This window comes from Rousettus aegyptiacus, unplaced genomic scaffold, assembly GCF_014176215.1.
Source record: "Rousettus aegyptiacus isolate mRouAeg1 unplaced genomic scaffold, mRouAeg1.p scaffold_m13_p_10, whole genome shotgun sequence".
Taxonomy (NCBI): Eukaryota; Metazoa; Chordata; class Mammalia; order Chiroptera; family Pteropodidae; genus Rousettus; species Rousettus aegyptiacus.
In genome coordinates this window covers 95585069-95657157 of record NW_023416285.1, presented here as the reverse complement: position 1 = coordinate 95657157, position 72089 = coordinate 95585069, and positions in this window count along the sequence as shown.

Below are 72089 nucleotides of genomic sequence, written 5' to 3'. Positions count from 1 at the left end.
ATAAGACAGTGTGAGGACAGGCTTGGCATTGAGCTCGTCTTTCTATTTTTTGACGTTTTGCACTTAGTCATAGGTATTTGATAAAAGGTTGGAGAACGGGTTTATGAATTAGGACAATGAGTCGCTTAAGTACATTTTATCAAAGTAATTTTAAGTGAACAAAAAATTCATAAATGCTTTATCTGGTGCCTATTTGTGACTACGGGGAAAAAATACAACTCATGGGTCGGTGGGATGGGCAGGGGAGAACAGCTTCCTGGGACATTTTTTTGGTGGTTTCCTTCTGGATCAATGGAGATTTCTATATTAGCGATTCGACGCTAAGCTTCAACCGGAAAAAATCAAAATGACCAACATAGTGGTACTGTGGTCCAGTTTAGTGCCCTCCAGAACCTTAGACTTTTAGAACCGTTATTATAGAAGTTGAGCCAAGACCAAGATGGCGTGATAACATGAAGACATTTGCTTGGCACATTGAAATGCACAGTTTGTTTGTTTATTTAATTTAAATAAAGGTTGTTAATAGGTGCCTTGAGGTCATGGAAGTGGGAAATACTGAAAATAGTTTAGAATGTTTAGCATTTTATTTAATAAAGAAACTCCTAGGTCTGCCACTTGCTAGCTAGATGACCATGAGCCTTTATTAACAGAAGCCTCAGTTTTCTCATCTGTAAAATGGGGATGATTATACTCCACAGTACTGTTATAGTAGACTAGTTTTTCTGAATTAAATTCTTCGCATAGTACTTTCCGTTATGCTACTAAGCATTATATATGTTCTAACTATTATTATTATAGACTGTGACTTATACAAATATTAAAGCTGCCTTTTTATTTCCTGGCTTGATTTTGGGGCTACATGAAGCACTTTATTTGCACGATGGACGTGCTCAAACCATATTCGTTCTAGTAATGAGTGAATCTAGCTTTCCCTCATCCTTTGTCATGGGAGGGGCTTAGGCGGGAAGCATTCCGTGACAGTGAGTGACATTAAACGCTGGCACGAGGGAGCGATTGGTGAGGCGCCGTTTCATGGCGGCCTCTGGGATTAGGATGGAAACTCGCCGCGCCATCTGAGGTAGAATCCTGCTGGAAGCAGCGGAGGAGACTGGGGGCGGGTGAAGTCCTTTCTGTCTTATGCTTTTAAAATCGCAGACCTCCGTCATGTGACGATCTGGACAGCGCTGCCTCCCAACACGTGACTCATACCCGAGTCATCTGCTTTGCGGAAGGTCGGTTAGACACCTTTGGGGGTGCGGCGCTGGCTGGATTCCCATAACCTAACACTCCAGAAGGCAGGGACCTACTTCCCTTTGGTACTGAAATACGAGACCAGGCAAGAACAGGCAAGAAAACACACGAAGGTCGTCGCCTGACGTGCCAAGAAGCTCCCCTACTGCCGAACGCACCCCGTGTCTGGCTGCCACGATGCCTGCCACTCCAGGCATGTACGTCCCTTCTTTTGGGGTAACCCATTTGACCAGAATCATGGGCCGCCTTTTAACTTGCAACCATTGCCAAGAAAACATCGCTGTCATTACGGCGCTCACCCATCTAGAAACCGTCAGTCTCAGAGCCGTTAGGACCCCAGAGATGCTCTCTCTGCAGTGAGGGACGGAAGCGGCATGGAGGACCATGCTGGCCGGACGGGCAGTGACGAGGCATGGCTGCTGCTGGGGCAGGGGACACGGGACTCCTTACGCGGGGAGGGCGCGGCGGTCCAGTGTGGCCGGGACGGCCGGCGCCTGGGCTTGGGCGGGACAAAGCAGAGACGAGAGGACAAACATCTCTGGTTTCACGGTGGCTTAAAGCCAGGTCTCGTGACACCCGTATTTCAAATAAAGATGCGGAATTAGAAACAGTGCTTCCCAGCGCTCGCTCTGGTCTGGCCCTCCACCCGGGCGAGAGAATGGAGGGGAGCCGGGGCGTGCACGCGGGCGGGATGAGGGCGCAGACCAGGCTACTGTCTGGGTGGAGGGGGCAGGCGGGTCCTCGGCCCTGCAGGTGGCCGCCCGCCGAGTCTGCGCCAGGGCTGAAACCTTGGCCTGCACACTACCCCGCATCCCCTCCAGCTATCAGACACTTGGATTCTGCAAACAGATCTCAGCACGATATTCTGCCGCGCAGATGTGCGAAGTTCGCCGGTTTGATTGGAATTTATGACCATGACTATTTCCAGCCACTTAAAACCACTACGCAGGTATACGTGTCCGCGATGTGATAAATTGAGCCAATTACAGATGGACGCTGGAAAAGCCAACGCGAGCATAATTTAGAGCTCCTCCTTCACTTATCTCTTTATTTCAAGTGCCCGAGGTTTTAGGGTCTGAATTATCTCCATGAATTGTCTCGGCATTTCCCTTCCATTTCCCCACGGAGATAACTCAAATTATGACCGAGAGCGCCAATGCCCCGATCTCTTTTTGGCTTCCAGATAATAGACGCCTCCTAACAACTTAAAAAAAAAAAATTGAGATGCCCTTTTCACTTTGACCATCCAGATGGGAAAATTGTAAATAACAGATCCTGACGCCCTTCAGAAATAAAAAGTGATGAAGAGTTCAATCGTCTGATTAAATTCTCCCAATAAAATCTCACCTAGCCTACCCTTACCCCACAGATAAAGGGCTGTGCATATAATGGACATTATTTTTCTTTTGAACATACTTGTATCTTGTCAAGATGTCATCAATACAAAGACTCTGACGTTTTTAATGCAACGACTGGGAAGCAGGTTGAATTTTTCAATCCTCGCAGCCAATATAAGTCAGCCTGAGATACTTAATTTCTATTTGAGATCCTTCTTTTTCTATTATAAACAGATCCCGCAGTAGGAGATAAATTTCGCGGTAACAGTTTGGACTTTTTTATGAACCACCTGCAAGTTTTCTGCAAACAACATGCTTTATGGGAGCTCAAGGCAATGTTCACCCATCAAGACCTGACAGTAAGGGGGGATGTATGGGGCCTTATCTCAGGCACACATGTAACCTTCCTTGTCCCCTGGCCTGACCTCCCTCTGCACTCATTTATGAAAATGGTTCATCTTTAAAGAGCTTCCTCGCTCTGCCTGCAGGCTGTAGGTCTTTTCGCGCTGGACTTGTGTAGGCTGAGGTTATAAACTTCAGTGTGTGAGCCGTTTGCAGGGGCTGAATTTTGAATATCGGAAAAAGGAAAGCACACGATACGTGTTTCCTTAAAAGAACTCTCTTCTGCAGGAAGATGCTCCCGAGGGAGCCCACTGAAAAAGCTTTGTCGGGATTCGACTTTTATTTATGTCGCTAAAGTGTTGTTACAGTTAATGCATTGAAACAGAGGATGGATGGAGCTTGGAAAATCGCCGTGAGCGGAGTCGTGACTACACCGCCCTCTGCGTGCAGAGGGAAAGCACGTTTGTCGGGGGCACTGCAGAGGGCGTTGTTGGTGCCAGGGCGAGTGGGGGTTGCCAGGTTCCTTCAGAATATAACTTTGAACTGGACAGCCGCAGAAGGTGAGTGTGCGCACTGTCGCCGACGGGAACGGGGGTGTGAACGAGGCCGGGAAGAGGAGGCCAGGGGGCCACACGGGTCGGTGCGTCCGGTCAGGTCGAGCTCGTGGGCGGCGACAGTCCTCGGGAAGAGGGTCTCCCATCGCAAACGCGGCAGGGCCCCCCCCCCAGAAAACAAATACGCACAAGAATCTGGAGTTGAGACGGAGAAATTAGAACGTGTTGCTATAAAGCTTTTTGAAACTCAAATGTTTGTGCATCGCGGCTTAAGTGGAAATGAGATATCCTCGGCTACGGGCGGGCAAGCATTTTCTGGAAAGGGCCAGAGAGTGAGCGTGTTCAGCTTTGTGGTCGGTAAGGAGACACACATCGCTCCATCCGAGAAGCGAAAAGGGTCCAGCGAGAGCCGGAGTTTTGCAAGACGGTGTGTGGTATTCCCGGGAAAAGGTTTTCACGGCTGGATTGTAAGTTTGGTAAAGTGTGGGCGGGTCTTCTTGGGACTTTTAGTTTTCAAATGCCCTGGAGGTTTCTAAGAGCAGGTGAAGGAGGCAGCATGGCCCCCAAACCCGTTTGTCCGTAGAACCTTTTGGCGCACGCGCGCTGCCCGTCACCCTCTTTGGGTTCCTTGGAACACAGTTTGGGCAACCCTGCCCAGCTGGGCTCTCCAGGCGGATTCGAGTACCTGAGTCTCTGAGGCGGTCTGTCTGTCCCGACACAAGACAACGACGGGACGGGGCCGTTCTGCCAACGCCCAGACACCACCAGAGAAGCGCTCGGCCCGGCTGGCCCCGGTGGCTGGCTCACGCGGGCCTGCCCGCGCCTGGCTCACCGGCTCACCTGACAGCCGCAGAACCGCATGAAAAAGCAGCTCTTTCCCGCTACTCTAGGTCTTTCTAAACTCTACTTAGTGTGGCTCCCACAGAAAGACGCGAAGAGAACATTGCCTTCTGGAAATCTCTGACGCGGTGAGGTGCTATTCCTAGAAACTGCACCCCAAAGTCGCGCCTTAGAGGGGGCTTGCTTACTCTCGTGGACAGCAGCCATCAAACCCAGTGGCTGTGGAAACTCTCGAAGGATGCCAGCCGGTATCGGACACACAACGTTCTGGGCGATCGAAGAGGAGGAACTGACTCCGTCTCTACTGGGCACATGTTTGTGGCACAAACGAGGCGCTATGGGAATGGGCAGAATCCCCGAGATTCCGTTCTCGTCCCCGAGGTTTAAGTCATGGGGCTTGGGGGGGGAGGGGAGGTAAAAGAGGAGAGCAGAGCAGTGGCTTTCATCCTGGGGGACCCAGAGGCCCTCGGAGCTCACAGAGGAGCCAGGGACGGGGAGCTGGGGGACTCCGGACCCCTCTGTGCTCTGTCCCCAAATGTCCGATTGAATGGGACAGCTCTTTTCAGCATAGCTCCTATGCAATATCTAGTTTACGTGCTAGAAAAGTAACAGGCCCTGGGGTCAGAAAGACAAGTCTCTGCTCTGTACTGCAGAGTCGTTTCATTCTTCGGAGTCTGTTTTCCTCATCTATCAAAGGTGGAAAGCGCCCAGGTTTGCGGTGACGATTAAATCAGCGAAAGCAGACAAAGTGCCCAGGCCAGCTCCTGGCGAGTGGCAAAGCCTCGACACAGGGCGACTGAGATAATGAAGTCGAATATGATAAAAGTCACAAGAATCCCATAAGGTGCCTCGCATGTTACCTCAAGAGTAGCTGGACTTAAAAAAATATTTGTTGAAAAATAAAGAAGATTGAATAATCATCATACAAAAGGAACAATGAATGAGAGAAGGGGTTTGTAACCTCTGGCCGGGGGTCCCAGCAGGTTTCTCGGGAGTGACAGCGTTTGGGACACACTTTCACTGCAGCTCCTGAGCACAGGCGGAGGGTCTCGGCCACCGGCCGACCTTGATGGGAGGTGGCAGAGGTAGTTGGGGCCGCTACGTGCCTCAGAACCCACGGGCCTCGTCTTTAGTGAGGATAAGACCCAGGACCCCACGACATGCCAGGCGACATTACGGAAAGACAGGACATGAGGAAAGAACAGGCCTAGGGGTCGGGGAGAGAGACAGATGGACTTGACTTCTAAAACATACCATAACGCCAACAGAGGAAGAAACTGTGGTCCAGAGAGACCACGTGTCTTGCACAGAGTCCCCCGGCTGTGCCGTGGCGGGACCGGGACCAGAACCGAGGTGCCCCGACACCTGGTCCAACAAAGTTTTGCGACGTGGTTGCCCGTCGGACTTGCGGAGACACCGTTCTTCCGATGATTTTACTTGGCATTTTGGGGGAGACACGAGGGCCATCCCTACGTGCCTGCAGGTTAGCTCGTGGCGCTCCCACGCGGCAAGCCAAAGACCTGGGGTCAGGGTCGGGCTCTCCCCCTCGATGCTTAGCCCCTCGTCTCTCTCCGCCTCCTGCTTCTGCCTCGCTGGCTTTGGCCAGGTCTTGACTGTTACTTTGACCCTCACGCAGAGAAGAGGCAGGGGAAAGAGAGATAAAAATCGACGCGGAGTGCAGGCCTTCGGGGGGACGAGCCGAGCAGCTGCCGTGGCCCCGGCCCCTGAATGACTGCGGAGGAGCGGGCGTGACCGCCGGGGTCTGGGCCCACCGGCCCGTAGCTGTGGACCTCGCCCATGACGACCTTGGCCTTCCGTAAGGGAACTCAACCTGTCACATCCTTTCAGATGCAATGACTTGGATATTTTGTTTCTCTAAGACACACTTTGAGCAGACTCGCTCTCTGCCTGGAACACGCATCTGCTCTGCGACCAGTAGTCATATGTTTTGCTCTATTTACTTCTAAGGTCTGTGCTCTCGGCCCTTCGTTCCTGGCTTCAAAACGTCTGGCTGGCCACGCCGCCTCCTCCCCATTGCTTCTGTGGCACGTGCACGGCGCCTGCCATCCTTCCGGTCACCCGTGCTTCAGTGTGAAGGAGCAGATCTGGGAGCGGCTGCGTGGGAACCAGCTGAAGAACTCACACAGTGACAGAAACGCTTGGCCGGACGCTGGCTGCTCACCCGGTGCTGGGCGCAGCCAAAGCGCTCCACGTGCGTGATCTCGTTTATCTCTGCTGCACTCACGGTGCGTTCGAGTGTCAGGGATTCAGGGGTGCCCCCGCCCCTCAAGGATGCCTCTGAACAGAACCCGTTCGGTGGTCACTGAGCCTCGGTGGCCTTCCCCTCTCCCTCAAGTGGATGCTGCCGTTGCTGCTTTCAAGTTTAAGTCCCAGAAAGAAAACGTGCGTATTTCAGCGGGACCCGAAACTGAATGCCTGCAAAATATCCACCTTCCTCACTGGGCTGCTAACCATTGTTATACTTTCCCTTCCACTCAAAAAAAGTCAAGATATAATTGCCACACCGTGTAGTTCCCCCTTTGTAACGCACGCTTTCACCAGTGTATATATACAGTCGAGCGAACCCCCATCACCATCGAGGTATAAAACGAGTCCATCACGCCCGCCGGCTGCCCCGCCACATTTTAATGAACGTCTCCACACGCTGCCGACCACAGGCAACGCTGTCCCTGCAGCTGTGTCTTGGCAAGAGCATCACACGAACGGAATCGCCCCGCGTGCAGCCTTCCGACCCTGGCTCCTGTCGCTTGGCGCAGTGCTTCTGAGCCCATCTGTGCCGTGGAGGGTGTCAGGGTGCTCCCTTTAACTTGCACGGATGCCTCGCCATTAGTTCATGCACCCGGCATGCGCGCGACATCTCGGTTGTTTCTGGTGTCTGGTGAGTACACATAAAGCCACTAGAAACACTGGCGCACGGGTTTTTGTGTGAGTGTAAGTTTTCACTTCTCTTGGGTAGGGTTATACTTAATTTTTTTTTTTCTGATGGGAAAATAAGTACAGACACGGCACTTCACGTAAGAGACAGGAGAAGTCATTACTGGCTCCTCCTACTTAAATTTTTGAATAAAAATTTCTTTAGACTTTAACTCACAGGACGACCAGAACAAAAAAGAAAAAGAAAAAACTGTCTTCACATTGCTTCTAAATGCTTCATAAATCAGTCACTCTTTTAGTCACCTGACAAACACTAATCGAGTGACAACTATGTGTCGGCCATTCTTTAGACTCTGTTCTTAGAATGGACTGAGAGACGAGGGTGTTCTCAACAAATAAAGATGCACACTTGCTGCCTTTACACACCAGTATTCTCTGTTCCCATTACGCTTGCGTGTGTGTGTGTGCGCGTGTGTATGTGTGAGAGAGAGCGAGAGAGACAGAGACAGAAAGACAGACAGAGACAGAGAGAAAGACAGAGAGAGACAGAGAGAGACAGAGAGAGAGAGAGAGAATTTTCTTACAGATCCCCTGGATCTTCTGGCACAGAATGGAAAATTGCATTTCTACTATCTGCTAATTCCTTGGAAGATTTCAGAAAGTTTTTTTTGTTTGTTTTTTTGACAGGAATCTCTCTGATTACGCCCCTAAGTTGGGCAATGGATTGTGAACGTACAGGCAAAAGGCGTCATGCACACCCCTAGAGGAAGTGAGGAGGAGGCGGCCTGTCGGCAGGAGGTGAGAGGTCCCTGGAAGGGTCTTACTAAGAAGCCTCATGCCCACGGTCTTGTTTTAAATGTGTGACATGCTGCTATTGCGTGCTTTTTATTTTGGGTTAGGCATTACTGTAATTTCTTACACTAGAGTAGCATGCTCCGCTGAAAGAGAATGTGGACTCCAGCGTTATCTCATTCATGGTGACCGCGAGAATCTGGGAGCACGAAAGTCACCTGGGAGGAGGCAGGTGCAAGGAGGAGACATAGAACACAACAGTGTGGGAGCTTAGAGGTGGGGTGTGTAGCGACAAACTGTTTACTTCCCATTTTTGCCTTCGACTGGTTTCCACCACCAGAATTCTGTGTCCAGTGATCTGTCTCTTCACCCCTTAAAGTGCTTGATTTTACAACCAAATCAAGAAATTAGCTGGGTCAGTAGGTTCGTCATTGAATAATTTTTCGATTCCAGAAAAAAAAAAAATTTAATTGACAGAGTTGTTCCACTTACGGTAGCTGGCCTGGGAAGCCGGCAAAGCTCTGACCCAGTGAAGCACCTGTTAGAATCTGCACTTGGTACAAACATGTCCATCTGAGATACACTCAATTGCTACGATTTTCTGGGCTATGATGATTTGATGGCATATCAACACACTTTAAAAACGACAACGAGCCTATTTCTTTCCCCCAAAGGCCCAAGATCCTTCTTGTTAACGTCTGGCTCCAGGGACACGCAAAATCTCAAGATGTGACAAGTAAGGCATTTTCTGGGAACAACAGCTCACGACTTTTCCTGATGAACTGTCGTGCCCTTCTGAGAACGTACCCCATCAGTCCCCTGAAACAGAGAATCAGATAACTGAGTCATTGCTCAGCTGATTCGGCAGCCGATAAATGACAAACTTTCTGATGCTACCTGCCCACAGGTCTTTTGAGAGGAAAACAGCCAGGGTCTGAGAAAACGAGGCAGTGGGACTTGGAGCCAAGTCGCGGCTTTCCTCGGCTATCGTTTCCACGTCTTCATCAGCGTCCTCTACGCACATTTCACCCGCTGCAGCCAGTGCTGCTGGGGCAGAAATGACTGGAGGAAGGCGCGGTGCCAGAAAGTGTTCGACACGCAGCGGAGAAAGAGGCTCACGGCGGCGGGGAGAGCGGCTCGCGGCGGTTGAAGCGAAGTCGCATTTCACACACACGACCTGATTAAATGAGATAAAATGTGGTCGTTCTCACTCGCGGAGGTTCACCCTGGGGGTTTCGTGCCTCCTTGTTCTTCTGGCGGCCTGTGAGCCCTGCAAACAGCATCGAAGCAGCTAAGGACACGCGAGGGAAGGGCTGGCGACGGCTGCAGGTCGGAAGGCAGCAGACGCCTGCAGGACGCCGTGCTGGACACGCGCAGCAGGGCCTCTGCTGTGCATGTCAGATTCTTTATGTGCTTTTTTTCCTCGAATGGGGGAGAGTAGGGAGTAAGTGGATTTTTTTTTTTTTCCCCGGAGGGCTCGATTTGGGGTATAATAGAATGAGAGCATACAGTGAGGGGCCTGGCGATGCTAGTTAAAGGACTTCCTTATGCATCTCCTAGGTAGGGGCCCAGCCAGCAGAGAATTGCAGGGGTGAGCTTCAGGATTGCTGCTGCGCTAATCTTCTTGTCGAGGGTGATGGCGATGTCGATAAGGGCAGCAGTAACAACGCCACGGCTAGTAATAATACGAGATGGTATTTATTGGGAGCTTACAATGTCCTGTGGCAATTGCTCAGCATGTATTATTTAATTTAATGCCCACGATGGCCGACCCGTGAGATAACTACTGTGATTACGGGGAAGCCGGGGTTTGGGTTAGGGAACTGCCCAGGGCCAGGCGGCTCGTTAACCCTGGAGATGTGAACTAGACTCTGGACGTGGACGCTGTAGGCTCCGATGACACAAAGGAGGACGATGAACAATAATCCACTCGAAATAAATACAATGTGGAGAAGACGGGAGAACCCCGTGAACCACACGTCTCTCCAAATGTCTCTGTTCCAATCGTATTTCCGTCCAATGATCTAGGGGCCGATAAGCTGTGGCCTGTGGGCCAGACATGGCCCGCTACCTGTTTTCATGGGGCCTGTGAGTTAAGAATGGTTTAGACATTTTTAAATGGTTGGGAGGGAAAAAAAATCAAAAGAATATTTCATGGCACATAAAAACAGAATGAAATTCAGATTTCAGTCCATTAGTGAAGTTCGTTGGAAGACAGCAGAGCCCTTTGGGCGGCAAGGCCCGAGGGCCGCTCTCTGGCTCTTCACGGGAAAAGGCTGCCACGTGCCGCTTCTGATTATTGGTGGCGTGGGAGCTTAGGGCACGGGCTGGGACTCCCGGTCTCTGGGTTTGAGTCTCGTCTCCCCTACTTGCTCTGGTAGCTGGGGGAAGACTGCGTAACCTTCCTCACCTGTGTACTGGGGCCGACGGCGGCGCCCTGAACGGAAGGCGGCAAGGATGTGGAATCAGGTGCTCCACGGGGGGCTTCGAAGAAGGCCTGGCACCTGGGCAGATGAATGCTCACTGTCACTGTCCTTCACAGGCGAGCACGTTCTCCCTGGGATAGATACGAATCACTCCTAACACCTACTAACCCCATTGCTGATTAGTTCAATTAAGGACGGTGAGTCTCTTCTCCCATGTCACTGACCTATATTGTCTTCCCTTCCGAGAGCTGGGACGTTTGGCTCCCTTGCCTCTTCTCGCCTCGGGTCAGGAGCTGGTGAGGCACTGATAATGAATCCGCACCTCCCATCTCTTCAAGTACAGCTGGCTCTACCTCGCTGCCTTGGCCTTGGGCTCCTTGGCTGGTGCAGCTGTTTGGGTGGGTGTGGGAGAATCTCTGTGGATTTGGGGCTGCAGCACACACGTGGTGAGGGTGCTCACGACTCCGAAGGGCGAGCAGGCTGGGAAGGCTCTGCCTGGGTCTGCAAATGGCAGGGAAAGAAGTGGGCTGTCTCCTGGGCGGGAGGCGTGGGCGGCTGTGGCCGTGGCCGTGAGCTGGCTTTTAGGGGCTCCGTCACCGGTTAGGCCACGTCGCCTCCCCCGTCACCCTCCTTTCCAGTGGATGGTGTGCACGAATGGATGGTGAGCAAGAGGAAGGGACACCAGGAAGAAAGAGGGATGCAGGGGCCCAACCCAGCCGTGCCCGTTCTAGAGTGTTCTGAGCCCAAGGGCTGGCTGCAGGGATGACTTTCCCCTTAGAGCTCTAAGGACAGGCTCCTTCTAGAGCCTTGTGGATCTGACTGTTAATAGGATAAGGACCCCAACAGCCACTTCAAAACTGGTCACCACCAACTAATCAGTCACCGGAACTGCACTCCTCCTTATCACAAAGTGGTAGTGAAACGTTCTAGTTTCTTATTCAAAACCCACCGCCTCCATTTACCCGGCTTTGTCGTCTTTTGTTTATCTTTGTTTTATTACGCAAGAATGGAATTAGGGTCCTAGCTTCCACCTCCATACTAACCTTCAAGGTGACTTTGAATTTCTGGGGTTGTCAGTTAACCCTCTCCCTAATCTTTAAGGAGAAAAAGGAATATATTCACAGGCGTTGTGGTTAAATGCATGGGTTCTAGGCTCGAATTCAGTTTATCCAATTCCTATCTTCGTGATCTTGAATAAAGAAAGTCGCCTTTCTGTGTTTCAGCTTCCACACCTGTAAAATAGGATATCGGTGGTGTCTCCGTCATGAGGTCGTTGACAGGATAAGTGAGCGAATTTAGGTAGAATGCTTAGAACGGTCAGTCTCATCAGGCTGTTCCTTCCTGTTGCCTTATTACCTCCCAAGGAACAGTCACTCTGCTTAGCACTGAGTGTGTGCTACAGTGAACCCCCAGAGTGGCCGGCGGAGGCAGGTATAGTCCGATAGATGAGCTCGTGGTACTGTGGGGACATCTTGCTCAGAGTCACACTGCCGGTTAAGTGAGAGGCCGGTGTTCCAACCCAGTCTGGTGAACCGCAGAGCCCAGGCACCCCCGTGAGTTCTCTTGCAGGTCCGAGACTCACCGATCCCATGCTCAGACTGAGTCTAATCAAGCAGGCTGTGTTAATTACCCGGAAAATTAATAAGGTCGCACACTATCACTTGATTATTTTCATGGAGCGTGTTCGCCTTACGTTCTTTTCATTCAGAGGTTAAAACATGAAGTCAAATAGTGAATGCTGTTTAAGATTAAGCTACATGCCTTTTAGGACTAAGTTTTTAGGATTTTTTTTTTTTTTCCCTACCACCAGGCATTCAGTAGAGAAAGCTATGGACATTTCATTTATCTCTCCCTGAGTGCCAAGCAAATGAACCTTATATGAGCTCGTAAACTCAGAGTGAGAATGTGCGGCCGCGTGGGACACGGGGCTGAGGGTTAGTTCAGGTGGGAGTGTGAAAAGGGGAAAATATAATTAATTGCTACCGGAGGAAAAAGGTGAACTGGGTGGAGGTTCAGAATGATTCACCTGGATCTTTGACTCAAGGGACTTAATGAGTTTCTGCAACGCCTTCTGATAAAAGTTTGGCCAAGGAGATGGTATTTTTGCTCAGGGTGTAACCACTCGGAGCCTTGATTACTATTCTGCAGCAGTGACTGACATTTTGCACAAATGATGATTCAAAGATCGCACAGTGAAGGGGGGGCTGGCTTCCTTTACCTGGATTGCTGATTTAGGGTTCCAGATGCTACGAGCTTTAGCTGATTAAACTATGGAGAGTAAACAAAATACTATTTAAACATGCCCAGGAGCTAAACTCTTCTCAAAGTGGGATAAAACAACCCAGAAGACAGAAAAATAGATCAAAGTAGAGGAAAGAAGCCTTTTTAAGAAAAGCGTCCAACCCAAACAAACTAGCAAACAAACAAAAAAACCCCACAAGTGATGGCAACAATGGACTTGCCCTATGGTGAGGAGGATGGATTCCACAAGGCATCTGTGAGTCTATTACGAGATGCTTTAAATCAGCATGCATCTTGCCGTACTTGTAATCGGTGGTTACTATATTGAACTTGGGGGAGGTCCCTGCTATTAATTTTAAGGTAATTTTTGTTCTATCTAATTCTACGTGGGAAATGCTCACCAGAGGTGTCACTTAGTGTAAAAGAACTGGGTTAAGCCTTCTTTAAAAGCTCTAATGGTTTTCAATTAGCTATGACACTTAGATCTTTTAAAACCTGGTGATGGCTAGAGTTTGCTGCTCTGTGTCTTAGCACCTCTTCCTGTGAACTCTACACGCTAAGTGCTTTGGGGTATCTGACCTTCCAAGGCCACTGTAAGAGTACTTGGGTCTCTGGCCTTTCTGCACCTAACACACCTACCTGGAATGTAATTCTCACTTTTCCCCACTGAACAACTTCTATTTTTCTTCAGGAGTCAGATCGCGACCCTTCCAACAAGTTTGTGTTTTGGCTGCATTTCATCCTGGGCCCTGTTAGTGATTTCCAAAAGCACTCGTCTGTGTGTGTGGTTTTATAACAGGATGCATCTATCAAGATTTATTTAACCTTTTCTCTAATAGGGAGTTGCCATTTTTCTCTCTTATAAGCACACCACAATAGATGACTTTGCACATAAATCCCTCTGACCTTTACTAATACTTGTTAAAAAAAAAGTTTTTTTTTACAGTAAAGTAACTGGATTGAAGAGTTTCAATACTTTCGTACCCTCGGTATACATGCAAGTTGCTTTCGATAACAGTTCTGTGAATGTGTCTACCAACGACATGACAGTACTTGTTTCAAAAGATTCACTTCAACTCTGAGTCTCTTTCTAAAAAAAAAAAAAAGAAGAATGAAAGAAGGAGAAAAATTTTGCTTATGGCGTAAACAAAAGCGATTTTTGTATTTCACTTATGTTTCTGTGAGCGGTAATTAGACCCCAGTTATCTTTCTGTGACTCATGGGCATTTGTCTTCCTTCCTTCGTGCATGGCCTTCACTGGTCACTTGCTCATTTTCCACTGGACAGTGTTTACTATTTTCTTGTAGCATTCAAATAAGAAAAAAATATCTATTGAGCTCTTAACGGTATTCCAGACACTTCGCAGTGGTCAGCTCTCCTAGCGAGCCATGCACCCATCTTAGGGCCAGCAGGTGGGGGCGCAGGGTGGTTATAACTGCGTAGGCTGACAGTCGGCAGGGGCTGTGGAAATCAAATCCTAGTGGTCTGACTGGAGAATATCTACTCTCATCAAATACCCTACACTGTTTTACTTAGCGCTTTTTAGAGTCAGTCATGTTCAAATGCCATTTATATTTAGTAAAAGTCATCCTTTCCGAGGGGTACAGCTCTATGCACGTGGCAACGCACGCAGTCATGCGGTCAGCACCATGGTCAAGCTATAGGAGACCGGTGTCGCCCTGCACTTTCCAGTCGGTTCTCCTCCTCTCTCCCGTTCCCTGGAGACCACTGATCTGTTGTCCGTTAATACAGTTTTGCCTTTTCCAGACTGTCACGCAAATGGAGCCATACGGCACACAGCTTTTTGAGTCTGCCTTCTTTTGCTCGGCATTGTGCTTCTGATTTCGCTCCATGTTGTTGCACGTGTCAGAAGTTTGTTCCTTTTTATTGCTGCATACTATTCCATCGTCTGGATATGACTTATTTTTCTTTTTGCTGTGACTTTATTTTTATATTTGTGTCCTTCATTACATCGCGTGCTCTTTGAGACCAGAGATGGCGCCTTGTTCATTTTTATGAACTTCAGTCTTGACACAGCACCTGGACACAGCTCTGTGAGTTTCCAACATCTGAGTGAAGAGGTAAAAGGTCCTGGTGAATGACACGTGGTCCCATCGGGAGTAAAGTAAATAAAACTGTACAAATTTCAGGTGTCTTTCCATGCTAATTAATCTAGCAAAACAAAGGGTCTTTTTAAAAATCATAGAAGGCTGGGCTACAGGGACTGTGTGTTCATAAATGCCACAGTGGCATTTATAAATCGGTAATATAAATGTGTACAAAAGAGAAATCTGAGTAAAGGTATTCATAGCAGAACTGTCTATGGGGCCCTGAAGTTTATTTTAAGCTATCCAAACACCTCCGAATTAGGAGATATATAAACTATCTATACTATTATAACATAACTAAATACTGTGTAGATTAAAAATGAAAATAATATGACAATTATTAAATACAAATACATGAACATAAGAAAGATCAATGTGATTTAGGATTAGTATGGTTCTAGTAATTTCTAAAATTTGTAAATACTTCAGCTTGTAATAAAAAATAATTTGAAAATTTCTTTCCCTAAATCATATTTACATTATGTTATCTATACCCACGTATTTTTACAAGCTGTATTATCACTGAAATATTATTACTAAAGTAAGATAACCAACCTCTTTGTGATAATTCTGATGTTAATGTGGGTAGATATGCTGGAACAAAAGAACACTTGGGCACAAACCACAGTGACTGTATCAAATCAAAAGAAAATGGAATTAAGTTCCCAGATTTTTCAGGTCGGCTTCCTTATCTACCTCTTTCCTCATATATACATTTACCTCAATTCCTGGACATTTTGTGTAAAATAGTTTACATAAATTAATTAAATATGGACTTTACTCCAAAAATAAACCAACAGAATGACGAGGATCGGAGTAGTATACTTTCTGAGAAAGTTTTTGTGCTTGCTTGAATGTTTTGTTTGTTTGTTTGTTTTCTGTCTAATTCTAGATCTTTACTTTTCTGGGAAGGCCCTGCTAGTCTGGTGAGGGCCATTCAAATTTCTTCTACACAGAAGCATTGGAATGACATTACCTAAGAAAATTTATGCTAAGGGCACAGACTGTAGGTATGTAAAACTAAAACCTCTAGCTGTGTCCTCTGTACCCTCATTTCATAACATGTTTATAAGGTTAAAAAGATTTTTTTTTTGTCAATTTAGACTCATGCAGATTGACTGTCAGATCGGTCACCTGGGTTATCATGACTTTTGTTAATATACCCTTGTGTAGAGTCAGTAGGAATCTTACAAATCCTTCTGTTAATGGGTGAAAAAAAAGGGTCAATAATTGGTGACGGAAGGAAATCTAACTTTGGGAGGCAAACACACAAGGCAATATGTATTCGATATACTGTTGAATCGTACACTTGAAATTACTTGTTTTTATTCATCGATGCCACTCTAATAATTTTCAATTAAAAAAAAAGAAAAAAAAACTAAAGTATTGGAAATGGCTGGTCTAACATAAAAGAAGGAGCTTTTGAGTAGTGAGAAAGCACATCGTTGGTCTCCGAGTCCTGACTGGCTCTTAGTAGGATGTGTTCCATTCCGTCCCCTGCCAAGAACCACCCCCTCCGGCTCCTTGCTAGATGAAAACAGAATGGACAGCCTGGCAGTGTCACGGGGGGCGTGAAGGGCAAAGGATGCACGATGAGCCGTGGCTCACGGGAGCGTGGGATGTGGACGCCGAAAGGGATGGTGGCGCATCCCAAAGGGACTTCACGGGCCTCAGCGCGTGTCTGAACTCGGGGGCAACTGAACATGAAAGGGGGGGCGGTGCTCCCGCAGGGGTTCTGAACCGGTGTCGGGAGACGTTACAAACGCGCGCATCTGCCTCGCAGCCTTGATGGACAAAACCCCGAACGGTGAAAACGACACGCGTCCGTCGCATAAGTACATCGCGAAGGGATGCAGAATAAGAACTGACTAGAGTAGATTCATTCAGGAAGATTTCCTGAAATAAGCATGATTCATAACATCCAACGGGGCAGAAAAGGTAGGCTCTTTCAACACCAAGAAAAGCCGGTGCAGAGGAAGGGAGAGAACACTGGGTGTTTTATGTTTCGAGGGTGCGCTACATGCCAGCTGATACTCGCGCAGCAAGAGTAACCGAGACGGCGGGGGAAACTCTGGTCCTGCTCTGGGGAGGCTTCAAGCTGCGAGGGTGTGTAGGCGGCGGGAAGCAACTGCAAGGGAGTCGGGGAATGTTCTGTCAGGCTGAGTGTGGGGTGCCAACCCGTCAATTTTTGGAAGAGAGTTCAGAGGGGAATAGTCCAGGATACCTCGGCATCTAAGTCGAGGCTCGAAGGAAGGGCGTGACCTGGGCGAGGGAGGCCCTCCCTGGCCGCACGTGAGGCAGTGTGGAGGCATGGTTCATCTTGGATCTCCTTTGCGGACGGAAATGCGAAGCCAGTGTATGACTGTGAGCCAACGAATGACAGGATTTGGTGTGCATCTTTCGGGAATCGCTCTGGTTACAGGATGGGCCATGGATTGGAGCGAGGCAAACTGAACATGGGGAGCGTAGTCAGAATAGGATAGATTTAGTCATCTACGCAACGGATAGGCCGGCCCCAGGTTTCGAACATGGCGATTAATGGAAGTGTATGAACTGAGGAGGTGGAAAGGGTACAGAATTAGCAGAAATCAGTAAATCTTAAGGAAGGGCAGGGGAAGGTCAATTTCCAGGTTTTGGTTCTGGCCACTGCATGGATGGCTGTGCATGCCCAAAGACAGACAACTAGGAAGAGTTGCAGGTGTCGGGGGGTAGGCGGGGAAAGGGGATGAGAGGAAGAGGTGGCAGATTTTGGTTTTCTTAATTTCGAGATTCTTGTGGGTCATCCAAGTGGAAATATGTCAAAGGAACTTAGCAGTGAAGAGATGGTGAAGAGCTGGACTTACGAACTAGACGCATGGATTCGAGGATTACGAGAAGAATACGGGAAGATTTGGAAGGGAGATGGAGCCAAATTACGGATCCAGGGATGTTGTTGATGCTAATGTAGGGGGTCGGGAGAGGGCAGAACGAACGATGTCTTCAGCATGTTGCTGTCTACTAATCCTCAAGAATCAGAGCCCTAATGGTGCTTAAGAAAAATTTAGAAAGAAGTAGTCATGTTCATTAGGCCTAAAGCTACTACATAGAAAAACGGATGCTCTCATTTTGATGCCAACGTTGATTCCGCTTCAACCATTAGCTTCTAGATAACCTCAAACTTTTCTCTGTAAATGAAAGTAAGAATAACATCTTGATTGACAGCACTATTTAAAATCGATCAAATCTATCTTTAAACTAACACGGTCTTGATAATTTCAGGAGCTAGCCACTACTACATTTGATACGAGATCTCTACAGGTGGAGTCGCTTTCGCTTAACAATGAGCATTCATATCTGAAAGGTACTTCACTTTGTATAAATATTTTCAAAGACATTACATCATTTGACTCTCACAGGAACCTGTGAAACAGGTAAGAGAGTCATTATTATTCTTTCAGTTTTACGGATGAGGAAACTGAGGCTGGGGAAGTAAAAGGACTTGTCCAAGATAAGTCACTGTCTAGGAAGTGGCAGATTTGGAAACTTATTTTGGGTGTCCGGGCCCTAGATAGAATTACATTTTTAACAATGATTCCTATCGTTCTATCTTTGTGTCTGCATAAATGAATTTACTTAATAAGTTTAACTATTCAGATTAGCTAACAGAAATCAATGTCTGTCAAATTCCACTGATTGGTCAAATGGATCAATTTTGTTCATTTTCCTAATCACGTTTTGGGAAAAACTTCAGGATCTGGCAGCAATCAAGTACATTTAAGGAGTCAGAATTTTATGCAGAATTTATGTGCTACTTTCTATTAAATTGCTAAGTTTTTGAAAAGGAATTGAATGAGGGTCCTCTTAAGCTGTTTCACCTGCTGACCTCGCAGACTGCTGACCTTGTAGTCTGCACACCTTGCAGACTTTCCACGGGATGTGCCTGAGGGTTTCCTTGCGGTCGGCTCTCGTTATACTCACCAGCATCGAGGACCTTTGCCCTGAGAAATGCGACTCCCTCGTGCGCATCTCAGAGCCCTGCAAGAGCGAGCAACCATCAAAGCTGACCATAAAGTCAGAGGGTGTGGCAGGTCTTTGGCTCGTAGTTAGAGATGAGCACATCTGGCATTTTAAGTCACTTGTTTCAAACACACACACACACACACACACACACACACACACACACGTTATTTAAGGAAGCTAAACCTGAGGCTACTTTTAAATTTTATCAAAACCACTATCAGTAAAAGACAACAGCAAAAAATACTGTATGTTTCCTGATAGCTCCAGTCTCTCTTAATATCTGACAAATTATATAGCCAGTAGACGCCTTTGGATTATCTCTCGGAGATATCAGTGATCTCACAACACTGAGGATGCCTTAGCATGAACAGTGACAAGGAGCTAAAACCTTCTTACTGACATATGATTAGGTAATGTTCGAGATGTGCCAGAAACTCCTAATCCCGATGAATGAGCTCTGAGCGAACTCATTCATCGGGAAGACGCGTTGCGTCGGCTGGCTGGGCTCTGAGATGCGCACGAGGGAGTCGTGTTTCACGGGCCGATAGGAGCTGTGGTTGGCAGTGTTTCTTTGAAAAGAGACTATTTCCCAGCTCGACAGAGGTTTCACTATCACTCGATCGAACTGAGTCAGGTGTTATTCTGCAGGTAAACTGAGTCGAAGAGGCATCCGCATGTACAAATGGACAGTCATTCTGAATCTGTGGTCATTGCCCTTTCTGGGATGCACGTGGGCTATGAAGAAAGATGGACTTCGTTCTATTTCGACGCGAGGTGAAATTAAAACCCATAGAATGATCAATTTGGAAGTCGTCCCCTTAAGACACTATGCTATGTTTTTCTTTTAACCGATCTGGGTCCTGTGATACAGGGTAATAAAAAGCTTTTTGACTCGACTTCCTAAGCAATCTTGAGACTACGACTTGCGAGTAGTAATTCTGAAACAAGACATTCATTTCTTGATATGTCGATAACGCGAGAGCTCTTTGTTGGCTCTGGGGATCTACCCTGCGAGCATGTTTTCATGGTATATGAAACACCTAGAGTTTGGTGGTTGGCTGTGTTTGTTCTCAGAAGCTCTGTTACTATGCTCCCAACAGCAGGGCTATCTAACTATCTGAGCGATAGTCAGACCTTATTCAGGTGCTGGCAAAAAACAAACAAACAAACAAAAAAACAAAAAAAAAAAAAAGGAAAAAGAAAATAAAGAAAAAGAAATCGCACATGAGGCCAGATCTGTGTGAGACAAGTTTGCAACCTCCCATTTGGTTCTGTTCGTAAGTGACTTACCCATGCACACATCATTTCTTAAGGTAGACGTGGGTCGAAAACAGAAGTCCTCTAATTCCTGGCCTTACATTTTTCCCATCGTTATCATGTTCTCAATTTTATTCTATGTGTTTCTTCTCTATCAAATGGATCTACTACATTAAATTTCTCTTCCCTTTTAGGAAAATAAAATCTGTTCACGGTCCAAGTTGATCTCTCTTAATAAAACTTGGTTTTATAGGAACTCCCATCACCTTTCCTAGGTTTCAGATGAAACGTTGAGACATTTTGGTGCTTGATTTGAAGTTAAAATAACAGTCATAAAAGAAATTCTCAAAAATTTATGAAAAATGTTGTCACAATTTTTATTTTAACAATCACCTGCACTCAATGCTTTAAGGAGGAAAGCAGGTAGATTAAAAAATGGAAATGTCTCTTTAATAATTCACTACAGTGGATACCGTTCATTATCCACCCAACACCTATTTCCCCATATTCCTTCATAAAGATCCTAATAATTTCTGTGTGAGGTATAGGTATTTCTCTGCTTCCTCTTATTGGTCCAAGGGCAAGCGATGAGTGGACTTGAGCCGGCAGCCTGAGGGAAGGACAGACGCTCAGTGTTTGGGAGCAAGCCTTCTCTCTCGGTCCGACTAGACGTGCATTCGAGAGCTCACAGCTCCGATGTCCACGGACAGCATCTGAGGACCAGAAGGACAAACTGTCTAGAGAGACTGCCCTGAGTGTTAGTTTTATAACAAGAGACCGAAATCGGCATGTAAAAGCTTTCATCAAAGCGCTCAAATTCAAATATTCTTAAAGAAGGTTATTTCTAGCCAAAAGTGAATCGATCACTAATTAAGCCATTCCAGTCTCTCCCAAAGCTTCGTGACTGGAGGTTTTCTCAAGGTGTCACCTTATTTCTTCTATCAAATTTCAAAAAGTAAAGGCACTGTGTGGATCAGAACGCGTCCCTCTTCCGAGACTGCCAACAGTTGTCCTAAGTAACTTCAGGCTTCTTGTGTCACGTTAAAGCTTACCTGTAAAAGTCACCTGTGTCCACGTGGTGACCGCCGCTCTGCATGAAAGCTGCATCTGACTTAGCCACTCCGCAAGGTCTCGTCCTGTCGCCTGGATATTTCTTCGTTAGTTGCATGCGTGTTTCTTTATCTGACGTTCATAGTGTTACGACTTTGCAAGGATTTCCTGTAGAATAATATTTCTTTGTAGGATGCGTATGAGAGTCATGTGCTTGGTATTTCCAACCTCGGATATCATTGTTTACATGGTTTACATTAGAAGATGTTGGCTGGACTAAAGAAATAATGCCCGCTTTGGGAAGAGGGCCAGGGAAGCCTCTGGTGATCAGCAGGTGCATTACGAACACAGCTCTTTGTTGGGGCCATGGGCTGTCGCGTCTTCCGTGCTCCGGGGAGAGGTGGCGGATCGTCTCTGTCCCCGAGCGCTGCCTTGCTTAGATGGGAACGCCCGTGGCCCCAGCCACCGGCTCTCGTACCTCACTTCAAACTCTGCATGAAAGCGGCCGGCAGTGGCCCCCATCAGGTGTCGCAGCTAAAGTGCCGGAGGACGGGTCTCGGGCTCCTTCCGAAAAGGCTCGTCCATTCTCCTTTCTCTTCTCTCTTCTCTTCTCTCATTTTCTACCTCACTCGGGCCACGTATGCATCCGCGCAGTTTGAATGTGTATTAGGGGCTGGTCCCTAAACAGAAACATTGTCCCCTAGGATGAATTTGCATTTGTTCCTGCGTGACCCTTGTGCATGTCTGCACAGACGAGCGTGCATGTGCACATACGCGCAGACACGCACACTCACGGAAACGCACAGACGTGACAGACACGAACAGCCACAGCGGACAAGCATATGCAAACACATGCAGACACGGCTTACAGAGAGATACACAGAGATGCACACGTATGTATGGACAGACACGCGCTCAGGCTCACACGAACACATACATGGATGGACACGCACGTATTGGACACACATATATGCAGACACATACAAACTCAGACGCAGAAATGCACAAAGGAAGACAAAGACGCACAGAGATGTGCAGGCCCTCCCTGTCACACTGATGTCACAGCTATTTAAGTGAAACTCCTCTCTCTCTCTCAGCGTGGGACGTGGTAGTGGCGGCCGGAAGTCAGGACGAATGAATTGGGTTAGGTGTGACCTGTTACCATTCGCACTGGAATTAACTTTACATGTCGGGGCATGAGAAACGCCCCCTCCGATTGCTCCTGGAACCCAGTGGCCGCTGTGACCCCTGAAAGCATGACCCCAGCTGTGTTTCAGAAGCAGAACGGCGAGGCCGTGGCCGGACCAATGGGACAGGCACGTGCAAAGGCGCTTCCAGGGGAATCTGGGAGCCGCGGCCCCGCACGTGTTGGGGCTGCCTGCTCAACGCTGCGGGCGGGAGGGGCAGGGACGATCCGATGGAGGGGAGGAAGACACAGCAGACGTTCTCGGATGGGGCCCCGAACCCGCGGAGGGAAGTTTCTGAGTCGTACGTGTACCTAGATGCACCTTATCTAATTCCAGTGCCCCCGTCAGTCGGCCTGTCCCAGCTTCCCTCTCTGCATCTGCTCCGACGGATCTTCCCAAAGCGACTGTCACCACCACCGCATGCGAGCGCTTCCTTTCCAAGCCGACTAGGAAGTCCAGGGAGAACTGGCGTACGTGTTCCCCGTCCCCCGACTGGAGTTCTGTTCAGGGTTGTCATTTCACGGCGCCGTGGCTGGTGCTGATGGGTGGCTGGGAGCACTCACCTGCTTCCTGAGGTGGGAGTAGGTGCCCAGTGCAAAATAGTGAGGGCGACGGCCGGAGGGGGCGGGAGGCGGTATCCAATATTAGCGGGACATAAACAGGAGCCGCCGATTCTTGATCCTCTGTCGTAACCGGGCCTCAGCGCCAGCGGGTTGGCACCTGTTACGTCGATTCTCACGGCAGCCCGACCAGGCGGGAGAGCGTCATTTCCACTACCTGGGACAGGAAACTGGGGCTCCGTGCTTCTCGGAGAGGAGAGGTGTTTGGTCATAAGAGGATTCAGATGTGGAAAATCTGACATATAGATTTGGAGTCTCAGAATTGAACGAAGGATTTTGGGAAATCGCTCCTCGATCCCATGTGCCGTTTTCCCTGTAACTCTTATATTTAGAGTTTTTACTGCATCACATTTTACAAATGTCCGCAACAGGCGTTTGCTAAGCGACGTTCCTGCAGAATTTTCAGGGGACCCGTGGGAGTCAAGAGTGAGTACCTGGATCCGAGCTGCCTGGATTTCAATTCTGGCTGTGCCGTTTACCTGCTGTGTGACCTTGGGCATGTCACTTAACTTTCCTGTGCCCTAATGTTCTGGTCTATAAAATGGGGTATACGTAGCACCCACGTCACTGAGTCATGATGGGTAAGTGGGTCTGGGCAAGACTCTCAGCACTGTGTCCGGCGGGCAGAAAGGAACACATTAGAGTTTAAGTTGAGAACACCTCCGGAGGAGCGCTTTCATTATGTAAGGAAGGACGGAAGAAAACGAGCCTGCGGTCCTCAAGGCCCCGCGTCCCGGACACAGCCGACCACCTAGAGTGTCCGGTCGAGCTTGTGAGAGCAGTCGAGAAGACGGGGCCGTTTCACCGCTTTTGTTAAACGAGATGAAGATTGACCAACTCGTCGCCTGTGGCGACAAGTTAGTCAAACTGAGACCTGACGAAGGGACCGGTCATCGTAATGTAACAGGAAAAACGAGCAAGACGTTGGAATGGCGGAGTCGTGTGGGCGGGAGGCTTGTTGTTGAAGTAACCGATGCTAGAGCTTTATTGCGCTATTATTTCAGTCGAGAGAAATCTCTCTGTGACAAGCCAAGACAGCTCTGAGACAATACGGGCTGACTGCTCTTTCCCTTCTCTCTCTCTCTCCCCACCCCACAGCTGTCTCTTCCCTTTCTTCCCGCCGTCCTTTCTCCTCTGCCCCCTCTTTTTCCCTCCACGTGGGAAGTCAGCTCTTCTAGTCTGTTAAAGCCAGTGGAATGACCTGGGTAACCCATGCATTGGAGGCAGCTGCCAAAGTGTGGGTTTCTAGCTGCCACGGGTTAAAGAGACATTCCTATCGGTGCTGAATTGTGAAAAACGTACAGTGGATAAATTGTCAGAACACATTATATCTATGATAGTAACAAGTACAGGATTGTGGAGAAAGTTTGGGCTCATACGGCTAGACACAACAAAGGAATTTTTTTTTTTTTAAAAAATGACAAGTTGAATGTAGCCTTCGCTTCTTCGTTAACTCTGTTTCTGTGAATCTGCACTGACTTGTTAGCACTCCCATTACTGTAATATTGGAATGGTATACAAAGAAAAACAGAGCATAATTATTCAGAGCGCTCAGGAGTTCTTCAACACCCCTGCCTCATCCTCGGCATAGAAGTCAGCAAATTCAACCCCAAACGTTTCTACAGGGATGGAATAAGTCAAATCGAACGAACTAAAAACCTAGCAACAAAAAAATATCTTTTAACGTTTGTTTCTATTGCCACTTCCTCCGTGAAGATGATCTCACCCCCCGGTTTTTCATAGGTTAGAGAGTATCTCAAATGAATTAAGGGGAGTCAGGAAGAATGAGATGTCAGGGAAAATTCTTAACGTCGGAAATGATTATCGTCCCACCTCCAAACTTGCTCAGATCGTCAACTGCTCACAACCTATGGCTTGTTTCTTTCCCAGCATCCCAGGAGTCTGTTATTCCCCACTTCCTCCCGCCTCCCCGACCCCACCGCTGCCCGAAATCCTGTAGGATGTATTTACTGCTATAGTTATACTGAATTTGTACGTCCCTTCTTTTTGGCAAAGCCATTCTCATGTTTAAGTCTTGTCCACTCGTGGAGATTATAAACTCCCTGAAGGCCGGACCATATCTTACGCTGATTCTCACCCTTTTGGGAAATCTCCTACAGACAGTAATGAGTTCTCGGTAGACACCTGGTGGTGTCTGCGCGACAGGGGGCAGACGGGCCCTTTTTCCACGTGGGGTCCTCGGCAGCAGTGGGATGGCTTACCGCCTTCGGGGCGCTGTGTGGCTGCCCTTCGCTGGGCCCTTCTACTGCCCACGAAAGCAGAACGAGGTGTGGGGTCCCCCGTCTGATAGAGGCTTCCCCTGTCCTAGGGCTGCAACATTCCCATACACAGAACCCACAACTGGAGTCGTTCCAAGTTTGTTTCACTGGGGGATTCCAGGAGAAATGACGTTTTCACCTATAAATTCTCAGCGGGTTTACAGCGTGGCCTTGCTCGGCTCCCGCAGGTGGCCTGGGAGAGGGGCTAAGCGGATAGGATGGGCTGGGAGCGAGCGCCCCGGGCTGCGGTCTGGTCTCTGTCTCACTCTCCCGCAGCCCATTCGAGGGCGGTGAGCAAGAGGCAGACACAGCATGAGAGTTAAACCTTATTTTTGCAGCGGATGAGGCTCTCTGAAGCTCTCAAAGTGTCTCTGTCTAGAGAGAAAGAAAAAAAAAAAAACAGAGAGGCAGCTCTATCTCCTTTTTTTATCTCCTTTTGGAAATAGAATTAAGGTATTATCATTGACTTCGACCGATGAATATCACCTGAACAATTTTCCAGACTCTTGCTTTTTAATTTTAAAGCTCATGTTTGAGTGGGGATGTCCAGTCCCAACGTACAGGTAACAAATAAGCAAACAGACGAAGGTGAATTTATCACCGAGTGTTCAGGTCATCTGCTAACCGTTCCGGGGATCTGATTCCAAAGCAAACGTATCCTCTAGCTATTAGGATCCCCTCGGGGCATTTTGGAGAAGTGGAAGGGGGGGGGCAGTGATCTGTGGCACGGGCTGTCACTGTCCTCAAAGTCACAAACATTTCTCGAAGCGGAAATTTCATTCTGTGACTTTCGTATGCCATTATTCATTATGGTCTTTTCCTTTGTGAAGTTTTATGGAGGTGACGATTACTTAATTGGATAGACAGATAAAACTAATAATTACGGCGATTACTGTCCCCTCCCTGATCGCCACAGGGTCCGGGTCATTCTTGAACAGTGACCAGCCTCGTGGACTTGCAGTGGAAACCTTTTCCAGCTCCGGTGAGTACAGGCAAGTCGGCCAGCTGGCCTCAGCGGCTTTGTTTATGCTGAGGTGACAGGAAGCTGCTGATCTATTAACTATTATTACCTTTCTGACACATAAAAACCAATATTACTATGGTTAATGGTGGTAGCAATTTATTCAGAAGAATTCTCTGGGAAAAATGTCTAGGATATTAATTGTAGGGTGAGATAAAAACTCGATCATCTACACCTACTCCATGACTTCAATTTTCTGTGTATCTGGTGGAGATGGGCAGGAAGGGACACTTGACCTATAAGATATTATATGAAAGGAGCTAGTATTACACAGAGTTTGTGTGAATTGGCCCAACTGAACCTATGCTTTTTTTAAACTTTTTCTTTTATGTAAACAAATGCATAGGTAGCCCAGATAATTTCATGTTTTCTACAAAAAAAAAAAAAAAAAAAAAAAAAATCAGAGTTATTAGTCATTGTGGTATGTGGTGTATTTGGATACAGTTATCTTACTCTGAAGGTGAAACAAAAATCATTTTCTTCTGCTACATGTATTGGCATTTCTTGGCTTTATAAAAAAACATTATTTTCGATATAGAAGTAATAATCCAGAAAAGAAAGCGCTGTGTTTTATGACGGTACAATTCCATCTCGGTGAAAGCAAATTAGCCTTTAGAATTCGCACTCTTTAGATGTCCACACAAATGGATACACACTGCGCTTGGCCTCTCATCTACTTAGCATGACATATTAAATTTACTATGCCAAGTAGCTGCTAGATAATTAGATATCATTATGTGACTGAATAATTTTCCTTTTATTTAACAATTTTTTGATTGCTACGTTCGAAGTTCTTCAGTTCCCATTTTTATGTTGTTTCTTCCCTTAGGCTTTGTTGACAGCTTTTAAAAATGTTTGCGTGTGTGCGTTTGCGTGTGCTCAAACTGGACAGCGACCACGGGTTAGTGTGCTATCTCTAAATCTATACGCCAAGGAAAGATATCATTGTGCTTCTTGGGGCTATATAATAAAGATTCCTCTCTCTCTGCTTCTTGGGAATTTTGTTCTTTTCAACATCAAATCTATTCCAGTTAAGCTTGCTTCCCCAAACTTGCTTGATCATAAGAAGCCCCTGGGATGTTTTAAAAAATTGCATATATTCAGGACCCTTCTTGAGAGATTTTGATTCCTTAGGTCTAGGACAGAGCTCGGAAATATGTATCATCCTGAGTGATTCTTAGACTTAAGCAAGTTTGAAAACAGTGCTACTTAAAAGAGACTCAAGTCTCTGCATTCTCAGAGATGAGATCGTCATGCAGAGCTTAGCTGGTTAATTGAGTTAGTTTAAAATCAATTTTAAATAAAAAACATGAAACATTCTACTCATCATAAAACTGAGGAAAAGAATTCTTTCCTTTTGGCCTCTGCAAAACCGTAACTTCTCAGATACCCATCGACAGCGTCAGAAACTCTTAAGGGCCCGCAACGTTGATCCTCCTTACAGTCACTAGAGATAAAACGTTCCCACACCAGTTGTTAAAATGACCAAATTCGCTCGGCTGCTTGCCTTGTGGCCCAGATATCTGGCAGAAACAGGCTCAATGACCGTTTTCAATGTCATCTGTTAGCATTCGTACTTAAACACTGAGAGCATGGGCGCGGCCTAGGAGACGAGTCTGCTTCATTTTTAATGGCCTGTGAAAAATCTGGAATTGTAATGGCGAAGGGGAGAGACGAGTCTGCCTTCGTGGGTGACCTCGTGAACACCGAGCTGCTGTTTTCGCTCTCTCTTGTGAGCACTCTATTGTGAAATAACGGCTGAGCTTGTTTTTCTGGCCCTGGTTCACCACAGCCAAGCCCACGTGGCCAGAGACAAAACCGAATTCCTTAAAGCGCACAGAAAGTTTACGGGATGTTTTTTCCCCTCAATTTTCGCAATTTTATTAGTCTTTAATAAGCATTTTCTCAGAGCTTGGCGGGTTTCTTGAGTGTTTTAAAATCATTTTTACTAGCGGCTTCCAACACACACACACACCTGTGTGGTACGTCTGTGCTTTTTACAGGACACGTGTGACGGAAAACAGAAAGGGGAGAGAGAGAGAGAGAATGTCACTCTTAAGCTCCCTCGTCCCTGGCACTCAACGACAGGGAGGAACGGAGAGGACCTGCCTGCTTCTTCACGTACAAGTGGCAGAAGTGATGTGGTTCCAATATGCAGGTGCTTCAATTTCATTGTTTCCATAAAAAAAAAAGCCTCCTCATAAATATGATTTACGTTAAGTTCAGGAAAGCAAATTTTCGAACCTATAAGGATGAAGGTTATGACTTAAAAACAAAACCAAACGATAACAAGACTCTTAAAAAGAAAAAAAAAAAACTACTATGCAATTCTAGTTGTTGGGAATAAATTCAACAATGGGATTTTTCAATTCGGGCATATGACAAATTAGTCTAATGACATAATGACTTGTGTACATTTTTTCTTTACATGGAGGATGTTTAATTGACTGAAATGGAAGCTTATGATTAAGATCTAAGAATTTTTATTAATAACTTTCTGATTCTCCAACCCACTCCTTCCTAGAAGCAATCCTTCACATTTGGCCCCTTGGAGCTCTTGTAAAAACTAATGACCAGAATTCCAAAAGAGCTCCGAATTGTTCGTCATTTAACCCTTCTCTGACTCAAAACTTTCCCTAATCACTTGTGTCATTTATTGGGCATCTGAAAACTTGAGTTTAAAGATCTGATAATTCCCTTTATTCCTTCTTCCTTTTACTGCAGATGTGTAACTGGGAGAAAACAGAGCTATTAACACTGAATTAATAAAGAATATACACTGAATTAATAAAGAATATACTCATATAAAGTAGCTTCTCTGGTAAAATTTATAGGCTTATAAAAAGCATAGATTCTGTCCCCCCTCTAATCAATCTTTAAATTAATTGGTAGCAGTTCCTTAATCATTAAAAAATGTTTTCACTATGAAACAATATTTTGGGAAGTGGAGGGGGATCCTCAAGTTACAGAAATATTCGTGAAATTGTTTTTATTTTCATACATTTCTATTTCTATTTTATTTTTATATCTACATTTTTATTTTTTACAAAATTATTCTGTGAGTCTCGTGACATAAAAAGTCGAATTTACTTCTTAGTTGGACTGAATTTAAAGTTGCTTCTTATATTTTGCCTTTTGTGTAAAAAGTTAGAAAATACCAAGTCTAGCTATGGAAGCCCAAGTCAATGAAAAATCTACAATCCATGTAATTAATGAAAATAGAAAATATCCATTTATTGTAAATACATTGTTAATCGAAGGAATTTATTTCCTTTATCGAAGCAAAAATAAAAATTTATATTTAGAAAAATGTTTTCTCTTTTTCTATTTACAGAGTCCACAGATCGAAACTGAGCAAAACCTATTTTTAAGAAATATAAAATTATGTGCATGCATCTATCCTTTCAAATATAGAACAAAATAGGTTAAAAGTTTTTTAAATTTTCAGTACAACTACACCTACTACCATTTATATTAGTATATTCTTATTTACTTTTGTGCTAATATTTTTATTTCACACATTATACAAATGTTTTATATTTATCTCAAATTACGGATTTCTAAATAAGGCCATTAAAAAGTCAGTCTATCTTTTGGTAATTATGCTACTGAACCACTTTTGGGGTGATAGTGTGAGATAAGATAATTTCACTCAAAGAAGCATGAATAAACTAAAATTTCTTACGTGGAGTTTGGTGAGACTTTAATAAATTAAAGAGGGGCAGAATCATTCCATGATAGCTTCTAGATCAAGTGTACTGCTCTGAGATCAATTCTTTTTTTTTTTTTTTTTTGTGTCTGTCTCTTTTCATTAACATTGATCACCGCCATTATTGAAACACTGATGTTTCTAATGTAGAGTTTTCCTTGTACATCAGTGTGTGGGCCTGAGTGCTGGTGACCTGTTCTGTCACTAAAACCTCCTCATGGGCAGAGTGGCCTGGCCTCTGACGGGTTTTGATTCACGGCTTAAGTATAACTACTATGTAACGTCTTCTGTGGCAGGACGTTCAAACTTATAGTTTAACCGTAACCACTCAAAGGAGGGCAATTTTTTTTTTCTGTGTAGTTGAATGGGAAGAAGAACGAGAGACAGGAAAATGGAAGTGAACGATCTTGTAGAAAGTTGGCGATTTCACTGGGACTGGGGTTGCCTTTTAAACTCTTCATTTAAACTCAGTGAGGGGAAGGATTTTAGCTGTAAAGCAGTGATTTCCCCCATACACGGGCTCTAATAGTTCAATGTATCATTCAAGAGTGACAGCGATAAAGACGGAATTAGCCACCATCGTAGTCGAGTTTACGAAACTGCCTAGTAGTAAACATGTTTATGTTTTTCAGTATCTTTGAAACTTGGGTCTGGTCTGTGAGAGTCAGCTGCTCGGGCAGATCTGGAGAATGACGAGTCGTTTCCTAGGGCAAGAGGGTCGGACTTGGCGAGTTAATTTACGTGTAGTAATAAGCCCGACGGGATGAATCCAAAATGCTAACCACGTAACCAAGGAACACAGAATGGAAAGTGTCACCGAGACACACACACACATCGAGGCACGACCCAACGAGAAACGCACACACAGAACCCTTCCGAAAACTCGCTCAAGGCATGCACATGCAAACAAAGAGAAACCCAAGACTCACAGTTCATTTGAATTCACAAGGGAACATTTTCGGGATGAATGTTGCTTTGACGTTGTCTTACTGATGCAGAGGGAAGCCAAACCTGTTTTTAATTGCAAAGCCAAATGGTTTATGCATGGGCTCTGCCATGCTTGTGAGGACACGTTGCTTTTATAGCCCCCTCCCCCTCCACGAACACGAGACCAGGCTTGCCGACACTGTGCTGGAACACGGTCGCATTTAAAATGAGAAGTCTTACAGGTATTTTTAAAGGGGGAGGTGTCCATCTGTCAGAGATGTCATTATAAGTGCATCTATCTGCCTATCTGTTACCACTTGCTAATTATGGATTTGGGTGATAATTGTCATAAATCTTGCCACAAAATGCGCAATAAAATGCCTTTTCTGGGGGTAGAGGGTGGTGTGTGGTGAGGGATGAAGCTCGAGTCTACGGGCTTGTGATCAACAGATCACAAAGCCTGGGCTGCAGACCTGTTTCGCTGTTTAATATTCCAATGAATACGCATATTGTTGCATGTCTCAGGCCGCCCCGGGCCACATTGCCGGCATTCCATTATAGGAAGGGTGAGTGTACACAGAACGGAGTCTGCAGAGCAGCTTCTCTTCGGCCAAAAAGGGCCGTCAGGAATACTCTGTGCTATTACAGCTGACCTGGAGAGGACTAAGGAAGAAAACCGAACACGTGACTAATGGAATCGGTGTCTGTAAGGAGCAGACCGATCCCGGCGAAGTCGGAGCCTGCAAAAGTTCTGAGGTGGCCCCATACATACTCGCTGTCCCAAGATTCCTTGCAGATAAGGAAAAGTCAGAAAAGAAGGCCCACGCGGTACATAAAGCAAAGCTATGCTCTTCTGCAAAAGGGTTGGCAAGGAGAGAGGGTAGGAGAGTTTCTGCTCCTGAGCCAAGTTCTTCAAGTCCTTGCCTCCACCAGCTGCTGACTCATTAACTGCCACGGTCACCCTATCGCCTCCTAATCTCTGCTCACTGTGCCCCTAGCTGTCATCTACATACACACGCACACGCACACGCACACACACAGCCTATGGCTTTAAACAGAAATCGCACACAACAGGCAAGATGAGTCCAAATGCTGAGTGTAAGAAGCCCATTCCCTCCTTGGTGAAATCAACTGCTACCTTTTTCTCACACTCCATGAAAGACTGAGTTTTCTTAATGGCAGAGACATAGGCTTATTAACCTTCTGTCCTCAAAGTAGGGATCTGCTCGCTAAATACTGAAGAATAAAGGATCCTAAAAATTGCTCTCCTCCGAGAAGTAGAATTTGAAGCCTACCTGGCCATCAGATCAGAGGGGCAGGCTGCTACTGAACACCGATGCTTACCGTTCTTGATACAGCCAAGCAAGCAGCTCTTGACCTGCTAGAAGAAGGAACCCGTAGAATAAAGGCAATATAGTCCTGACCTGTAAGTATCCTATATTCAGATTCAGATGCAAGAGTCTAAGTACATATATGCCGAGTTCTCTACTGACACATGGCACATTAAGCAGGACTCATGGCCAAGGTTGAGCAGTGGGTGGTTCATACAACTCCATAGGAGTAGCAGCCTAGAGCATTCTAGCCCGGCGTTCCATACAAAAGTTCGTGGGTTGCTCGTCCCTTTACCCACTGCCCACTCTAGGTACACAGAATGGTATGACTCTACAGAACAGCACAGTCGTGTGCTTACTTTGCTCATATTTCCCTCCCAACCTGGGGCACCCACTGGATTGAACTATTTATTTCAGGCGACAGCTCATCCATGAAATTTTTTCCCAGTAAGAGAAGCAAGCATTTAGGCATAGAGCTTACACCTACTGACCACCTCAGGGAACAGATGTTTCAGAGCCTTCTATGATCTTTGTCTTGACTAAACATTTGGGGCATGTAACATCAATTCTGAACCTGATAATATAAATTCCTTGAAGACAGAAATAATGACAATAAAATCAATTATGTATTATGGATATATAAAATAGATAGCAAACCTTATAGAAACAACACGTATCGCAACACATATATCACAACCACACTATCTGGGGGTACTCATATCATGCCTACTTAATAAAAATGAAGAAACTGAGGTTCGGAAAACTTGAGTAGTTGGCTAGAGGCATGCGTTAAAAGTCAGTCTGAGAAGGAAACTCTGGTCTATAAAACTGTACACTGTTGTTTATATCTTCTATTTCCCTCTGATATGGAGGGCATGATAGACTGAAAAGTGCCATGAGATGGAAGAAGGGGCTTTTGTTGGTCGCTACAGAGTGTTTCTTAGGTGGAATCAGACAACTTGCCTTGTATTTTGTTCAATGGGATAATGAAAAGATGAGAAAACAGTTCTCTCCTCTCTAGGTAGGGACTGGGGATGAAAGGGTCTTCTTCTATGCGTGTGGGGAGGTGTGGAAGCAGGATGAGGAAGCGGACATTGGCGAGAGGGGGCATAATGTGGTTTGACACTGTCTGTGCGTGACTCCCGTCGGCAGGCCCTGTGTTCAGGGTCTGGGCATGACGGTTGAAGGACACAGGTTCCTTGTCTTCATCATCCGAGAGTGACGTAATGGTCCGGTGAGGAAGAAAAGACACAGGAACCACAATTGCAGATCCGGTGCAAAGTAAACATGCAGGGGAAATACCATTCGAGGCACTGAAATACAATGCTTTTTCCTTTCTCCACAGTTTCTCCCTCTCTGTCTCTGTCTCTTTGTGTCTGTCTGTCTGACTGTCTGTCTCTCTCTCTAGGTAAAGAAGACTTTAAAATTTAAACTATTAGCATAAATTTTACTATTTATCTTTATATCGTGCACGGCTAGTTTTCGGCGCAAACGGAAGAGCATTTAACTGGCGCGGACTGCAATCACGCGATGCGCACGCCGTCATTCGCGCGTGCATCTGCGGTTGGTCCTTACCAACAGAAACATTCCCGCGCGAAGCTAACGCGACTGTTTTTACTTCGTTTGCTGAAATGCGCACATTCTAGCCACACGAGGTGGTCGTCTCGTGTTCTCCTCGAGTCTCTCTGAATCCCACACGTCGTGGGTCCTGGGGCATCACGGGTGCTATAAGGCGACCGGGGCGACAGGGGATGGGGAAACGTGTCGTGTGTCACTCCTCTGCTTCCCCATATTCTCCACTGCCCCGTGAGCTGCCACTCGCAGAACATCTGCACAACGATAAAATTGTTAAGGACTCTGAGAAGCGACAGCGGAGCACCAAATGGAGCGGAGGCGTCCAGGGTGATCACGCAGGTTGCGAGCCCGTGAAGCCGGCCTCGCTGTCAACACAATTTCATCTCCAACCAAAAAGCGGGGGTCCAAGGATCAAAGAGGAATTCTCTTTCCTCGGCGTCTTAGGCCGAGAGATCAACTATCGTCCACCTTGCTAAAATCCAAACCAGCAATACAGAGTGATTATTCAGGAGAAAGGACGAATCACTGGCCCCCCTTTACCGGGGTGAACGAGGACCTGCCCGTCTGTCCGTGCTGCGGGTTCTCCGCGCTGGCTGCCTCAAATTCCCCTCGCTGGTAATCACAGGGTCAGGGAGAATGAGGCTCCTCTGGCTGTCTCTCTCTTTTCTGGGAACTCGGAGGACAAGACAAGGAGCCCGAGGGACAATGGAGAGGAGAGTTCTAGGAACATGCTACACTGCTTTCCTTTCCAAAACTAACACGCCTGCACTACACAGGCCCTGTCCCCGGCCGCCTGTGGCTCCGGTCCCTCCTGGCCGATCGCTTGGATTTCCTGCCCGGGTAGACTGCAGGCCTGTCCCCCGAGCAGAAAACCCCCCCGGCGCTCACATCTAAGTGGGGTTATCCTTGGAGAAACCCCATTTTCACACATGTCGCCTAGTCTCTTGTAATGAAAATCTAGAACCTTAGTCATCCAGGCTTTATACCTCAAGGGCTTTGTACTCCACATTTTGAGAGCAGGGTAGAGTATGATCTTATTGGTAATAATACAATTAGTTACTATTTGTTACAGGCTTATTATGCGGCAGGCACAGTTCCAGGCATTTTACACACGTCAAGTATTCTGAGACTCAGAACAGCTCTGTGAGGCTGGGGTCGCCGTTCAAGCTATTTGGAGGGAAAGGTCCTGCAGTCAGGGTTTGAATCCAGGTTCAGGGGCGGATGAGCCGGGAGGCTGTGGGCAACTCACTCTGGGACTCAGTTTTCTCACTAATAAAGTAGTGGCTGCAAGTAGTGGCTGCCTCGTAGAGCTGTTGTTGCCCTAAACGAGGCGGTAGATACAAAATGCCTAGAACATTCAGTACATGTTAGCCGGGCTGACTAGTTTTTCCCTCCTTTTCCTCCAGTGAAAGCTTCCTGTTGAGGCTGTGTGCCTTCGCGTTAGCTCTTTGATCTCTCTGGGCATCTTTTTTTTTTTCTTTCATCACCAAAGCTGAAAAAATACGAGCTTCTGGTGAAGAGTAACTGAAGCAACGCGCGGAAAACCCTCGGCACGCAGTGGGACGTGCGGCGACGCTCGTCGAGGATGCCGAGTGTTTTGTAAGGAAATCCCCGCCTCGTCCCCACGACTTCTTCGATTCCTGGTGAAATGATGCTGTCTCCTCTTTCTTCAAATCCCTCTCACATCCCACGTCCTTTCCTTTTCTGTGGTGAGAGTAATTAAGACCCTCTCCCTGGCAACTTTGAAATTTCTAAACACAGTATCGCACAGCCGCGTCTCGGATCTCTAGAACTTACTTATCTGCAAGTTGCAAGTTCGTACACTTAATGTTTATTCTTCTTTAATCGTTAAAACATCAACAGCATCCTGCACGTGGTCTCATGCTCAACATTCTTTTTCTCTTTCCTCTGCGTTCAGGTTTTCTTTCATGCTTTTTTTTCTTTTCGCTCCTTCTCATCAGTAAATTCTGTACTTTATGGCACTTTCTTCTGGCGCCCGCCACCACACCCACGCTCAGTTTTCTGCTTGGGCCCAAGCAGTGTGACCGGAGTTTGTCACTGACTGACGGGCGTCGCTGAGCTTCGCCGGAATGGCTGGCCAGCATTCCAAGAAAGCAGTAGGGACGATGCAGAGGGTGGGAGTTGGTTGCACGCTGGAAAATAAATTTAAAGTATCAGAGCGAGTCCACAGATGGGAGGCTGTAAGCGCCCTGCCTTCGGCCGAGGTCTTCTGCTGCCGTCTGGACGGTGATGGCCACGGACGTCGGTTTCCCCGCCTCCCGCCTTCAGCAGAGCTGCCAATTCCTTTTACGTCTCCAGGTTAAGTCTTCCTCCTCTTCTATTAAGTGAAGAAAGAGAAACTGCATTTGTTTCTTTGGTGATATTTAAAACTGCAATTTCTTTGTGGATTTCATTGAGGTTTAAGCCAAGAGTGAAGTTTATTTCTGTTTCTTGAATATTGTTATTGATCAATAACTTATAATTAATAAGTTTTAAAGTGCAATCCTTTACATTCTACTTTAGGCTATCTGCCCTACCCTTTTTTTTTTTTTTAACCCAGCTTTCCTTGGAGTTATGTGGTACAATAACACTTCATTGTGGAATGTGAGGAGAATGAATTAATGTGGGTCTAGAAAGTGAATTAAATTCCAGTGGGCTACTTAGCAGCTACTTGGAGTAAAACCGACACCATGTTCCACAACCTGAAACGTAATTCTCCCTCCGAAGCAGGTTCACTCGGAGCTCGTGATTCCAGGTCCCCGGCTGTTTGTATAACTGCTCGCGCTCCATCCTGACTGGGATCCGCACCATGCAAAGGCCTCGCTGGCTCAGGTTTTATCAGCTTCGGGCTCGCTGAGTCATCTAAGTGAATGACAGAGAGGCACCTTTTTCCACACCCTCACGTTTAAATGTTTAAGAGCACATAAATATCAAATTCATTACAAATGAACATTTCGGATTTACAAGCTGCTTCGTGAAGAGTGATATTTACCACATTTCCTAAGAACTTATATTCAAAAATATACCAACGACTATAACAAATTTTTTATTACACAGCAGAGTTCTCTCTCAGGAACAAAGGTCTTGGTTTAGCTATAGCTCCTCCAATATTTGGTTTTGTGATCTTGTGTTAATCATCTATCCCAGTCTGTGAAATGGGAAGAATAATATTATTTCTGGAAACTTCACAGAGATAGTGTGACTCTGCAAGAATATAAAATATGTGGGGAAACTCCGTAAGCCACAGATGAGTCAAGCCTACGACAAGTGTTATTAGGATTATGTACTGCGACCTACAGCAAAGCAAATTGAAGATCTGAAGGAATTAGGCACCCCCCACCTTTTATTTATTTATTTGTTTGTTTGTTTGTTTGTTTTGCTATTATACCATCTGAAATATTAACCAGATGTTTAGAACAAAGTGTTTTCAGAATTGTTTTTGGCTTGAACTCTCTTGCTGAAGCCTCGGTTTTTAAATTCCACTTCACATGTCTTGCTACCGCCCGAGATATTTACTGCTGGAGTCTTCATTGTTTCCTCGGAGAAAGAGGCCTATAAACGAAGTTATCTTAAAATCTAGCTTGTTCTTCTTTGCATAATACGAATTCCATTTAGTTGTTAGTTTGCTCTTTCCAGAAGGGACATTTAATCTAATTGGCCGTTTTAGAGTTAAGACTCTTTCCCCAGAGAGCAGAGCGGACCTCCCTTTATCTGCAGCGAGCTTGCATAAAAATAGCCACGGTCCAGCTGGAACCTTGCTACTGGAGAAATCTGTTAATGGACAAGACGTGGGGGAACTTCCAGCCCAGAGAACCTAATACCAAGACAGGAAGGGTCTCAACCAGGCTCCTTCTTAAGTTTTTAAAAACTAATTCTTATGAGGGATGTTTTCCCCCGTGTTACTGAGAAATACTTGACATCACGTCTCGATCTAAGCGTCAGGTGTCCAGCATGACGGTCTGATTTACACACACTGTGAAATGTCCCCCGTACTATAAATGAGCGTCCAGCGTCTCGCGTAAATACAGTAAGACGGGAGAAGACTCTCCTCGCGACGAGAACTCGTGGGGTCGGCTCCCTGGACCGTGCTGGACGTTGTACGGCGGAGTGGATTCCAGCCGTCGCGTCGTTTACCACACTGCATTGCGACTGCTTGACCCGCCACTGAGGTCGTTTCCACGTCTTGGCCGTTGTAAATGATGCTGCTGTCAACACGGGGGTACAGACGTCTTTTCGGATGAGTGTTTTCGTTTCCTTTGGATGTATTCCCGGAAGCAGAATTGCTGGGTCATAGGGTGGATCTATTTTTAGTTTGGAGGGGGGGGGGGAACCTCCATATTGTTCTCCATATAGCGTTACCGATGTGCATTCCTACCAAGGGGGCCACCTCCATGCCAGCCTCTATCTCGTCTGTTTGATGATGGTTGATGGCCAATTCTTGTCTTCATCTCGAAACCCAAGCCCTAACATTATTCTAGTTTCTGCTCACTCTTTTCGAATGCCCACTCCATCAGGCCCACTGTCTCCTCCACCACCTTCCAGGACCCACCCCCCAAACCTACCGAAACCGTTCTTTAAAAAAAAAAAAAAAATCCTAGATGACTCTGATGATTGTCCCGTCTCTACACGTTGCTCCCAAACTTTTCTATTCCCTTGAGTTTCCATGAACCCTCTCATTTCTAGGCACCTTCTGTATATTAAGCAAGGGGGAAAATCACGGATAAAAACAGTGGTCACATGTTACAACCGACGGTAGATGACGCGAAACTGAACGGGAAGAGAGCATGTTGGGCGGAAATGATCCTTTCTGTAGCTGAATAAGTTGGGAAAAACTAGCGGAAGGGGGAACCAGCAGCCCACGGCCACACGGAACAAACAGACGTTAGAAGCAGAGGTCAGGGGGTCTTTCGATCGGCAGAGACTTCACCAGGAATACAACCGAGGTGGCAGTGTTGTGCTGGTGAGGCCGCAGCACTTCTGGGTTACTCTGGGACTGTAATTCATATGTAAGGCAACCCCTTTAGTGTGAAGGCAGTCACTGCAGAAGTATTCATTTGCTTGCTGATCTATTTATTTATTGAGTTTTTAGGTCAAGTAATCCTAATGCAGAAACACTCTTTTGGCTTTCAATTTTATCTGCAGCAGTTCCCATGTAAACATACCCTTTATTACATATCTACCTGTATTTGTAGTTTTACCTTTCTTTTGTACCTTAAAAATTTTAAATGGTCCCAGGCCCCAGCACAAGGCGCTTGCCAGCACTAGTCTCCCGGGCTGACGCTAAGCCACCGACGACTGCTCTCCGGGAGCCTCTCTGTCCAGTCCGCCGCGCATCCACTGAGCGGTTGTGTGGTTTAGATTAGATCTCCCCAGTTTGTTGATGAGAATGTCAGGTAGGACAGAATCAAAGGCTTACAGAAGTCTGAAGAGATTACATCTATTGCATCCTTTTTATCTACAAGGCCTGTCACTCTATCATAGAAGGAAATTAAATTGGTCTGGCACGATTTGTTCCTCTAAAAGCCATGCTGGTTGCTACCCAGTTCGTTATGTTCTTCTCGGTGATTGCAAATTGATCATTTTGATGATTTATCTTAGTAACTTTCCTGGCACTGTGTTTTAGGCTGACCGATATTTCTTTTTTCCTTCTTTGAAAGATGGACATTTCATTTACCCTTTTCTCTTCTTTAAGGATTTCCCTTGATAGGTATAATTTTTTTTTGTTTTATCATAGCTGATTGAGGTCTGACAACATATTTTAAAACATTCATTCACATACTGTTACCATCTGTCATTTGTGTGATTTTCAACGATGTGCTATCAATTTAGCCTATATTTATTCATTCCCTCTGTCTGTCCACTGAGTCAATTATTTAGCATTTCTTGGGAACCTAGGATCTGAGAAAGCTGTAAATACATAAATGATGAATTCATAAGCCTCTTGAGAAATAGGCAGAGCAAGAGTCATAGAATAAAGCAGTGATTATAACGCAGTAACAGCGGTGAGTAAGATGGAATGCTTGCAACACGCGTTTACTCCAATAAATCAGGGAGCCTTCCCAGAGGAGGTGATGTCTAAATCGAGTGCTCACGGCTGAGCAGGAGTTAGCAGATGTCAGATAGGGAAAGTCATGGCACGGGACAGAGAGGAAGAGGTGCCAGCAGTGGGGCACAGAATGTACAGAGAGGCAACTGTGAGAACGCAGTGAGTCTGGGGGCTCGCAGCACGCACGGCAGGCAGTGCCGTGGGATTAGAGCAGACTTTCTGCGTCGAGGCGTCGGGTAGCAGGACGGTCATGCAGACGGAATGCCTGGCAGTGACAGACCGTGAGGGTCTAGGATGGCAACAAAGGAAGCCTGGGGTTCTTCTTGAGTGCAACAGAGTGTGTTCAAACCTGATTCAGCTAATTTTTTATTGAGTAGCTATTGTTTTAATAAAATGAGCGGTCTTAAGTAGCAGAAGGAGATAGAAAAAAAATGAGGGTATAATTTCACTCCTAAAGTCCCCGGCCAACTGCTCAAGGGGTGAGGACTTACAGACACGAAACAATTAAATGACAATGCAAGTTGTTTGGGTGAGGGCCAAATAAGTCTCTCAGAGAAGAGTTACTGGGACTTCAGGAAAAGCGAGCTTGTTTGACTTTTTGTTTATCTATTTTACTGAAATTAAGGAGAAGTAAGAAGTATCACTGGCTTCAGTTATCTGGGATGATTTCAAACAGCGTGCACTAAAATTATAAATTATACGTACGCGCCTGCAATTGTTTGCAAAGTCAGATGGCTAACGTTCTTAGTCCTCGCTACCACAGTAACGAGCGACAAAGAGGAAAAGGCAAGTGGGAAAAGGGTTATTTTCTTCTGATAATGATAAATTAGATTGTTCAACATGCCCACACTCTGTCCCCACTGAGAAAAATCAGACTAGTTGGAAAAATTAGTTTTAAAAGTCTGCTTGAATGCACTGGAGAGATGACAAGTCAAAAGTGAATGAATCACTGAGCCAGGATCCAGCAGAAGATAGAGGGTCGGGGTAATAATCCCAGTATTTGGGCTGTTTTCATCTCTGCTGCTTTTATCCTCTTTCCATCCCAAACATGAAGAGAGAAAGTGGCACTTTCGACAGTCTTGCTGGGCCAAAGAACCAGTCGTATAAACAATGTTCTCTGACGACAATGAAACTACATCAGAAATCAACGGGGAGCTCTCAAGCACTTGGAAATGAAACAACATATTCCCGAAGAACCCGTGGGTTAAATAAGAAAACAGCAAATGTTCTGACTTGAATCGAAATGAAAACACAACATATAGAAATTTGCGGGATGCAGGCAAAGTAGAACCGGAAGGAGAACTTGTAGCACTGACCGACGAATTAGAAAAGAGGCGAGGTCCCAAATCAGTGACCTCGGCTTCTGAATTAAAAAGGAGAAGAGGAAGGGCCAACTCCAAGTGAGCTCGAGAACAGAAGAACTGTTTGAAGAAGAATAAGAGGAGAGGATTTGCTTTAATAAATACCAGGACGTATTTATGAAACACAGTAATTAAGATGATCTAGTGTTGTCGCAAGGACACACGAATAGAATTAAGCAGAAAGCTCAGAAATAGATGTATGATTATTTGGATACTATTTTTGACAATGTTAAACTGTAGAGTAGTGGGCAAAATGTAGTCTTTTTAATAAATGGTACTGGATCGATTGATTAGCCATAAGGAAAAAAAATCACATTTGACTCCTCTCTCACCATACATAAAAAACTATTCCAGGTGCATTGTACTTAACTACAACTTCTGAAAGATCATATAGGAAAATATGTCCATGATATAGAAAGATTTATCAAGTAAAAATATCTAGTATATAAAAATTACTAGTCATAAAAGAAAAGATTTGAGAATTTAGATTACATAAAATTTAATAAATTCTATTCATCAAAAGACACAAGAAAACAAAAACGTAAGCCACAGAAAAAAAAATATTTTTTTGTCACATATAACCAACAAATATCCAATACATAATGAGCTCCAACAAATCAAGTATATGAAAGACACATAACCCAAAAGTGAAATGGGCAAAAAACTTTAACTGGTACTTCTTAAAAGAGGATATCCAACTGCCCATTATAAATGTGTTTTCCCTCATTACTAATTAGAGAAATGCTAATTAAAATCACAAATATGTAACACTACTCATTCGCCAGAAAGGCTAAAATAAAAAAGACCGACATCATCAAGTGTCGGCAATGACAGAAACACTGGAACTCTAGTCAGTTGCTCGTGGGAGTGAAAATTCTTACGACCACACTGGAAAGCATTTGGGTGTTATCGATTACAATTAAGCGTTTACAGTCACTCCGACCTGCCAGGACACTTCCTGGCATATACCCAGTGACAAGTCTGAGTACCATGAACAAGAACCTCATTTCAGGATTATGTTTGCTTGTTAAAAATGGAAAACAACCTCAGAACCGTCAACACTATAATGGAATAGCGTGTCCGGCGGAATTTAGATAGCAACAAAAAGGAAAGAATTAAAGCTCTGCTCAAAAGCAGAGCTCAGAGACACAGACGTAATGCCGAGCGAGAAGAGCTAGATGCTAACACATGTTTACGCAGGGGCCTATTTACATAAAATGTAACAATGAGGGGAGACTTTCATAGAGATTTTAGGCATGCACGCATAGGTAAAAAAGAGCTATAAAGAAGAACAAGGAAGTGATAGTTCTAAAAGTGCTTCGTAAGAGCACCGTTCCCATGGGGACCAGGGCGGCAAGGGTTTTGAGTGGGGTCAGGCAGAGGGAGCTTCCGAAGCGCCCACAACGTCTCCCTTCTTGAACATGAAGTTTGCATGGGTTTCCAATTCATGGTAAGTCACTGACTCGTGTATCTATATTTTGCATACATTTCTATATGTGAGTGATGTTTTTGCAATTATTATTCCTTTTTTACATGCAGGAAGGAAAGAAGCTCCAAAAATCAGGAGTACTTAAGTGGAAGCGGCCTCAGTGGGTGATGTCTGAGTAAGCCTTGTTAGCTTTCCGCTTCCTTCTGACATAGCGCATGCAGCTTCGCCAATTCTGGCTTCTTTCTGGCACACTAAAATACCTTTTGTAAAAAGGCAAATACCGCCGGTGGTTTGAAAGGTTGTCGTCACAAGTTTCTTGTTTCCGGGTCCCAGAATTCCCTCTAACACGTCTCCAAATGATTCGTTTTCATTTACAGATTAAATGTTCCTTCCTGAACAAGTCGGGGACTTAACTGCCATTTACGACAGTGTTTCTGTAGAGATTAAATTCGGACTTAAATTGTAAAATGAAGGATTGCCATACGATCTAGTTGTCATTTGGGGAATGTCTGTCTGTACGGTGACAAGCGTGATATGAGGGAGAATTGATAGGATTTAGTTCTGGGTTAAGTGGACTCAAGTTCAGGTTCTACTAATTAGCTCTTTTACTGTGATAAAATGATTATGGCTTGAGGAGGCTCGGTTCACCCATCTGTAAAATGTGGGTAAAAATACCCACCCCAAAAGATGTCTTGGGGCCCAAATGAAATAAAATATACCATCTAAATGTAAGAAATAGAGAGTCAAATTCATTACGGAAGGAAGAAGACTGGATGCGCGAGATTTTAAAACAGACCAGTAAGAATGTCACGCAGGGCTTGGTCACCGCTCCCCGCAGCCAGCACTCCATCTCCCACACGGCCGGGGATTTGGGCAGCCACCTCATAACCGAGTCCCTCTCTGTCATCCTCACAAGCTCAGAAACTACACACAGACTACCTCTCACCTCGCTTTTGAACACCTTCAAGACCTCACCGTCCGTATTTGCAGCTGAACTCCTAATCTGTAATTCCCGCTGAGAAAGCCACAATTCCTGGCATACCGTCGACCAAATATTTGCTGAGTCTGTTTAAAATTCTTCTCGAACTTCACTGTATGTACAACCCGAACCACACCTTGAGATGAAATGATCTGCATATGCCCTACCTGTAGCTAAAATGTGTCCTTTTATTTGTCCTGTGACAATATCATGTAGATTTAAATATTCTTTAGAAATTTGGGATGTAAGAGAGGTTACCTACGTCGTGTTCACTGGACACCCAGGAAGGTTTTGAGACTTTTCCTTTGACGTCCTCGAGCATGAGGTGACACAGATCTACTGACTTATTTATACCTAGTGTTTGGTATTTTTAAAATAAGAGGTGACACCGCTGCCCTATCTCGTAGGCTTTATAAAGTCCTAAGCCTCTAAGAAATGAAAAAAAAAAAAAAGCATGTTGATTTTTTGTTCTATTTGCCCAGATTCGCTGACATCCCTGTGACACTGAGGAACTCCTGGCCAGGATGCGGGGTGCCCTGTGTGCTGACGGTCATTTTGTGTGAGCCCCAGCTGTCTGGTCCGGGGAGCGAGTGGGTCCAGCACCTTGTCCTTGTTTGCTCCTTGCCAACGAGGCCAACCGACAGCGCCACCGACATTGAGAAGCAGGGGAGGGCTGGATGCCGCGCACGCACCTTGTTTGTAAATACAACTCATCCTTCCCAGCACGAGCACTAGTCGTATAACTATGTGCAATAAAATAAAAGTGTTTAGCTTTGTCCTTTCCTCTGAAACTTCTGTCTCGGTTTCTGGTGCAAATCATCTTAAACCCACACACACGCGTCTTTGAGAAGGCTTAAGACACTTTTCCTCTCACTGTGCCCGTGAGAAAGACCGGTGACTGGGTTGTGGCTGAAACTCTCTCAAGGAGAGATAGCATCAGGGATTGAATTAGCTGTGCGGGCTTTGGGGCTTTGGTCTGGCGAACCATTCCGACAAATGGAAGAATCGATAGGACATGCCCAGGTGGCCTGCCCTCCTGGGGATCTTCGGGCTGTACTTGTGGGGCTGTTACTAGAGATCCTTCAATAGCTATTTCATTTTCTATTTAAATTTAAATCACAGGGGTATTTAACTCTCAGATCCCAGCTTTGAGGGCTCCATTAATCAAAAGCAAAGACATGTTATACTATCTGGGTCTCTTAAAGTCACAGAGGTGTGTCTTTTCTAATATACGATTACAGTTTTTATATAAGAAAGAAATCTCCATGTATGTATTACTCTCCCCACTACTGCATGGTTTGCCTTTTCGCTAAGGAATGGGAGGATGCCGAGAGAGGCTGTGAACGGGGCGGCCTGTGGATGGCTAGGGTTTTGGTCCAAAAGATCAGGAGAACTTGTAGGTAGGGGCGCACGCAGTTGGTTTCATGGTGACCCCTTTGCCCCCGCTGGACTTCAAAGCGCTTCCTCTTCTCTCTGCATGAAGGACTCTTAAAGCAGTCCTTTTTCCTTCACTAGGTGAATGCTTCAAAGCCTGAGGGAGGAGCACTCCCTCCCGACTGTTCACCCTCGGAGGGGAGCCGCTCCCAGGCGCTCCCCTGTGTGCGCAGTGGGCTCTCTGCTGGCTCCGAGGTGAGGACCCTCCCTGCTCCTGCTGCACTCACCGTCACAGGGCTTCCCCGGGCTCAGCTTCCACTCACCGATGCACGCCAGGAGCCCACAGAGAGCTGCAGGCAATTCCTCGGGAGTGTATTCCTGTCGTTGTTGCATGTCACTAGCAAAAGGGCTCGGTTCTGTTTTCAAAGCCTCGCTTTCTTTCGCAGGTTACAGGATGCTCACGGCGCGGACGCGAGGGAAGGTACGCACATCCTCTCACCAGCATGAGTGGAAAAGGGCCGTGAGATAACGTGACCGGGTTTTAATGTAGCCACGGGGACTTATCTGACCGGTGGAGTACCAGCCCCTCAGTCAGGGCGCCTGGGGGACGCTGTCCGCCTGCGAGACACTCACCGGCGTGAGGCACGGGGCGGGAACACCTTTGGGAACTTGGGCCGAAATCGCACTCAGACCCCATGGTGGGGACTGTGTGATATTACACCACGTGTAACCCGATTTTTTCTGCCCTTGGGAGCTCTGTGAGTGTGAGGGCAGGGATTGTACATTCATCTAGAACCTTCCTTTGGGAAACAGAACAATGACTTGTAACTGGGTAGAATTAAAAAGATATTTTTTTTTGGTATTAATATGAAAAGTCTCTAACTTTTGACTGAAAAGTTATTTTGGGGAGCAGCGAAAAACAATTGAAATGGAATTTGGTAAAGAACATTATCAATCTTGGTAATATTATTTAGCGAAAGCAACAGGTAAGTAAAAAAATTAAGAAATCTCTTCTGTGACCATGGTGAATGAAAGAATGTCACACTCAGGGAACGCCAGATGAAAGAAAAGTCTAAACATTAATATTAGAGCAGTGAATTGTGAATGTTTTTTTTTTTTTGTTTTTGTCTTTGTTTTTTGTACATTTATAGTAGGAAAAAAACAATGCATGTTTGGAAAAAATAATGGAGCAGATTTACTTTTTGCCGTGAATACACAGTCTCTGTCGGAAGGAAATGATAAGCAAGAAGATCGAAACAATGTTAAGTGATGGGAACATCATTGCAACGGATGCATTAAAACTGAGATAAACGTAGCCGTTGTTTATTGAAAAGCTACTACATGCCGAGCCCATTGCTCTCCGCTCCATGCAAATGATTTCTAACCCAGAACATCCCCTGCACAGTGAGCATTTTAATTCTAATTTCCTTTCTGCAGGAACTAAAGTGCAGGAAGATGAGGTGACGTGCCCGGTCACACACGGCACGTGGGGTGGAGGGGAGGAGGGTGGGCCTTTGACTCTGAAGCCTGTGTGATCTTTTGGGGTGTCGGAAGCCTCTTCCTGTGTCCCATGTCTTTCCAGCGGCCAAGGGCAAGCGCCCTGACATAGGGGCCTTTTACGACCTGACCCCAGCTAACTGTCTTACCTTATGTCCCCTGCTCCCCGGGCACACCGGTGAGTCTGTCCCCCAAGGCTCGCCGCGTTCGGCCCGCGCTCAGCCCTCTCCCCACACCGCCTGCGGGGCCCGCCTCAGCCTCCTCTCCCAGCACAGCCAATTCAGGATGCCTGAAACCACGAAAATTCCCGGGCCTCTCCGGTTTGCTGGATTTGTGCCTACCTTTGAATTTTTATTGACTCTACTATTCCTTGGGCATCTGCTTTTTGGCAGCTCTCGTATTTTTTCATATCATGATTCAGTATTTTATGCATAGATGGCTTTCTACACAGCTGGAGTTTTCTCTTCTCGAGGTCAGGCATGTGTGTTTTATTTGTTTGTGCATATATGTGACACGGGATAACGGGTATGAGAACAGAAACTGGAGTGGGTGGCTCTACCACATTTTGACTGTGTGACCTTGAACAAATTATTTAATTTCTCAACGCTGTTGTCTCCCCATCTGTAACCTGTGACTAAAACAACACTAACGACTTCAAAGATTTGTTGGGAGAATTAAACACCACGATAAATGTACAGCAAGCACTGACAAATTCCTGAGACATCGAAAGCACCCAATAAATATTATTATTATCACTACTCTTATTATTATTAGTAGTAGTATCTTTACTAACAAAAATAAGCACAGAAAACTATATAACCAGAGAGTAACCAAACTGAAAAAAATAAACCCACGAATCTTTTCACATCTCTTTAGATCTTTTGAACACGCTTAGGTACCTTTGGTGAATTCAAAAAAATAATGTACATTTTTCTGTTATATCCATATTACTTAACGCAGTGCTAAATGCATGTGAATAAACGAAACCACTCTCAAATAGTAACCAAAGTTAGAAAAAAAAAAAAAAAAAAAGAACAGAGATGAAGAAACAAAATAAACCCAGGAAATGAGAACTTTCAGAATAACAGTATGGTTGGTACTGGAGCCCTGATGAATTTAAAAATTTAGGCAGGCTTGTGCAAATGAGCTTCATAATAGTAAGTGGGTTTTTTCTAGGTGCTGGAGCCTTTTCAGACGACATCCTTCATAACGCAACAGGTGGGTCTCAACCGACTTTCTTGTCTGCCGGTCAATAAGTCACGCGTAACTCTCTCGCACGGTGGTTATTGCCTGGGACTGACGTTTCCAAGCTAATATGATTCTCGAATATTTTCCAAAGACTCAGGATGTGCAGCCAGGCAAGCCCATCTCTCAGGAACGTTACTGGAGAAAATAAACGACCTTGCCACACTTCTCTCCTGTGTGTACGCCAAGCGATGCCCTGGGAGGGGGAATTCAATTTCAGCCTCACGTTTTTAAAAAGTTACAGGCACAAGTGACTCTATTTTATTGGCACTAACGCAAAGCTGCCCGCATCGTAAGACGACGGGAAAACAGCGTGGGAAGTAGCGTGCTCTCGGCTCCCCCTGGGTCTGTGGGAGCTCCTGCTAGATAGCGGGTTATGCCTGAGGTTTGACTGTCTGTGAGGGGCAGAAGGAAGGTGACAAGTTTCGGTTACGAGCGCGATCCATCCCCTGTCCAGGCTATGACTGAAAACAGTCAAGTATTTAAAACGCCAGTTTGCATTTCAGGGGGTTCTTAAAATGAGAGACGACAAGGAGCCAGCAGCCGCTGTGCATGCAGCCCTGGGTGTGCTCTCAACGATGTCACTACCCGTGGAGCCGTCTTTGTGTGGTGGCTGCGTCGTTCAGAACCGGTCCCACTGCTCCTGTCGATGGGCAGCGCGCCGGGAACGTAATTTATGACGTGTCAAGCAGCACACGTGGTACTGAAGTACGGAGAAACTCATGTGAAGAATAACGTCCTCTAAGCAGGACACGCCGTTATTCTAACCGATGAGACGCAAATGCATTCAAATGCTGCCTGTAAGAGACCCACTTCTGACCAAAGAAATACTCAGACTGAAAGGAAAGAGACGGAAAAAGATATTTCATGCAAGTGAAAGTGAAAAAGCTGGGTAGCAATACTTATATCAGACAAAACAGACTTTAAAACAAAGGGTACAAAGAGACAAAGAAGGACCCAGCAATCCCACTTCTGGATATTTATCCAAAGAAACCCCAAATGCTAACTCAATAAGACATACGCATCCCTATGTTCATTACAGCGTTATTTACGATGGCCAAGGTGTGGAACCTGAGTGCCCGTCAACAAGCGATTGGATAAAGAAGAGGTGGTACATACATACAATGGAATATTACTCAGCCATAAAAAAGAACGAAATCTTGCCATCTGCGACATGGATGGACCTAGAGGGTATCATGCTAAGTGAAATAAACCAGACAGAGAAAGACACATACCATATAGTTTAATTTATATGTGGAATCTAAGAAACAAAACGAACAAAATAGAAACAAATTCACAGGTACAAAGAACATTTTGATGGTTGTCAGATAAATGGGGGGTTGGTGGGCTGGGCGAGAAAGGGGAAGGGGATCAGAAATACAAACTGGTGGTTATAAAAACTGGGAATACAGTCAGTAATATTTAATAACTATGCATGGTGCCAGGTGGGGGTTAGCCTTACCCGAGTGGTCACTATGTAAGTTACACAAATTTCAAATCGCTATGTTGTACCCCTGAAACGAATATAATATTATATGTCAACTGTAACTAAAATTTTTTTAAAATTACAAATAATAAAAAATCTTTTAAAAAGGGTGCAAATGATTTAATGAATAAGATCAGAGAGCATTTGGGGGGCCCGCTAAGCGCCGGCGATGTTACAGGGCAGCTACCGTCCTAAACGGAAAATCTGCCTGGCTCCTCGTTTTCTCAAGACAGGTGCCTAACTCGGCCTGCCACAGGAAATGCCCTCCTGCTCCTGACTGCGGCTTACCTCTCCGCCGCAGTGAGCGGGGTGAGGGAGCGGGGGAGTGCGGGAGATTCCAAATAGCGAAGGGAATTTTAGTGTTGAGAAGGAAGAAGAGTAAACAAGGAGAAAAATCCTATTCTAGAACAATTCTATAACCACGGGCATCTCTTTGGAGAACCATTTTCTCATGATGGCATTTTCTGGAGCGCTCCTAGGCAAGGTACGAATGAACGGTTCTCATACCTTGGTGGCTTATGACCTAGGAAGTGGTTAAAATTCAGATTACTAGACTTCGCCTTTATGTTTTTGACTCAACAGGTCCATGGAGCCTAAGAATCTGAATTAAAAGAAACATCCCAGGTAATTCGAACAGATGGTTTACGTTCCAAATTTTGAAACATGTTGGCTGTCCCTGTTTTGGAGATTAAGAAGCAATTTTGTGGTCTAAAACAGGCTTTTCTTTAATGCTTGAAGTTACAGTCTATTAATTAAACAATAGCATTTCATTTAAACTATGCACTGAGAACAAAAGGCCTATTTTTTCACATGTAAAGCAGATCTCATTTATCTTATTGTCGAAAGTTCTATGGTAATGTTGTGCTTTTTCTCCAAATAATTGGCATTGTGACATTCTTCCATCTTCATTCTTTAACGGCTTCATAGGATTTTTCTTCCTAAAGTTCAGCTTCCTATTTAATCTTCTCCTGCCTGTGAAATCAGCCTCCCTTCATGGCACAGACTGAGGCCGCTCGTGTTGGGTGAAGCATCCTTTTCCTGCCTGTCCAGCTTTCGGCTTCATCTTCATTCTAGCACTGGTTGGGGTAGCAGAGAAATGGCCAGGATGTCACCCAGTGGGAAAATCAGTTCACGAGGGAAGGGCGCGCTCTGCGTGTGACTTCTCTTCCTCAGAGCCTGTCTCAGCACACCTGGGCATTCCTCCCCAGGGCTAAGAAGATGTCTGAATTGCCCTGCTCTTTCCCCTTACATCACAGGTGGACAGGACTCATTCTCTTGTGAGCATTCCTGAGAGGGGCTCGCTGAACAAGGACACATCACTGCAAAGGGACGAGGAGGCTGGTGGTGAGGCGTGTGAAAGACAATTCTTCTTAAAATAAATGTCTGTCCTAATATAAACCCACGTCCACGAGGAGGGAAGAATTGTTCTTGTTCCACGAAGCTAGATGTTTCAGACAAACATCCCCAATCCCTGAAATTTAGTTATCTCCCAGGCTAGCCTTCGGGTGAACTCAATTGGTCTTCGGCTGTGTATATGATGTTGTACAGAGAATATAGCATCTACGGGCTTTGTCAGGTCTATAAAATTCCCGAAATTTGTGTATCTGCATATACGCCCTTGTGTGAGGAGTTCTTTCTTAAATTCCATGAAGTTTCTCTGTGGGGTGCATGATAACAAAAAGATTAAGAACCATCTAAATAATGGCCTGACATGCCAACCTATAAGAAATTAATCCCGTGTTGCACAGAGGTACTTTTCAGGGGGACTGAGAGTTAATTTCCACAGGAAGCCAAACTTAAAAGGGAAGGTTCTTCCTCCGAGGAGAAGTCGGATGTCAGGAGGGACTGGCGAGCCATTCCCCACCCCTGGAGCCTGAGGGGCTGTCTATCTCAGAATTAGACTCTGTGAAGCAGCCTGTGATCATCCACACGGGCCAATTGCAGGGAGTTTAATTGTAATTAACTCTCACACTCAATTTTAAAGTATAACTTTTTCAGAGCATTCTGACTCTTGATCGGTTTTAAGGATGGGAAAAGAGAAAGCGGATAGTAGAAAGGTATGAGACATAGACGTTTTCCCCAACCCTCTCCTATATTTTAAAGCTTTTGGATGCAAGGAGTCTTAATTTTAAAAATATTGGCTCTTGTACAAAGGTGTCAAATTTCAAATGGAGTTGCAAGAGAAATGGGCAATTTTAATGACTCCTTAAATTTTTTCATTATTATTTACTAGCAGAGTCTATTATTTACTAAGTTCGACCTCAAGAAAGTCATCTTGCATACCCTATAGAATTTAGATAACAAAATCAAGTGGTTTGGTTTTCCTTATTCTAAAATAGGAATAAAACTACCTTTTGTATGGGATTTATGCAGAGATTCAGTAAAATAAGCTAGTCACAATGTTTAGACCCTGGTCCACATATGTTCAAAATATATTGGCTCTGATTATATTACAATATCTGCTGTATAAAAATATTAAGAAATGCAACAATAGGACACTTGAATGAAGAGTTATCTTTCACTTTTTGTTTACTTGTATTTGGGTTTGAATTTGTAATGCTCTGCTGGATTTTGGAAGAGTAAACTTTTGGCTAAACAGACATAGATGGCAGAGTTATATCTTATTCTTTGCTTACTTGGTTTTTCTTTATCATTTTCTTCTCTAATATGTTGACTTCATATTTTTCTAGATCCCTTCCCCTGACCTAAGAAACTTAATCTGTCCTGAATTCATTTCCCTTAGGACTCTATTCCTTATAGCTGAGCAATTAAAAAAAAAATGTATGTCATCAATACTGCTAAACTTTTTGTGCTACTGTGTAAGTGATCGTAGGTTTTTGGGTTTTTTTTGCCTTTTTGATAATATCTGCAATTAATTAGGACTTCTTGAAAATTATGTTTCTTGGAAAAAGAGACTCGACTGATAGAAATCTGGGCCACACCGAGGACCAATATGACTTTTAACCCGAGGACTTTGTAGAGACATGATTGTGACCAGTCACGGGTGTTATGACCACATGTTGTTACAGAGAGAGTTGAGGGTCAGCCTTCGGTTCCAATCTGCCTGGATTTTGTATTCTAGCTCCAGCTGGAATGACTTTAAACAAGTTATTCAACCTCTCTGTGCTACATTGTCTCATCTCTAGAAAGAAGAAAAAAAGACAGTACCTCCATCAGAGGGTTGTTGTAAAAATTAACACTAATATAATGCAAACTTAGAATAATATGAGGTACCCGATGAGCGTACTTACACAAGTGTTTGCTCTTATTATTTCTAGGACAATCCTAATTTCAGTTCTGTTTTTACAAAATACATTTCTAATCAAAAACTAATCCTTTGTCAAACCAAGCACCTTGACTCTGAGTTCAGACTTATCAGGACTTTTTTTTTAATATGAAAGTTGGTTTTGTTTTCATCTCTTGTATTAAGATGAAAAGGATCAAAGACTTAGATATAATTAAAATTGCCCCAAGTTTTACCCCAAACTTTAGACACTGCACTTCTTACTCAAGAAAGCATAGACATATCATGATCCTTTTAAAATGTAACAAAAATATCTGAGGCCATCCTTCTCCGTTTCACCAGAATGGGCAATAAACAGATGAATTGCCACTCGAGGAAACTGACGTTAGCTGAGGAGCTAACAGGCCTTTTTCTAGAGCAACGTAAGTAGAAAAAGTAACAGGGACAAACCCAACGCCACTGTGTCATTCTATTAGAGCTCGACATGGGTACGACTGACGCCTTTAACTCACAAGTTTCCCTTCCTGTTTACTTCCCCCATGCTGCTTTCCCTTGTCTTGTCGTACATGTTTAGAGAGATGAGCAAAGATAAATTACTTGCCTAACACTTTAACTCCATCAGATAAAACTACTCGCTTATTATTAAAACGGTTCCACACCCGAAATTTAATTCTAGTTACCACCTCTCAAACTCTTCTTTTCCTAAATTTTCCATTTTCTTCTTGCTTAAGAGGGCGGAAAACAAGTTTTCTTGGTAGTGTCTCACATCCCTGATCTGATGAGCGGGGCTACTGCCGTCCTGCCTTTTTAGCAATTTATAATTAGGCTGTGATGGCATGTAGCATAGTGTGTTTCTAACAGGGATTAAATCTTCATATGTGAAAAAGAAGAGCGTTTGTGGTTGCTCCACTCTGGGTAAAATTACAGGCCTGTCAATCTTAGTGGTGCAGAGCGTGAAATCAGGAAGTATTTTTCCCTCCAGAAAATATTATATTGCACAGTTAGGTGTATTTTGGGAGCAATGCTTCTGTATGGGAGAAAACGATGGAAAGTAGAAGATACAAACTACAATGAATTGAATTAACCTTCCAATTATGATTTCTGCGTTAGCTCATATCACGGGTTTTCAATCTCTGCCCTCGGGCACCGAGACATGAATCACACCCAACGCTTCCCCAGTTCTCCCATGTGGCTGTGATTGAAGTCGCTGACATGTATCTTCATGACAATCTGACAATATGGAAATACCCAGGCCATGGTTACGATGTAACTTAGATTTTGTTGTTGTTGTTTGCTTGCTTGAGAGAGAAGAAAAAGATGGAATTACTGATTTGATGGCTATTCTTTTAGCCAAGTATTTTTTGCTACTATGAAAGGTTAAATCTTATTCTTAGAACCAAATTGAGAGACTAGATTTTTCTTTTCTTTTTTTTTGGGGGGGGGGGTTGTCATTGGAGATGGTAACTGATTGATTCATGGCTGGGCATCTTTTGGGGATGGGAACCAATAGCACATTAGATACGAAAAGGATCCTGTTATGAGATGGTTTTTGGTGGCTGCTGTTCAGAAGGCTGTAGAGAAGCTCTACGCCTGAGCTTCTAATCCCATGTAGGTGGCTAGTGAGCCCCTGAAATGCGGCTGGTTCGAATTGACATGTTCTAAGTGTATACTATACGCGAGATTTCATAGATTCAGTATGGAAGGTATCTCAATCATTTTTATATAGTATTACCTGTTGAAAAGATAATATTTTGGATATATTATATTAAATGAGATGCATTTTATAAAACCCACGTCGTATTTCCTTTCTACTTTTTAAATGTGACTACCTAGAAAATTTTAAATTACACATGCGGCTCACATTTGTGACTTGCATTCTCTTTCCATTGGACAGTACTCAGTCTCGACCAAATCATCTAATCCAGCAGCTCCAAGTTCCAAGTTAACAACCTCAGCCAGAATGAGTACCAAACCGTGCTTCTCAACCTAAGTCCAAGTCAGAACATTATCTGTTTTCCTGCAGCTGGAAAGGAACAAAATGACTTGCTTCAAAGGACTTCCTTGGTGAAAGTGTCTCATTTTCCAAATGTCACCTGTTGAGTATGCACATAATCAGGACGACTACTAATTTAAATTAACATTCTGGAGGCAACATGGCTCTGTTTTGTGACAATGTGATGAGTTCCACCTGACACACAATGTCATTAGTTCACGGTAAGAGGATTGCTTGGAGGCAATCGTTAGACAATGATGAATTGAGGGTGTGTGTGTGTCCACAGATGTGTCTGACATTTCTTGTAAATCTCCCACAGATCAAAAAATAAGGGATTTCTTCATTAAGTACTGGCGCTGAAAGGAATGTTTAAGAGTAACACAGATGGGGTAACTAAAGACCCGTTTGACATTTAAGATTTAATGATCAGGTAACATGAATTAGTCATCTATGTAGGTTGCGTTACCTTAAAATAATTTTTAAATTAACATTTAATTGTCAATAGTCAACTTAAGCTGAACAACTAAATGGAACCATCCTTTTGATATTGATGCAATTATTATGTATTACCTAGATTTGCTATGCCGATCAATCAAACGATGTTTGGCCAATACTGCAAGCAAAATTGTGTCAGATATGACGGCAATTTTAGGCGATTACAGACTTCACTGCTCAAGGTTCTTTGCATGTCCCAAAGCAGAGTAAACTAGTTGAGAGCTGATGTTCTGTATCGTTTGAAATGCCCATGAGCAAATTCTGATACAGCTCAATTATGGCTCATAAAAGCTCAGAAAGTTTAATAATCAACACTCCAATATAACTTTTAACTTGTACCTGTTTTAGAGATTCAATAGTGACCCCCCCTTTTTTTTATAAACTCCCCCTGCATTTCATAAACGCAAATTTTAATTACTTCGGAAATTAAAACCTTAACATAACATACTGAGGAATAGTTTATTTTTCTTATCTATAAAAGGCTGATAAACTTTTATTATCTAGTTCATGGGGCTTTTGTGAAAGAGAAGTAATAAAGCCCCAAAGTATTAAAGCATTTGGCACAAATAAGAGTTCTACAAACACCGGCCGAAGAGCAGTGGTGGATGGAGTGAGAGCTTTTCACCTCTGATTTACGCTCCAGTGAGATGTAAGATACAGTTAGAGGACGCCAGGTGGAGGAGTTTATTAAATAGACTCGAGGGTCCTCTGCTTTTGGAGTTGGTAAAATCGTGAGTGAACTCGGAGTGGATACGTCTACTTTAATTGTCACTATAATGAGTTGACAGAAAACCAATCTTTTCCCCCACTAAACTATATACGATAAGGACCAATACATAGTTTTTGATTTTCAAATATTAATATATAAATAATAATGATAAGCAGTATCTTTCGAGGCCCCAAATCCCAATATATCAGTTCACCAATCTCCCTGCCTTTGTTCCCATCTCTCTGCCACCCGCCAGTCAACCCACCGGGCGTGTGGTCGTTGCAAATGGCAAAATACAGATCATATCCTCCCCCGAGAGAAATGAAAACATCCACACAAAATCCTGTACATAAATGTTTACAGCAGCATTAATAATGGTTTAAAATGAAAACGATCTAAATGTCCACTAACACGGATAATCAAAATACGGTGTAGCTGTCCAATGGCATATCATTCAGCAGTACAAAAGGATGAAGTGCTAATGCGTGCTACAGCATGGATGGACCCCGAAAACATTACGTCACATGAAAGAAGCCAGTCGTCAAAGGCCACATGTTGGATGATTCCATTTATAGGAAATGTCCGGAACTGGCAAATCCACAGAGACACATGGCTAATTTAATTCTCTGAACTAAAGACTCCAAATTTAAAAAAAAAAAAATGCAAAAAGTGAGGGAAGAGAGAGAAAAGAAGATAAGAAAACACGAAGAAAGAACAAGTCACTAAGAAAAGCAGACTGGAAAACAAATAGAACTTTTGCAATGAGAAATAGATATGTAATTATGGAAATGAATACCCAGTAGGCAAAATAAATAGTGAATTAGATGCAGCTGAAGAAAGATTAACTAGAAGAAAATACATTATACATCAATTATCCAGAATGTAACACAAAAAGTTAGAAAATCTTATAAAGTTAAGAGAGATGAGAACAGAAAAACTCTGAGATATATACATAGGAAAAGAAGTTCAAAAGGAAAGGATAGAGAGTGGAGAGAAGAAATATTAAAAAAGGTAATGGCCGATAATTTCTCAAGGGCAATAAGAGGTATAGATCTTTAGGACAAAGAGACACATCAAGTCCCAGAAGGACACATAAAATGCCCCCAGCCACCTAACAGTTAAGCTGTAGAATGCCACAAAAATAGATTCTAAAGACTTATCTGAAAAAGGAACAATTATATTGACAGCAGACATCTCAAAAGCAGCAGTCTAGAAAACAGCAGAATGACCTCTTCTTCAGGTGCAGGGGAAATTACTCTCAGTTGAAAATTCTATACCCAGCTGTTTTATTATTCAGGTGCGAGGGGAAAGAGTCTTTGGCTGAGAGACAACTCGCAGGCCCCACCTGAAAGGCCCACTGAGGAGGACTCAGGAAGAAGTTTAACTGGGAAAATTGTTGTGGGGTGACATGCCATAAGTAGTTTTGACCAAAGAAGTTGGTGGTCGGTGTGGGTAAATTTAAAAAATGCACTGACTATAAAAACAATACTGATAACAACAGCAGCAGCAGCAATATCATCATCATGGCTGGTTTCACAAGGTTAACAATAAGAAAAAGACCAATGGACCAATGTAAAAAGAAGAGAGAAGATATATATAATACATATGATACATAATATATATTTTATATTGCTTATACATGTGTATATATACTATTTGCATATTATCACTGCAAATTATCATTGAGGGATGGATAGATTGTTTAATAGTGGTTCTGGGATAATCGACTCTCCAAATAGAGAAACATCTCTACCTCATAGATAAAGATCTAAATATGAAAAACAAAGCTTTTTTAAAAACTTAGGTTAGAACATGTCTATGATATTATATACAAGGGAACAATTTCTCGAGCAAAACGCAAAAATAAAAAAGAAGGAAATATTCGAACCATTCTGCATGCTACACACTTAAAACACGTAAGCGATAATTTACAGGAGAGGGAAGCTGAACGGCCGGGAAACAGGACAGGATCCTCAACCTCTATGTTAACAGGAAAATGTCAACTAAAATGTGATGCTCTTTCACACCCACGGCGCTGGCAACCCTGCGGAAGTCTGAGGACTCCAAGTATCGTTGCGTTTGTGGTCAAAAGAGATTTCCAGTTAATGCTGGAAGGGATGTACATTACGAGCAAAAACACTGTGGAGATCAACTCTGCAGTACCTAGTTAAGTGGAAGATGTACATAAACCTCAAGTTTTTAAGCCTCAGGTTCTACAGGTAGTTATCTCCCAAAAGAAAATTCTAGGAAATGTGCAGAAGGAGATGCTTAGAATTCTATAATGTATAGGATTTTGCACAATAGCAAAAACAAACAAACAAACAAACAAAAAACAGAAGAAAAAAGAAAGTAGAAACACCTGTCCATCAATTGCTTTGTTTTGCAATACTACAGAGGGTTAAAACAAACACACTTTGTCACTGAATCATAACTTTAACATAGGGAAGGACCCTCTTACTATCTACATTAGAATTTTTTTTCAGTACGTACCAGTTAGAAGGGCTTAACTTAGAAAACAAAATGTTGATTATTACTCTACTGCTGGCTTAACTAACTGTCGAAAATGCCATCTTTCCTGGAGTCGGGCTCCATGGGATGCTGGAAAGAGAGATGCTACCGATGCCCTCCAGGCTCTGTTTCCTGATCCGAACTTCAAAGACTCGAGCGGCAGCCCCGTATCTTTAGGTGCTCCGTGAGTCAGCGGCAGTGGGCGGCGATCACTCCCTGAGTGTGTTCCTGGCAGGTTTTCAGTCATGGCTGGCATACGTGACCTGGGGAGGTGGCATCCCTCCCCTTCGCTTCCTCAGAACTATACATATTCATCCCCCAACCCCTCGGTAGGGTTTCACCACCTACAGCGCTGCTTTCTCTCACCTGGATTCTAACACCCGTTTCATAATCGCTAGTGCCTATGGGATTGAGCGTTCAAAGGGACAAGGGTGGGTGTTTCTTCAGAGCGTCACAGTCATCCATTCTTTGCTCACTGGGCAAAGAATCAACCAGGGTTTGGTTCTCCCTTTGATTGGAGAGGAATGAGAAATCGATACCGTTTTAAGATAAAATGCTAAGTCTTGGAAGAAATGTCAAGCCTTCTGGGGTCTACTATAGGTTCTCCCCTCCCCTCTTCCCATGCGTCCCCAAACACACAAGGCACACACTTTCGTTTTCCTTTGTCCTCGGCCACATGTTAGTGGAAGACTGATAAGCACTGATACATGTAAAAGTTCTTATAAAATCCAAGTCGCGTGTATACGCATTCATGTTAATCACAGGAAATCATTTTTTCTCCTTTTCTGCCGCGTTTCATGTCCCTCCACATTCCTACCAATTGGCACTCTTTGCTCCGTCCCCCTGAAAGTGTTTTCTTTCTGACTCTCTTTCCCTCCTTGTCTGAAAAGCCTTCCTTGTATGTTAGAATCCAGAAGGTGAAAGTCATCAAATTATTTGGGGCCTTTTATCTTCTTGTTAGTAGGACGTTGAGCTTCACTGGTAGCAATAGAGCTGGCGACCACCACAGGCAGAAGACACAGGACGCTGGCTGTCTCTGGGGGCCACTGTGTCCACTCCTGTGTCTCCTCGGTTGTGGCCCTAGCTGAGCTCCCAGTTTGTAAGATTCCTCCCACGGACTCCCCTAGAAATTTATTTGTCATCGTGTACATAACAAGGTCTCCGGGGAGAAATCTCAGGTCGATGGGAGAAGGCACAGCACGAAGCCCGAGGACCCAGAATATTTCCACGAGCACCAGAGGGTGATGCTGGGAACCGCGATTCATACAAAATGTTCCCCGTTACAATCGGCTGAATGAGGACGAGGCAAAATTTTACTAAAAACAAAGAAACGACTCCTGTCCATCAAAGAGCAGTTTCTGTGGTCATGAATAGCCATGATCTAGTCAATAATGTATTCAAAACACACAGAAAACGGGCTTGGTTTTTTTCTGTTTTAAAAGTAATTTATGCTCATGGTAGAAAATTCAAAATGCACGGAAAAGCATAATGATGTAAATAAAAATCTGCACCCCTGCCCCCATCCTCAACCCCCCACCGAAGGGCAGTAGAATTTTTAGTGATAAGAGACCAATGATAGGTAACGGAAATTGTCACCCAAATGCCAGGCATTGTGTGGTCACCTCAGTGACCTGGGCTGCCTGGCCACGTAACCGTGCGCTTATCCTTTGCTACTGACACTACTTGCTGATGTATGTGTGCTGAGATCTTGGAACAGTCGTAACGCTAAAAACAAAAGGATAACGATGGGTTGGATTTATTAGCTCTCACTCCGTGCTGGGCACCCTACAGACTTCATCATAGCTAACCCCCACGTAACGACCCTTTCCAGTAGACACTAACATCCTCCCTACTTTTCAGATGAGGAAACTGGGGCGTAGAGAGGTGATACACTTGCTCGAAACCGAGCTTGCAGTGGGCACGGAATCTGGGATTCAAACAGGCCTTTTGAGAGGGATCTTGATGAACATTTACTGCTTTCCCGAACTATTTGAGCTGGAAGGGACCTCAGCAGTCATCTCTTCCAGATCGCTATCAAATTACAGAAAGACGAGTGAGAATCAGAGATATGAAGTAACCTGCCAAAGGAGACAGATCAGCGGCCGTGAGCGGCACCCTGGCCTCCTGGGCTCCAGGCAGGGAAACCGTGAAGGGTGTTTCTGACGACCGGCCAGTTTAGGGGAACTATTTATACCAGTCCCTAATCACTAGCCCCTGCTCATCCTCTGTGACACACACACACAGATTCTCATATTTCACTCATTTTAGGAATTCGCCCAGGGAAGGTGGCCTCTGGGATGCTAAACTTGGATTCCGAGAAATGGAAGCATTGTCTGGAAGCCCAAATTCTAGTCCCCCCTGTCATGAAATGGGCTTTCGGCTCCCCCGTTCCAAAGGTGAATCCACTGCAGAGGCAGATCAAAAACAGGAGAAAAGAACCTGAAGACGATGCCCCTGGCCATGAGGAGGACACTTTTCTTTACTGCTGAACAGATGAGAGATAATAGAAGCTTTAATCTGATCTCAGGCGGGCGAGATGGCTTTTATTTGCTCTCCATTTTCCAATCAACAGAAGCTCCCTGTACGGAAGAGCAGAGAAACGCACAAAGGCAAAGGAACCAGGCAGCGAGGGAAGTATTTAAGGTCACAAGGTGTGCGAGTCTCCGAAACCAAAGGAATCATGTGCGAGAAACAGCGGACTACACTTTTTCGCGGCACGTTCTCATCAGTGGGCTCGCGCTGGGCGGGCTCAGGCCTCCTTCTCCACCTCATTGTTCTCTGCCTCCCACCCTTTACCTCTTACGCATTTAACTCAGGTGTGCACTGAACAGCAGGGGAAAGGCCCGCCACCTGGGCAGCTCACCTATATCCCTGCCGACAGGACGCCAGAAGCGCGGCCAGCCTCCACCTGGGCACAGTGCCCCTCTTGGGCCGAGGTGTGCCTAGGAACGATGTCTCCCCGTTTCCCCTGGGCCATGGAATCTCTAGGGTAATGGACACAGCACCAGCTCTCTGACCGTCTGTACGTGTGATTTTCATCAGACATGCTTTTGAAGGCGTTTCAAGAGCCGTTAAACTTTTTTTTTTTTTTTTTTTTGATGTAGGGAAAAAATCTACCATTACTTTAACTTTCTGTGTCAGGCTTTATTCTTAAAGGTTAGAAACGTTTTGTAGATGGCAGAGACTCTGTCAGCCAAATGTTAATCATGTTATAAGTGATGTCAATCCCACGGTTTTGGCAATAATTAAAAATGATATTGGCTTTATAGAGCAATTTATCTGACGTATTAGAATATTTGACAGGTGAAAGAAAACCTCTAATATTACAAACTTCAGCATCATTTAAGGAGAGAGCCGGAAGATTCACTGGTTTATGGTGTTTTGTCTCTTCCGGTGCTTGGATCACTCTTACAAGTTGGCACAAGGTAACGCATTAAACCGTTTACGTCCCTAGGGTACTAAATGCTTCCTTTCCATTTTGAATAGTTGATGGTGGCTTGGTTTTCAAAACCCTACTACATATGTCTCTCCCTCCCCAACCCCCAAATGGCTTATCAATTTCATTATCATTCAACTGAGTAGAGTGGCCTAGAATTGCCTAAGCTTCCTGAGGAATTAAAGATAACCATCACCAATAAATATTTATTGAGCACCCTCTTCGTGGTTAAGAGACTGTGCCAGGCACGGTACAAAATTGGATTACGGCTACACAGCGACTGCCCATAGGGGCTTGCAATCTAATTATAGACGGCCAGATGAGATAAATACAGATGACAAGCTCTGGCCAGGACACCACATATTGTCTGTCTGAGAGAGAGAGATAAAAAAGAGAGTGCATTTTATTGGGTTAAAAACATTATTCCCCACCTAGCTATCTTTCATGTGTATTTTGACCTGGGTTTAGGAAAAAATAACTTTGATTTGGGCGAGTGTTGACATCGACGAGGTCTTATCCAGGAATGATGACGTCGGAGGCGCACTTCATAATTTTTCTTGTCCTCTCCCTCCTTCTCTTCTTAGACATCTCTGGGGCCCAGGCCACTGAAGGCGGGAACGATCTGTCTCCGAGGAGAAGCCTCTTTAAAAGCAGCAAGGGTCAAGGCCTTTCAAACGTTTTGAGTCACCAAGGGGGTCGAGGGGTCAGAATGATGAAGGGGGGGGGTCATCAAATATCCCTGATGTTTATCTTATATCAATACTTCTCAAAGAACTGGTTCCTGGACCAGCATCGTCGCCTTCCTAGACCGAGCGGATCAAAACTTCCAGTGGAACCCAACAGCCCAGGTGGTAACCGGCCCTGCAGGTGACTGAGGCGTACGTCCTGGAGAACCTCTGCCATCTATGCTCAAACAGTCAAAGGTTTTAGGACAACTCTGTTGCCATCCGTGTTTGTTGCTGACCGGTATGAAAACCCCAAAGCGGAGACATCCCTAGAACGATGTTTGACTGGAGTGAAAAGATGTCTCTCTAATTTCAAGGTACACGGACGTAAGACTTTGACAAGCCGGGACTGGAAGAAGAAGGGAGGCCGGATGGGGGTTCTGCGGACTTGCCGCCTGGCTGGGCTCTAGTTCGCCTTTGATGAGTCTGAGGGGCAGAAGCCACGATTAGGGGCTGCGGTGTCTTTCTGGGTTCCACTGGGGACTTCATAAGGTACAGTCGCTGCTGCAAGTGGACTATCCACGGTGACTGATGGTATCGATCCACTGATGATGACATTATGAGTAAAAATGATCTCGAAGAGGGGAGAAGCTTGCCTCCCAGCACACACGGCCAGGAATTGCAAAGTTGGGGGTCTTGGCCTTGGAAAGAGAAAAAAAGGCCAAGGAAGCACAGAAGATCAATCAGGGGGACTAGGAAGAAGCGACGTTAATATTCCTCCAGAGAAATGGAAATGCAATGATGTGACCACGTGTGGTCCTTATACAATGTGTAGGTTTATGACGTGGTTATCTAAGGAAAGAGTGAAGGGAAACGGGAAGAAAGAAAAGTTTGAGGATCAATGAGCTATTCGGGGGCCAGGTCAAGAGAGAGATGACAACTGTACACACGTTATCTGATTACATCCATGACCTCAGCTCAGTTAGTCTTCCCGCACTTGGAGAAGCGAAGTGACCGACTCGAGGTTCCCACGGTTTGTAACATGGGAGCCAGGACTTGAGCCCGAGTTAGTGTGACTGCCGGCCCCGCAGAGCGCTGCGACATGTAACAACACTCCCTGCACGTGTGGGACGCCGAGCACAGAACCGTGAATGTGGACGTCGCCGCGCCTCGGGGCCACCTGATCTCCGGCAGCGACATCACCGCGGGCACAGGAAACAGGCCGAGGGGGCGCAGGCTGCTTCGCTGGCAGCGGGGTCCCACACGGCCCGGTTCTGCCGCCTCCGGACCACTGCAGGGGCTTCCTCTGATGACAGATGGGTGGGTGGGGGACCAGCCTGACGCGAGGGCGCTGAGGATGGAGGCGACTTACGATTTAGGGTCCCAAAGAGTCCCTAGAAGGGACTCACTTTGCACTAGGAGCGCCCTCCAAGACCTCTGCGAGGACTCAGAGTCGCTGAGCCTGCCGGGCGCTCCGACGTTCCTGCTTCTCAAATGATTTTCCAAGGGCAATTCCTTAGGAGGAGGTAAGTACTTCTGTGGATAATCGGACTTGGGAGCAAATAGGGTCTTCTATTAAGAACGAATGAAAATAAAAAAGAAGAGGTGTAGCTAATTTCGATTTAGATTAATAGGGCGGGTTGTTACACATTGGTGTTCTGGGATATTCCATGAGAACATTCAATTTTCAAATGAACATAAAAGCTTCTTCCTCCTAATGTTTTATATAATGCAGTTTAAGGAAAAAAACAACTAGTTCATTTAGCCATAATGTGCCCATATATATAATTTAACATAATTCTGTATATATGCCACATAGCTATCCATTTATAGAATTAACTATGCAGTTTTACAGATTTAAGTATATGCAAATATAATATTCATTGACTAATTAATATTAAACATACATCTATGTATAGCATTCATATTAAAATGTGAAGAAAAACACTGGCTATTTTCAGTTTATGCTTTGTTTTCCATCGAGGAGGCTCATTGTGAAGATTTGTTTGCTTTAAAATACCTCGGTAAAGTTATCTATTAACACAGTGCATTGTATCCCTGATAAAGAACGATGCCATTTAAAGAAATACAGGGTCATTATGTCCTAACGACAAGAATAATTGGGGATGTCTGTCTCCAAATTTCACAAGAATAGAGAAAAAGTTGTTCGGTGGAGCCGGAGCGTGCTCTCTCCCCCACGGAGTAATTCAAGCCCAGGCTGGTCCGGGACAGGGACAGGTGTAATTGGCCTCGTGTCTGCTCCTGGCAATCGCCATGATAAGGTCGACTCCGGAGAGGTCAGAAGCTGACGGCCGCAGAGGCTGCAGCCTTCCCAGCCTGTTGTCGGCGGGAGAACAAGGAGTCCATTCGGTCAGGACGAAAAGCTGAAAAGAGGCGGGTAATTGGCCTAGTGACAGGCGTGTCTGCGGGGGGACACCAGAAATAGGCAGCGGCAGTGAAAGATGAGGGAGCGAAAATGAACCCACGCGGCATGAATGGCCTCGGCGAATCCACGATTATCGCACAAACCGGCCGCGGTTAGGAGGGTGGTTAACTATTTGAAAAAGAGTGCGGATTGGCAACAGATTCGTTCAGAGACACAGACGGGGACTCCTCGCCAGTGCTCTGCTTTGCACAAAGGGTCGGCGTCCTCAGGCACATCTCCACGGAAGACGGAGGGAGCACTGCGAGTCGCTTTGCCAAGCGTCCAGGGATGGTGAGATTTCATCATGGACCGCTGCGGGCAAAGGTTCTTTAGGCTCGATTCACAAAGGGGGCTCCCTGAGAGCGCGGATGGCTTCAATTCTCTGAGACAGACGCTGGTGACCCTGGGGCTTGGAGGTGATTGATCCTCCCAGTGCATCATGCCCCAGGATGGGGACAGTACGACCTCCACTCTCATCCTATGTGCTTCGGACCTGAAGGAATCTTTCGAGAGTCTGAACCCAGAGCCTGACAATAACTGCCGCTTCCGCCCTTTTCAGGGCAGGTCCGTGTACAGACGTCGTCACGGGCTCAGTCCCTCACGTGACTTCAAGCTCGAAGACTCTGCGCTGAGACTGCTCCATCGGCCTTGCTCACTGAACGTCATTTCTAATTCAGCAAGAATTTTTTTTTTTTCACGGTGTGCCTTTCTGATAACTCCGTAATGATGAACCGTAGCTGCTATAAGAAAATTCAGCTCAGTTATAATCAGCTGCTGGTGTCCACCATGGTATTTCCAGGAGAAATTCCTCCAAAGGATCTCATGTACTAATTAATGATGGAAATGACGTCTATGAACGGCGGAAAAAAGGCAAGTTGTGTAGAGAAGGGGACGTGGCAACTCTGGCGACCGGCCCCGCTGGCCATGGAAGCGGCCTCGTCTCTGCTGCATTCACACCCTGTCCCCTTACTGATCCTATATAATGCGTTACTTCACCAGCCACTGAATAAATGGTACTCGAATGGATGAATGAACAACGCAGAGAGATCGCTCAGTGCCGACGGACTCTGTGCATTAATAAAGGCCACCACCTGTTGCTGAAATCTTTCCTGAGAAATTTCTATTATCATTAGATACGTACATACTTATATATGATTATGGTCTTGGTATATAGTTGCTAGATTTAGAATAAAAGAACAGGAAGCCCAGTTAAATCTGAATTTTAGACGATAAAATGCTTTGGCATGGAACACACCTTTCCTAAAATACTCTTTGTTGTTTATCTGAAATTCAAATTTAACGGGGCTTCCTGCATTTTATCTGGTGTCCCCATTCTGGTGACAGTGTGGGTGACATGTTTGGGGATGCTTAGGCAGGAGGTATAGAAACGAGTCAAGTGGACAATGAAATGAATGTCTTGAATTAGGCAGGGATATGCGAATGCAAGGGGAAACTGAGGCTCATCTGCGTGAAGGGACTTCCCAAAGGCCCCCAGATGTGACCCCAGGTTTTTCTGATAAAAAACTCATGCTTTTATCCCCAGTGGTCCCCTGCTCATATAACTGTCTTATTCATCCTTGTTTCCTTGTTAAAAGTGCAGATTTCAATTGGCCTAAAGATTACATCATTATGATTATGCAAAACCTAAACTGATGCCACCAGCCAGCTTCCCTAAATAAGGTTCTCACTTCTGGGTCAATTCATGACCACCCCTTGCTCAAGGTCAGCCTAGGGTTAGTTCTCTCAGCAGATGGTGTAATAAGCATAGCAGATTCTATGAGGGACCTACTTAACCTAGAAATAAAAATGGAGGAAGTTGAAGAATTTAAGGGTGACTATTTTACTATGGTTTAGTTTTTGTTGCTAATGAAAAAAATCCTTATTGATTTATTACGTTCCTGACATATGTAATCCCATTTAATTTTCAAATAAACTATAGGAGGTAGGTTTTATTATCTTCAATTTACAGGAGAGGAATCTGAAACACAGATAGAGTAGGTAATTTCCTCAAGTAAGCAAACTGGGGGAGCTGGGGGTTAATGAAGCCCCTCACAGCTGTTTATCACCACAGTGTATATGGGTGTGTAAAGATGAAAATGAGAAATGCTTAGGACTAAAAATTATCCCCCGACTTAAAAGTAATTATGGCAACAGGTCTCAAAAGTAGAGAGACACAGATACAAATTGGGAAAGACTTTCTTATTATCTATGTGTGAGCTTGAGAAGTTATTTAAACACAGGGATTGTAAAACGGGGAAAATCCTCGTCTCACAGACTTTTAATGGGGAGAGCAAGTTTTTTGTTTTTTGTTTGTAAACCGAAAATTCTTCATAAAATCTGTTATAACATAGTTTTGGGGTGATTTTTTTTTTTTAACACAGTGGTATTTTCCTATGAACTAAATAGCATAATCACAATTTGAATTATTTAGTCCTATTAAGTACTTAATTATTTACAAGGTAATTAAGATAACTTGTGATTACCATTTAATAATTTTGTAAAAAGGTTTATTATATATCATTTATTAATGACAATCTTAGCCTCAGTTTTTTCCTAATATACTTTTTATCATACTTTTAAAAAAGTGGAATTCGTCTTAAGGTTCCTCTCCCTTGGACCTCAACCAAGGAGATTTAGCTCTCGTGTACAAAAACGATCTCATTAGATGCACTGTTCACCACCTGAAGCGTCACCACCTGAGGTGGCCACGTGCCCTGGACAGGATGATAGGAAGGGTCCAGTACATGTAGCTGTGACCTTGCTCACCGGTAATAAGGGATTTTAACGAGATCAATGTAGTTAGTGGATTCAATGCAATGATCAGGTTAAAGATATATTATAGAATGACCAAATGAGTCAAGCTATGTTTATTTTGTGTGTAGATTAACTGAATGACTCAATTCACTGAGAGCCCTGATGTAGCCAGGTCTTGAGTAGTACAGTAACATAAACAGAGACTACAACTATTTAGGGGGAAAGTACAGAGTTCTTAACTCATTTCAAGTAGCTTCACCTCTCCACATCTCTTTCGTGTTTTAAAATGCTAATGACTCAAAATTTCCTAAATAGCTTTTTTTTTTTAATAACTAAAAAAGTTTTCTTTTAGAAGCAGGATTCAAATACTGCTTCTAAAAGAAAATCTTTACCTTTTGTTTTCTGAGAGTATAGATTTGCTTTAAAACATGATTTTATAGCCCTTTTATCAGTTTTTCTGGAAGTTCATGAGGAGTCAAAGAAATAAACGAGGCAAAAACTACAGCATTGTTTTATTATATCTGAAAGTAAGTTTGTGGACCTGAGGTCTGAAGGCTGGCGGATCGGTGTTATTTTATGCTTGGTTATAAATACAGGTAATTTAATAAGACAGTTTGTCTCTAGTTTTTATACAGCCCCTGTCTTTCCCCTTCTTCGTCCAAATTCAGAGGCCAAGCCCAGGCCTTCTGAGGAGGACAGGTCCCAATCGTATAAATCTGTGTTGCTGGGCACTGCTAAGCCTGGAGCATGAGACCGTGGTCCTGCCCTCTGGCTTTTTATTTCTTCATTTTTGGAGAGAACGTTGATTGAAGTCTTTAAAAGCATTTTAGGTTGGCGTGCTTTCACTTTCTCAGCCCAAGTGGCAATTACCTGGAGAAAAGTAGCTGATTGCATCAATATGAGAGTTTTCATCTCGGTTTCCTGAGATGTTTTTGTTAAAATGAATTAATTAGCTCGACTAAAGTTAAAGGTAGAAGAGCATTTTCTGTTATGCTTGGTGCAAGGACTACGCTGGGTGACTGGAAAGCCAGGTGGCATCTTCATGATGAGGCTGTAGGTCGTCACCCGGAGGGTTCCTCGCGTCCCGATGGGATGGGTGTTCTGGTCATCAGCTTGCAGGCTTGAAGACCAGTTAAAGACAAAGTTGGACTGAAAGCAGCCACATGAATAATTTAATTGCTATCACCTTCTCTCTCCCCATTGCTATAGCTCAAACCTATCTGCGGACATTTGCTCCATCTTTAGGTGTAGATGTGGATGGAACCCGTGATAAATCCATATTGGTGAAATCTGGCCGGGACCTTCCATGGTTTCCCAAACTGCTATAATTTGTAGTCTGTTTGATGAGCTTGTTCTACCATTTCGATACATTCTTCAATAGCCATGCCTTTTGATGACACAGCACTGTAGTAATTAAAAAGCAAGACTTTCTACTTAGATTTTAAATGTATTACGATGATTTTAGTAACTCATTTGCCTTTCATAGTGAGGCACGCATCAAAATGAGCTTGCATTTTTGAATGCGTCTAAGTGACAGAAGAACAATTGGCATGTTAGGAAACAAGGTTAGGGTTAAAAACTAGCATTTAGGTACATAATAAATTATTTAGGCAGGTAAATTATTTAAGCGGGTGTCGACTATATATTTCTCGCCTCGCACACGTGGGCATTAAAGGGAGGCCGTTCATTTCAGCAGACTGCTGCGTGGGTTGCTATAAATTGCAGAACCTCTGTTACTGATTAACTTTAATTTCTGCAAATGAGAAAAAAATGAGATAATAATGCTGAGTTTTGAAAAAAATGTGGGAAACATGAATTATTATTTGGGAAAGCAATTTATAAATGGGAAATGTATGAAATGCTTCAGATGTTTAATAACAAAATTTAGTCTCTCTCCTGGAAAGTGAAATACAATTACTAACACATCACCGCGGAAGTACATTTGATGTATTACTGGCGATACAGTGATTCTTCAGCAGAAGGCAGTATTCATTATGAATCTAAAGGAAGGCTGTATAGAGGCATTCTATTTCCCATACGGAGCCTTTGAAAATTCTCCTCACCTGAGGGCCTACTTATCAGTGGCCTTAAGAAGACCACAAACTTATCAGAGTTTTTCTCCCAACCTTTTCCTCAACATGGCCTGCAGACAAATATCTTGTTGCCCGATTTGAAATTTTTTTTTTTTTAATTAAAAGTTCACTGGGTCATGTTTTCCAGTTTCAATTTTAATAACTTTTTTTTTTTGGTTGTTATTTGTGGTTCAAAACTTTCTTTCTACAATTAAGTTCAGTCCCTAGTCCAGGCTAGCAATTAGGCAATTTATTCACTCATTTACAAACTTCCCCCAAATAAATATCAAGTGGTGTACTGAGTGGAGACAATTTTGGGTCCAGTGGGCACGTTGACAATGGGCGTAATATGGTGGCTGGAGGAGCAATCAGAGTGGCCCAGAGGACAAAAGACTGCCTGGCTCTCATGCATTAACCGAGTGACCTCCACACAGCCATTAAATCGACCGCTGGCTCCATATGTTCGTAAAATGAGGCTGCACTAACGCCCCGCCCAGAAATGGCATCGAATAAATGAATGCTGAATGCAGGTTCCTCCTATCTCTAAAATTTCCTGATTCCACATTTATCATTGTTACAGAGACAGAGAGTCTCAGGGACGGAATGAGTTTTGGGGTCTAGCAATCCAATGCTGGCCAACGCTCCTCGGATTGCAAAGTCTGGGGGAAAGAAGCAAGGAAAGAAAAATCAGGTGTGTGAGTCAAAAAAGGTAACCCGTTCTCTTTCTTTTATGATATAATCAACAAATATTTTCCTATGCTGCACTCATGAACCTCCCTCAGATTATACAGAAATGTGGCTCCCCGATCTCTGGCCGACTTTCATACTGGTAGTATCTGCAATGGAGTTCAACTACCTTAAGCAATTTATATCTCCATTTAAATTGTGCATAAAATCTAATAAAGATAGCAACTTGGGTTCATTGGCTGTTACTTTCTGATTTTATTGATCTGGAATTAGCCCACGGCTCTCCTGGGGTGTAACACGTTTAGTTCTGAATTAAAACAGGAAACACTGAAGTAGTTTAAAATGGAAACAGTGACAAAGTGGTATTTTCCAAACATGAATAAAATGTTAGTTTAGATCAGAGGGGATTTCCATCACCAGAAACTTTTTTTCACTTCCCTAACTCCATAAGAATTGTTTTTTTCCAAGCTGGGACTGTGATATGCCATTGACAGGTACCGATGAAAGATGAGCTGGAGATAAGGAGATGCCTCAGGAAGGAACGAAGCCAGAAGTTCACACCCAGGGGAGGGGCACGGTGCACCTGAAGACCGGCCAGGTGCCACCGTGCCTGACGTTCAGAGAGCTTTTGTTGTGCGTTTAAAGAAGACCTCAACTCTAATGCACATCTGGAACTTCAAGACTGTGCTCACTCAGTACAGGGTCTGGACTGAAAACGTCTCCACCGAACGGGACCTGATGCCCGGGGCCAGCATCTGGGGGCCGACTGGGCAATCCCGTCTTGACGTCACCAGGGAAACACTGCTCCCTGCAAACGTGCAGTAAGCCGAACGGTGTTCTTTCACAGCATAAATAGTTGGCCTGGACATTCTTTACGGGACTTCTTTCTACGGTACTTTCCATTCAAGAGGGAATGCAAATAAGTACTTTCTGGAAAAGATACTGTCATCGGAAAATTTCTCCCAAAGTCCTGGAATTTATCAGGTTAAAAAAATCTAAATGGTTTCGTATCTTTTTTTAAATGCCTGGTTAGGTGTCTTGGTGAGAAAGGAAGAGATTTGTCTGAGAACCACGGCAGCTCGGCTTCTTGAAGTTTGGAATAAATAGTCTTTGCGATGTGCTATGTCTAGGACATAACCGTGACCTAATAAAGATTTTGAAAATAAACAAATGTTTAACCCATTGGTAGAGTCGAGAGTCCTATGGGAACAGTTTTATAGATTCTCTAATTCAAACACCTTGCAGTCAAGATAAATGATACACTTATTCATCAATAATTGATTTCCTTATCCCAAGCGAATAATGGGGTCGAATGGCCTATTTGCGGTATTTTGCGTGGTAACTGAGGGAGAGGGGGTCTCCGTGGAGAAACGGGCGCAAGGCTCATCTCGGTGTGTTTCACTCGCCCGCTCACTTCCCTTTTTGGGCAGTGAGGCTCACGAAAGCTGTTTTGTTCAGACACAGGACGTAAAGGATGCGAGATGCACAAATCTAGGGGGCGATGTGAATTACAGCTGGCCTTTTGATGGATGACTGAAACGAAATCAGGGATGGCAAAAACTCTTTGGCACTTCTGCAGTTCTAAACAAATGTATGGCGTTCATTATTATTTTACCCTTCCCACTCGAGAAGGCAGCAGGTTGCCAGTGTCGGCCCCCGAGCTGATCTCTTTCACGATAAATCTACCTAGAAAAAGCCTTGACTTCTTCCTTTCGCTTGTCTTCAGTCGTGCATTGCGTAGACTGTCTTTGTAGCAGATTTAATGTAACCAATGGCCTGAGTCTAGACGAGTAAAGGTCCTTTAGTAGAACTAAAGAGGTAATTACTGAGCAGAGTTTTTATTAAATTAATATCAAAGTAAGCCATTTCATTTTAGACTGTGTAATTCTAAGGGAATTCGTCTGCCTTATACTTGTGAATGAGAAATGCCAAGGTTAGACCTA